General features: G+C 48.9%; 1 protein-coding gene across 3 annotated transcripts; it reads right to left on the bottom strand.

The window, feature by feature from the left end:
* Positions 1-13659: 13659 nt before the first annotated feature.
* Positions 13660-33674, bottom strand: CIPC (CLOCK interacting pacemaker). Of its 3 annotated transcripts, XM_047080301.1 has the most exons (4): positions 33138-33674; positions 26578-26767; positions 20889-21058; positions 13660-17323 (listed from the first exon to the last, which is right to left on the bottom strand). In XM_047080301.1, the coding sequence occupies exons 2-4, from the start codon at positions 26711-26713 to the stop codon at positions 16430-16432; spliced, it is 1200 nt and encodes a 399-aa protein (XP_046936257.1). In that variant the 5' UTR covers positions 26714-26767; positions 33138-33674; the 3' UTR covers positions 13660-16429. The 3 variants fall into 3 exon arrangements, with proteins under 3 accessions (XP_046936257.1, XP_046936258.1, XP_046936259.1); XM_047080302.1 differs by lacking the exon at positions 33138-33674 and having other exon boundaries at positions 26578-27304; XM_047080303.1 differs by lacking the exons at positions 26578-26767; positions 33138-33674 and adding an exon at positions 26494-26552.
* Positions 33675-71260: the final 37586 nt, after the last annotated feature.

A 71260-nucleotide genomic window follows, 5' to 3' on the forward strand; every position in this document is an offset into this window, starting at 1 on the left:
TAGGTGCTCAGTAAATATTGACTAAATGGATGCTTAGATTTTGTGCTCATTTGCTCACTCCACATCTCTTCTTTGCTGTGCACACTGTGGGGCTGGAAGACAGATGAGACAACACTGTCCTCCAGGGGTTCACATCCTGGGAGAGGTTGCTGGGAAGCCCCAGAAGAGGAAGAGAGCATGTTCAGCTGTAGGGACCAGGGAGCTTCCATGTGTGCAGAGCTTGGAGGAATGGATGAGATTTGAGAAGGCAGACATGGATAAGAAGGCTTTCCAGGAAAAGGGAACTGGCCTGGAGCCCTGGAGTGATCATGGGATGGTGAGCATAGCGGCCATCATGGAGAAGCAGGTGGAATTAAATCTGGGAGTTGAGAAATCCTTATCAAAATGACACCAGCATTCTTCACAGAACTAGAACAAACAATCCTAAAATTTGTATGGAACCAGAAAAGACCCCGAATAGCCAAAGCAATCTTGAAAAAGAAAACCAAAGCTGGAGGCATCACAATCCCGGACTTCAAGCTGTATTACAAAGCTGTAATCATCAAGCCAGTATGGTACTGACACAAGAACAGACACTCAGATCAATGGAACAGAATAGAGAACCCAGAAATGGACCCACAAAATGTATGGCCAACTAATCTTTGACAAAGCAGGAAAGAATATCCAATGGAACAGAGACAGTCTCTTCAGCAAATGGTGCTGGGAAAACTGGACAGCGACACGCAGAAAAATGGACCTGGACCTCTTTCTTACACCATACACAAAAAGAAACTCAAAATGGATGAAAGACCTAAAGTAAGACAGGAAATGATCAAAATCCTCCAGGAGAAAGCAGGCAAAAACCTCTTTGACCTTGGCCACAGCAATATCTTACTCAACACGTGTCCAGAGGCAAGAGAAACAAAAGCAAAAATGAACTACAGGGACCTCATCAAGATAAAAATCTTCTGCACAGCAAAGGAAACAATCGGCAAAACTAAAAGGCAACCAGGGAATGGGAGAAGATATTTGCAACTGACATATCAGATAAAGGGTTAGTATCCAAAATCTATAAAGAACTTATCAAACTCAACACCCAAAAACAATCTAGTGAAGAAATGGGCAAAAGACATGAATAGACACTTCTCCAAAGAAGACATCCAGATGCCTAACAGACACATGAAAAAATGCTCAACATCACTCATTATCAGTGAAATACAAAACAAAACCACAATGAGATACCACCTCACAGCTGTCAGAATAGCTAACATTAACAACTCAGGCAACAATAGATATTGGCGAGGATGCGGAGAAAGAGGATCTCTTTTGCACTGCTGGTGGGAATGCAAACTGCTGCAGCCACTCTGGAAAACAGTATGGAGGTTCCTCAAAAAATTAAATATAGCACTACCCTATGCCCAGCAATTGCACTATTAGGTATTTATCCAAGGGATACAGGCGTGCTGTTTCATTTTTTTTTTCATTTTTTTTTTATTTAAAATTTTTTTTTCAACGTTTATTTATTTTTGGGACAGAGAGAGACAGAGCATGAACAGGGGAGGGGCAGAGAGAGGGAGACACAGAATCGGAAGCAGGCTCCAGGCTCTGAGCCATCAGCCCAGAGCCCGACGCGGGGCTCGAACTCACGGACCGCGAGATCGTGACCTGGCTGAAGTCGGACGCTTAACCGACTGCGCCACCCAGGCGCCCCCAGGCGTGCTGTTTCAAAGAGGCACATGCACCCCAATGTTTATAGCAGCGCTATTGACAATAGCCAAAGTATGGAAAAAGCCCAAATGTCCATCGACAGATGAATGGATAAAGAAGATGTGGTGTATATATATATACAACGGAGTATTACTCGGCAATCAAAAAGAATGAAAACTTACCATTTACAACTACATGGATGGAACTAGAGGGTATTATGCTAAGTGAAATTAGTCAGTCAGAGAAAGACAAAAATCATATGACTTCACTCATATGAGGAATTTAAGATACAAAGCAGATGAACATAAGGGAAGGGAAGCAAGAATATATAAAACAGGGAGAGGGACAAAACGTAAGAGACTCTTAATTATAGAGAACAAGCAGAAGGTTGCTGGAGGGGTTTTGGGAGGGGGGATGGGCTAAATGGGTAAGGGGCATTCAGGAATCTACTCCTGAAATCATTGTTGCACTATATATGCTAACTAACTTGGATGTACATTAAAAAAAATCTGGGATTTGAGATCTGAGCAGAGGGGGCCTTGAATGGCAAGCTAAGAGATCTGGACTAAAGTTGACAGGGGAACCATTGAAAGTTGTGAGCAAGGGAACTACATGATTAGAAATATATTTCAGAAAGTAGGGCTTTGGTGGGTAGACCAGAAGTGGAGATGGTGGAGGGACTCAAGAGGAGGCATTTGCTATGAGCTGAGGGTGACATAACCAGGGTTTGGGTGGGAATACTGGCTGTGGGCTGGTAAGGAAGGGAAAGTATCAGAGCCATTTCACCGACATGGAGCATGACTGGAGAGGTCCTGGGGAGAAGGCCCAAGATGATCCTGAAGGTGAAGACAGAATGGTCAAGGTGACCTCAAATGAAAGGCCATCAGGAGCAGAGAAGATCATGACCCTGGGACTCAAGGTAACGGGGATCACTTGGCCTCTGTCAATGGCCCATCAGTTGGTGATCGATGCTATTGTTCTTAACTAACCACTCCGTAACCCTGCACTGGAGGAAGAGATTCAGGGCAATCTGCACATCGTGCCATGCAGCACAACCTTCTGGCTGCCAAAGCTGGGAGAAACCATCTGCCTGCGGCAATAGAGGTCATGAGTCCTTGAAGCAACCTGAGCCCCCACCTGCTATAATGAAGAAACCAATCCTTAGGTCCCAGCAGCCACTCTTTAGCCAGTCTCCTTTCCCAGGATCATGGCTGTCTTGTCACTTGATGAATTTGGTCCTCCTGGCTCCTCTCTGTACTCAGAATCCTGCAACTGGCCTCACTGCTCCCTGCATCTTCCTCCTCTGGGCATGCTCTCAAGGATGCTTGGAAGGCAGCTCCTCCTGCTGGGGAGAAAGGGAGGGGACGGGTAGGGAGCTAGGATGCATTGCTCCTGCCTTATCTGAGATGCTTTGGAGATAAGGCAGAACCTTGGACCTGGTCACCAACCAGGGTGAGCCTGTTGGTGGGATTGGGGGATCTGGGATAGTTCCTGATGTTGGTTTCTGCTTCTGTCCTCATTCCTCTCTCTGTGGGTAGTGCTGGCCCAGCTCCTCCATTCATTCCTCAGGCATTCATTGATGCCGACTCCATGCCAGGAATGATGCCAAGAACCAGGAATGCAAAGATTAATGAGACCTATTACCTGACCCCGGGAAGACCAAAGGGACGAGGACCAACTGTGGACAGTTATGAGGGAGGACAGGGTGCCACAGGAGGAGGAGAGCACCCTCTCGGCGGGTAGGCTGGAAGACTTCCCAGAGGAGGCAACGTCAAATTTATACAGGATGATTAGGAGTTGCCAGACAGGAAAGCAGGGCTGTGGATAGGAGTGCAATTAGAAGGGACTGTGCAGGGGCTGGAATGCCAGGTGATTCCTGGGAGTTGTGAGTCGCCATTAGGAGTGATAGGGCATGAGTAAGCGTCCTGTGGTTACAGTCAGAGTTTAGTCTTCAGGCCACGTTCCCCATGGACCTGCCTCTTCCCTCTGATCGCTTCTTACAGGCTGTCCTGCTTGGGTGAGTCAAGCACAAACTGATGTTTACTTTTTTTCTAATGATCAGCACAATCCTCTACATTAGAGACCAAAGGCAGAGGGTCACGTTTATTTCCCCAGGGTTCAGTTCAAAGCTGTTGGAGAACTCAAACTGGGGACATCAGAGACACTTGGGCTCAAAGAAGAGCCTCTGGGAAGAACTCCCCATCACTCTTTCCTTCCCATAGAACTTCAGCAAGGGGGTTAGAAGGAAGTCGTTTCTACTAAGATGGCTACCAGGGGCTCAGGAAGAGGGGTGACCTTTCATGATGTACAATCCTCTCATCCTGACTGGCGAGGCCCATGTTCCTTTCATGGCCCTCTGCACCGCCCTCTCCCCACACCATCACCTAGTGGCCCCCACATGTTTCTTCCGTTAGCCCTGACTGGTCCAGGGAAATTGTCCCTCCTGTATGGGTTTTGTCTCCCAGCTGAACCTTGGAGGGCAGGAATGGCAATGGTGGAATTCTCTGGTTTCCCCTAGCACCTAGCATATAGTATACAGCACTGACACCATTGTTGATGCATGAGTCACAATGAGTAATAATGACCAACATTTGCTGAACATTCACTATGTGAATAGGCCCTTGTCATACACACTTTACCTATAGTAACTACTTATTCCTCATAGCAACCCCTCGAGGTATGCTTTTTTATTACCCCTATTTTCCAGGTAAAGAAACTGAGGCCCAGAGAAGTTATATAAGCTTCCCAAAGCCATGCAGCTGGTAAGTGGCAGAGCTGGGATTCGAACTCAGGCTGTCTGCTCCTGAGTTAATCTTGTGAACCCAGACACCAGACTGCCTTTGTATTGTGGACTATTGTAGACATCCAATAAACTCCCTGCTGACAAGTAACAGTCAAGTTTTCATTCATTCATCCATTGATCGATTTATTCATTTAACCTACTGTTATTCAGCACCTGGTATTCAGTAGGCTCTGGTGGGTACAGAGAAAGGAATTAGGCACAGCCTCTGCCTTCACAGAGCTCACAGTAGCTGCTTAAGGTGACTGTGGGAGCAAACAGGCTGGCTTCAGGACCCTGGGATCCTTGGGATGTATCTGGTCCTTCCCAGGCTGATGATTATGGGCAAGTTGCCCAGGATGAAGCAGCTTCTTCCAGAGGCTAATTGTGGACGTCTGAAGACAGTCCCGGCTGGGGACCCTACCCCAGGTCACAAGGATGATGTCTAACCAGGGAAAAAAAAAAAAAGGCCTGAGCTGTTTCTGGGCTGCTGCCTTCCCAGGCAGTGTCAGGGTGCCCGCAGGAGGGGACCAGACACTGCCAGAGGCCTGAGCACAACTGGCTTGTCTCTACACCCACCCCCTGGAGACCAGGGCATGGGGGCCACCAAAGACCCCAAAATGGAGCAGGCTCCGAGGAGAAAAACATCTGCCAAAGCTCATCTATGACATATGGGAGAAGAGAGGCCTCTGGAGGGGCCACAGCGATGGCTGGTGAAGTGGGATCACGTGTTAATGCCCCTCCCCCAATTTAAGCAGCATTAGCACAAAGCTCTGCTGGCAGGGAGCAGGGCACTGACCTGGAACCCTGAGCTGAGAGCAACAGAGAACCGGCCGTGAGGCCTTCCGGGGAGGAGGCAGTCCCATGTGTGGGCTTCTTCCCAGAGTCCCTGTCCCCAAATGCCCCCTTTCTGGCCTGCTTGTGATGCCTGAAATTCCCACCAGTAATATCTCCTTAAAAATAGCATTGGTCCCCCAAACTCCTCCTTGCAAATTCTGGGATTTGCCTGAGCTGCCTTCTTCCTCTGCCTGACAGCTAGTTGAGAATTGGGCCAGGAGCGGTGTGCATAAGGGATTTCAGATAGAGAGTAGGGGAGCATGGCATCCCCCCATACTCTGAGGGGCAGGGGGCCCCCATGAGCAGAGGGAGGGGTGCAGTCCTGGGACATTTCTCTGCAGCGTGGGAGAGGAGGAGCAGTAGGAACTAGGCCTCAGTGGGCAGAACTGAGCAGGGGGCTGCACATCCCCACCCAGGAAGTGGCATCTTAGAAAGATGACCACACTGAGTCCAGAGTGCCCACTGCTGCTGCTGCTGAGTCCCTGTCACCCTGGGCAAGTCACTGCCATCCTCAGACACTGGACTCCCTCTTAGACTTAACCAAGAATTGGACACTCTTGGCCTTCAGCGGGGCATGATGTTTGACTCCGGAAAGGGCAAGCCACTCTGCTTTGCCACAGACCCCACCCCTCCCCACTACCCCACAGAGGGCAACCCCACACTCTTCCCTTGCCTGTTTGGCACCTGGAGGTTTCTGACTTTGTGACTCTTGAGAGATTAAGCTTCAGGGGAGCCAAGTTCTAGTCCCAGCTAGGCCCTACGTAGGCTGTATGACCTTCCCCAGGTCTCTGGGCAGCCTGGCAAAACTGCTTCGCGTTTTGTGCTGTGGACGGTGGGGGAGAAGGTAGGAATAGTGCTGCAGAGAAAAAAGCAGTGAGGGGTAGGATTCAGAGATGAGAGGACAGGGAACGTGAAATAACATGAAGTTGATTTTGATGGATTCCCAGCCAGCAGAGGTCACCAGTGGCAGGGGAAGGGCTGTGCCCGCTTTTATTCAGGCTACAAAGATTGCTCGCATGGTCCAGGTGGAAAGGGAGCCAGGAGACCCGAGGAGGGACGCCCGCCGAGGGGGCAGCCAGGTGAGCGGCCATCGAGGTCCCTCCACCTGAGCACCCGCAGCCCAGGCAGAGAATGACTGAGCTGCTGCGGGATAGTTTAATCAACAGAGGAGCAGGGGAGGGGACGCGCGGCTCGCCGGAGAAAGAATTTAATTAGCAACGCTTTCAAGAAAGAAAATTAAATTACAGGAAACAGTGGTGCACTCTGAGGAACACGAAACCCCTAAACCGATTCCCCAGACCCCCACGTGCGCCGGGACCACAGCAGGTGGGACGCGGCCGCGCGGGGCGGGGCCTCAACCGCCTCTCCCGCCCGGCTTACCCGGCGCCTGGCGTCCCGGCACCCGCTGCGGTGGCCCGGCTCCGCCGGAAGGGGGCGCCGCCGGGCCACAGCCCTGTTCTCCAGGCGCCCGCGCTCCCGCGCGCGGCAAAGGTGGGCGCGGAGAGGACCTGGGCGAACCAAGCCCGAGACTGAACGGGCTGCTGGGTGTCTTGCCTCGCCGAGCCACACAGGGCTTCGCGGGCGCAAAAGGGCGAGATTTGGGTCCCGTGCTAATAGTGGTCTGACCCGAGACTCATCCAGGGAAATGGAGTCACAGAGTTAGAGGACCGGGCAGCCTTGTCCGCATCCCGCCCCCTCCCGGGTGCAATTCCTCAGACAGGCCCAGGAAGTCGCCCAGGAACACACAGCTGGTAAGTCATGACACTGACATCACACCCCATTGGCCTCTGAGTTCTTCTCCAGCAGGGGAACACCGGGTTTTGATCCCCAATCCCTATCATGACGCTTCTCTCATAGTAGGCACTCAGTGAGGATTTGCTGAATGAATGGTAGGTGTTTTCTTGGTTGTCAGAGCCGGTGCTAACAGCTGAGAGGCTGGGAAGATGAAATGACACCGTGTGTGTAAAACACCTGGCACCACACTCGGACCACTGTGAGCATCTAGTCAAAACTGGTGCCAGTGCTTCTCAAATTTGCCAGTGTGCGGGAATCACCTGGGGATCCGGTGAAAACGCGGGTTCGGAATCAGCTGGGCCTATGATTCCGCGCTCTGACAGGCTCCCAGGGGATGGCGCTGCTTCTGATCACTCACTGATCGCACCAGGAGGAGAGGGCCAGCTGAGATGGTCTGGGTTCAAGGTCAGCCGTTCACTTTGTCCTTAGGGACAGTGAGCAGCAAACCAGCACGGCTCCCAGCCTGCCTCCACCGCCCTGCTGCACCCAGAACAGAGCCCCCCCTTGGCACCCGCACTAGTCCCTCCTCCCCACCAGCCCCGAGCCCAATATCAGTCCCGTGATAGGGAGTCCCTGCGTAGTTCGTTCCAGCCTGGTCTGCACATGTGCAGTCACCTGAGGAGCTTGAAAACTTACTGATGGGGGTGGGAAAGGGGGAAGTCCTACCTCCTGGAGACTCTACTAGGATTCGTCTGGGGTGTGGCCTTGGCATCTGGATTTTAAAAGCTCCCAAGAGGCTGCCACTGTGCAGCCAAGGCCAGAGAGCCGCTGCAGTGGGGTGCCTGAGGAGGGCAGCAGTGCGAGCAAGTGGGGCTTTACAGAAGTTCACCTGATGCAGCATGGAAGGTGGACTGTACTTGAGCCTGGAGGCAGAGTCACCAGCCAGGAAGCTGGGCCAGGTATGAAATGGAGTCTCCCGGTGAGGGTGGGGCCGACAATCAATACTCCAGATTCCTCTATAGCTCCCCACCCCCTGACTGTGTAGCCCTGAACAGGGGTGAGGCTTGGGACAGGCTGGGGAGAATGTGTTTGCCAAGTACTCTGCAGGATGTGTACTTCAGGAGGGGCTCTGTTCTGGGTGCAGCAGGGTGTGGGAGCAGACAGGGAGCTGGCCTGGTCTGCTGCTACTCCTTGTGCAAAGTGAAAGACTGACCTTGAACCAAGGCCCCCTCAGCTGGCCCTGTCCTCACTCCTGGAGCTTCACGTTTCACCTGTAGTAACAATCTTATGAGTACTGTTTATTGAGCACCCACCATGTGGGGCCACTGGACTAGATACTTTATACATTATGGCATAATAATCTTTGAGAGTAGATAGTAACCTAACAAATGAGGAAACGAAGCCTACAGAAGTCATCTATCTAACTTGCTAGGATCATACAGAAACCAACGGGACCCAGACCCAGAGCTATGATATTTCCATCCCACCATGATGCCTCTACTCAGTCTCTTTCCTTTGCCAAAAATGCTGGCCCCTTCCTCTCAGCTAATCTAAACTGCACCATATGCCTCGACTGGGCTCAAATCTCAACTCCCCTAGAGTTCCTTTTCAGACCTCGGAGAGCTCCTGCAGCTCTGGTCTGTAGGTGGCCTTGGGCACCAGGCCACATTACCCAGTGTCGCTGCTTTCCCGGTGAGTCACATCTCCTGGCTGAGCTCTGAGGGCTCCAGGGCCGGGACCTCATGTGCCTTTCTGTGGGCCCTGGGCCTTCGTAAGTGTTTGGCGCTGCCAGGGCCGGGACTAGGGTGAGGCAAGTGAGGTGCCTATGGTACAGAACCTCAGAAGGTGCTCACGCTTGGGGTCACATGAATGTTCCTGCCAGCCGCAGCTGCGAGAATGCAGTGAGAATGCGGACGCAGGTGCTATTGTGGGTGAGCTCAAAAATCTGGGAATGTGGTGACAGATGGTAACTAGACTTGTTGTGGGGATCATTTCATAATGTATAAAAATATCAAATCACTATGATTAAACCTGAAACTAACAGTATATTTTATGTCAATTATACTTTAATTAAAAAACAAAAGGTCTGAAGGTGAGTCACCAAACAGATAATCCACTTGTGAGAACTCTCTCCTAGTGTGCCTGGGCGGGTGTTGGGGTGGACTTAACTAATATATTGTGCCTGTATCAACACTTCTGTTCTCAGTTAGTAGCTTAACGTTAAGGACCCTTGCCCTAATCGGAGGATGATAACCCCCCAGGTTATCAAAATGTTAATCTTTAAAATAAAAGTAGAAGTGAGTAGGACATATCACCTTGCCCAGATTTACACACCCAACTTTGGATCCATGAGACCTAGTGAGACCCAAACCAACAAAGGGATGATGGACTTAATTGATGGTCATTGCTACCCTCCCACTAGAATATCAGCAGAGATGATGCCTGTTTTGTTTACCACCAACAACTAGGTCAGTTCCTGGGACATAAACGTGCTGACAACTTTATGTATTTGTTACTCTGAAGTAACCATGACAATGTCTACATCAGGTAAGCTTCAGGAATCATTAAAACTTTCACAAGAAGCAGAAATGATCAGGGTTTGAGAAAAATACAAATTTGAGGGGAGGGAGGAGCAGGAGTGACAAATCAAGTAGTGAAGACCGCAGGTTTGAGGATTTTTAAAGGTCCCCAAAGTGGGACCTGCCTCGAGGGCGGACCTGTGATGTCAGGGGCCTGCTCACTTCTGAGCCTCAGGGTCCCAGAGCCCTTTTCCTCTCAAAAACCAAAATCAAAACCAAAACATCAGCATGGCAGGCATTTACCATTGAGTGTGAGCTCCCACAATGCCCCCAGTCCTGCAGTTGGCAGGGGGCCAGGAAGCCAGACCTGTCACCGTGGCCCAACCTGACTGGTACAGCCAGCAACATTAGCAACTTAGTAGCTAAAGGCTTCACAGTGTAACTGATGCTTGGAAAATGCTTCAAGAATGAAAGCAGCATAGACTGTGAAGCACAAACTTCCAAATATAGCTTGAGTAGACAAGGATCAACTGAAAGGCTTTTTTAAAAAAAAGGGTTTTCACCTTCAAGTTATTCTGGCCCTTCTCGGGCCTGCTGGAGCGTGAAAACCGTCAGTGAAAACCCCACGTCTAAACGCTGCCTTAGCTTCCCCGTCAGCTGTGGGCATCCTGGGCTGTTTGTTTTGGCGGTTCACTGCCTCTCCTCTGTGTGTTTTGCTTAAGTGAACACTCATTTGCATTTCCTGAGCAGCTCAGTAATAAGAAGCCCAGAGCCTTGCTGAAGAACAGAGGGGAGCAGGAATTAAACACTGGCTAGAGGACCTCTAGGCCTCCGGAACCAGGCCTTCCCGCATTTGTTAAATATGATGCAGGGCCCGCTGACGGTGCAGGTTTTTTATTTGTGGGCATCTTTAAGTGTCTCCTCTTCCCTTGACTTTGCAACAGATTATGCATTTGTACATGGGATGGGTAAAGACGGGTGATTGCAACCTGGCTGTCGTAGGGGTGGTTCCCGTTTTGCCATCTACAGGTAGCAGCAGCTCTTGCTTTCTCAGCCTCACACCCAGCAGCAGCCGTGCTCTTAGCCCCGAATGGAGGGCAGGCTCCAGGCCAAGTGCTCCTGTCTGCCCCCCAGCGGTCAAGGCTTTTGGTGGGGGGAGGGTTGCCGGAACAGTCGGCCGCCTGTTGGACTTCCACCGGAAGTAGCGAGCCCCTCCTCCAAGCCACTGCAGTTCCTTAGATAGTCTTTAGGAAAACTAAAGGCAGCTATTTTCACTCCTGCTCTCAAGCCACTAGGAAGGCCCGGCTCCAAACCCTAATCTTCCAAGCTGCCTGGGCCCTCACGCGGGCTGGCCTCGGGATCCTGCTTCCAATTTTCAGTCCCTTCCTTTCCTAACGGCTTCCGCCCACTCGCTGCGTTAACTTCCTGCTCCACAGGCTTTTCTCTTTCTTGCTCATCTCCTCCAGCTGCTGTAATTTGAGGCAGGAACCATACAGACTGTTCTTCCAAGCAATTCTCTAACGGTTTGCATAACTGTCCTTCTGAGAGAGAGAGGGAGGAAAGCCACGTGCTCTAAGAACGAGGCAGGAATTCTGAGTGGAAAAGGCCAGGGTGGGTCACAGGACGCCAGGGACCCACAGAATATCTCCTTCCGGGAAGCCAAAGGCTGGGTTGATATTTGCTGTCTTCCCATTAGTTGGAGATGAGACTTTGGTAAAAGACAGTCATAATTATTCCAAGCAAATGACAACTCGTAAGGGTGTAATGCCCTCACTTGCATTCTGCTGATGGGTTCGAGTTGCAGGAGGCTGCCTGGCTCTGTGTTGCGATCTCAAAACACTTTAGAGACGGCACTGTTTTGCACCTCACCAACATCTTGGGATGCCAAGCGAACACAAGATCACACCCTCCTATGATAAAGGAAACTGAGGTAGCAGAGATAAAGGATGCTTCCTACTGCCTCTTCCTCCTGCCCTTCTGATCGGGCTGCCTCCAGGAGGACCTCATCTCCACCCCTCTTCCGCGCAGATGCAAGTGATACCCAGGAGGCTGGGAACAGAATAAAGTCCTCATCAAGTACCACCTCATTTACATGGTCTATGACTATTACCTTAAAAACAATGTTAAGTCAACCTCAGACACTCCTTATAACACTCACAGCAACATCTTCCCTGGTTGGGGAGAGAGAAATCTGTACTGAAATAAAAGCTAATTGACATGCCCTCCAAAATATATGAGTTATCCTTCATTAGAGACGAAAGGAAGGAGCCGTTGGCAGATGACTGACTAGGAAGGCGGTGATTTGACTTAACCCCAAACAACTCTGCTATGGGGCTCGTAATCTCTGAGAGCAGGCTTTTATATGAGAAGTAGTGAATCCACTTTAGCCGCAACCAGGCAATCATAAGAAAGGCAAAACCAAGGCAGACCAGCAAAATGCTTCTCTTAGAGCCACACAGAAGTTAAAAATCCGACGGAACACTTTATAAAGTCATCTTATCAGAGCACTAGGGAGCTACTTTGTAGGCACCCCAGGTTTTTAAAAATCTGTTAATTTTATGGCTCACCTATAACACAGCTAGAGATCTTTCGACTGGTGAGGGCTGGGAAGAACCATGGAGAACCAGTTACAATTCTTTATTATTCAGCCAGGAGGAGTGACACCTAGAGAGGCTTAGTGACTTACCCAAAGCCACCCAGCTGATGAGTAACAGAGGGGACAGGTGCATGCAGGTCTTTAGACCCCATCACACTGGGCTACAATCTACCGTGATGCCATCCACAAGGTGGACCAAACAGATGTCCTAGGTGGACAGATATTTCCCTGTACAGGAATCAGGCCAAGGGACCGGGGCCACAAACTCAACCTCACTTACCTTAGCCTCCTGAGATCCACTGTGTGTGGTCTGCCTCTCTCAGTGCCACTCAGATGCAAGGATGGCTGTCAGTTCCAGGAGGGGCCTCCTCTAGCCATCTTGACATTTCATTTAAAGGGTCGTATAGCTGTATATTTTAAAGTTACTTAGAAAATTGTGTAGGACAGAAATAATGCTCTAAGAATTAGACTCTGGCATCAACCCTCTAGGCCTTTACATGAGGATAAGCTCATAGTTTTGCAGCGTCTTAAAACTCTGGGGAGGGACGGCTTGACTGGCCTTGGGGAACAGGGAGGAGCCGAGTGTTAGGAATGAACTCTAAGAAGCACAGAGGGAGGCTTGGAGTTGTACTTGCTAAGGACTTCTGTTGTAGGAAGAACTTCATTTCATGTGGTTTTAGTTTATCCCAGCAGGCAACTGTAGTTTTGACATTTGTGAAAGTGTCAGATCAGAAGAAGGAGGGGCGCCTGGGTGGCTCAGTTGGTTAAGCATCCGACTTCGGCTCAGGTCATGATCTCACGGTTCGTGGGTTCCAGCCCCGTGTCAGGCTCTGTGCTGACAGCTCGGAGCCTGGAGCCTGCTTTGGATTCTGTGTCTCCCTCGCTCTCTGCTCCACCCCCACTCACACTCTCTCTCTTAAAAATAAACATTAAAAAGGAAGAAAGAAACCACTGGACTGTATTCTCCTCTTACTCCTCCAACCTACCCAATATAAACTTCTAAGATGCCAGGTAACATGGGACTTAATATGCATTAAGATCGCCTTCATTTCCTTTTAAGTTCACACCGGTTCAGTATCTGATCCCAACATTCCCAAATGACAGGAGTACATATGTTTGAAACTTAATTCAAATACAGTTGAGCCTTGAACAACATGGGGCTGAGGGGTGCCGACCCCCCCGCAGTTGAAAATCCACGCATCCCCCAAAACTTAAATACTAAAAGCCTACTGTTGTCCGGAAGCCTTACCAGTAATAGAGTCGATTAACACCTATTTTATGTGTTATATGTATTATATACTGTATTCTTACAATTAAGTAAGCTAGAGGGAAGGAAGTGTTATTAAAACCACAAGGAAGTGACATTTGCAGCACGGTACTGTACTTATCGAAAGAAATCTGTGGGTAAGCGGGTCAGTTCAAACCCATGTTATTCAAGGGTCAAATGTACTTACTCTAGATTTCGCTTAGTATTTTTTAAGCAGTTATAAAGCAAAAAGGCCGGGTAGTTTTCAAGTAAGTGACTTTTATTTTTCTCTGACATTTCACAGTCGATTTCTACAAAACTTCATACTTCCTCAAAAGAATTCACATTTGGCAAATAAATCTCTACCCTAAAGAATTCATAGCAGGAAAAACACTTCAATATATGCACAAGGGTTACTTTTCTGTTGAAGGACTCATAGTAAAGTCAGACAATACTATAATCAATAAAAAGCAACGACTGTAATAAATTACAAATGTTATTAAACTCCATTCCCATAGCCAATTCAACCAGCAGCTTTTTCTAGATGTGTTTCAACATGGCCAAAAAATCTGCCAAAAGTTCTCTTTAAGGGTTGGTCTGAACTAAGAATTGCTTCTCGCCTTCAGAAGCCAGCAGCCCTGCCACAGTAGTTCATACCAGATCAAAGCATGCTCTCTAAGACCATTCCTACTTACAGCCGTGTGCAACCAATGGAGATCTTTCTGGTCTACTCCGAGGTTCCTCCATTTGCCGATCTGGCTTCTGGCCCCAAACGTCTGGGAGCCTCAACGGACTTCTTCTTCCAAGAACTAGCTTCCCTATTTGGCTTCATCTGCTTACAGCTCCACGAGGGAAGGAACACCCATGCTAACAGCCTAGAGCGACTTCCAACACTAAGTCACACGATCAGAGAAGAGCCGGGGAGGTGCTGCTTCGCCCTGCCACTCAGCAGTGCAGATCGATGATGGCTCTCATCATCTTTTACCATAACAGGAAGGGAAATGCAAACCCTGATCTAGGAAGAAGAGTCCAAGAGGCTTATAGCTCCACAGAGGGTTTTTCTGATGGAATAAATTTGGTTCTCAGCAAGTATGTTCAGATTTTTGACACTCAGTAAGACTCATGACTGGTGCCCAGGCTTTTCTGAATCCACCTGTCTCTCTAGCTTTGCTGCCAACATATTCTGCCAAAAAGGAAGCTTCCTAGCATGGTGCGCAGAGCAGGGCTGTCGTAGCAGCACAGATTCAGGGGAGGCAAAGGGAGTGGGCCAAGAGGAGAATATTCAAAGGAGCCGAGGGTCTGCTTAAAGACACATTTGCTGGGATTTTGAAACTCTTTTTCAGAAAGTAAATGGCAGGTAGTAATTCTGCCCTGGATCAGGAGAGTGTAGAGATTTTACCAAGCTATTTCTAAATTGGTCAGCCGTATGTAAATCATACATGGTGGACAACAAAGTGTGGGCAATCTGAAGTCTTGTCATTTCAAAACCATGTTACAGTTAACAACTACCAGGTAAATCTGAGCATTAGCTTCTGGCCTTGGTAAAACTTCAAGAACATTTTAGTGCAGAAAAGACGAAGCTGGTCATACAGAACTTCTTCTTAAGATAATTTGTACATAGATTTTTCAAGATGATTTTTCAACATTTCAAATTTCAAGATCTGAAATTTCAAAATTTCAAGATTTTTCAACATTTTTAGATGAAAGGATAAAAAGTCTGAAATGCTACTACTTAGAAATCCCATTTACCTTTAGCACGAAGCCGAAAGAATCGGGATCATCTGGAAATTCTTATCACACCCTCCATTTCTAGATGAACTTCAAATAACCAACACCACACCTCTGGCTTTGCTGCCGATATCTAATGCACGTAGGCAACACAGAAGACTCCGCCCCACATTGCTCCACGTCACTGTGACAGGCGACAAACGAAAACTTTGGGTATGAAAATAAAATCGGTACAAAGAATGGTCTCCAATATTTTGGGGACTTCTGTGTCATGACCTCAGGATGGTTTTAATTCAAAGTTTACCAAGCTCAGTAATCATTTCTTTCCTGTTTGACAAAAACAAAAGGAAAAAAAAAAAAAGTGGCAGCAGAGGGGTTAACTTACATCCATTCTTAGGAACCACGAAGCTACCTTGGAGATTTTCATACATACAACAGGTTGCACTGTTTCAAAAGAGGGGGTGGGGGAAGCACAAATTTCCAGAATCTTCCAGCTCCCAATCAAGAGATGCTGGCCATGTCTACTTTCTTCAGAGTCTAAGTCAAAAAAAAAAAAAAAGGAAGAAAAAAAAAAGCAATTCAGCAATTATAATTCCAGATGGTACCGAATCTATTCCATACTTTAAAAATCTGAAGTATTTTGCCTACCAGTTTAAGTGAAGAGAAATCTGGCTTGGAACTAAAGTGTAAGAGTTCAATGGTGCTACCCTTCTCTCCCCTTGACTTTCCAGTTGAGGAAGACAAAGCTTCACATGATTAAGCGCCTACACCCTCGGCCCAACCTGTGCCCACGGCATTTTAGTTTTCACCCAAATGGCACGATGCCTCGTGGAACATGAGCACACCTCATATTTTTCTCTGTGCATAAGATATCCATGAGGAGATCCACAAAGGGATCCTTATGTCACCTACTCCCTGGTTTGACAGATGTCACTCTGTGGACTCATCCCTGTCACTGTGCCCTTGATCACAGTGAGTGGGATGGTGGGAGGTGGCAGCCAGAAGAGCCCCACACAACCAGCTCGCCTGCTTTGCCCCGTGACCCATCTACCAGCCTGCAGGCTAAGTTAAGGGGGACTCGAGGACACTCCGCATCCGAGGTCCTCAGAAGAACGGAGACGTGTGTAAACTGTGCACAGACCACAGGTTAAGACAGCCAGGTCCTGGCATGTGGCTTCGTAAGTGAACTGCCAAATGGTTTAAGTTCAGAAGGAAAAGCTCTTACATAAGCTCTGGGAAACAGGAGTAGAAACCGCAAGAGTTAAAAAGAACCGCTCAAGTAACAGGGAAATACGCCTCCTGTGTTACATGTCTGGGTGGTCAGAGAAGGCTTCTGGGTCGCTGCCGGCACGACTAGAGCCCGATGTTAACGATGCCTGCAGCTTGGCCCAGGCCTGAGGAGCCCTGCTCTTGGTGGCCTCTATAAACAGCTGGGTCTGCTCCTTCAGCTGGTCTAGCTCCGCCTGAGTCGCCTGGTTCTGACGAATCAACTCCTTGGTTTTCAGAGTGATCTCCAGCAGACCGGACTTGTGCAGGACCACCAGGGTATTCTGGAAGCGCCTGTGCTTGCTCCGCCGCTGCTCCGCGAAGAGGTCGGGGCTGCGGCACAGGTGCTCCGCGGCCCACAGAGGCGAGCCATAGCTGGCTGACAGCGGCGACAGCGGGGAGCTGCTCTCCAGGCCATGCAGAGTGCTGTCTGACGCGCAGACGGGGCTGGCGGGGGAGGCAAAGGTCAGGCTGGGGGCTTTGGCCACGTGGCTGCTGGACACGGGCTGAAGAGTCTGTGGGCTCCCGCCTGCCACCAGGGAGGGCACACCCTGCGGGGCGGAGTCCGCGGCGAGCTTGGCGCCTGGGGGTGCCGGCGCGGGGGGCCTGGGTGGCGCGGCACCAGGCTTGGTGGGCTCACTGGAAGACAAGCTCGGCCCAAGTCTCTCCGTGCAGACTTTCTTCTGCACCCCGTTTTCCCTTCTTTCTTCCGGGCTGAGGGAAAGGCCCCTTTTGCCCGGGTGGGGGGCTATTTTGGTGTAAGAATTTAGAATGGGCAAGTAGTTCCTGGAGTCCGACTTTTTCTCGCCGGCGTGACATGGGCTGACGGGAGCGGGCGCGGGCGGATGGAGGAACAGCAGCTGTGGCTGAGCCGAGATCACTTCGAAGGAGGGCTGGACGGTCCACGACTGGAGCTGGGACGAGCTGCCGCCCTGAAAACAAAGGAAAAGAGCGGCACGCTACTGTGACCCGCCGAAAGGAGAGGGGCTGCGGCCTTCTGCCGGATGCTTGTATCGATTTCAACTACGGGGCTTCCTCACATGGCGGGGGGGGGGGGGGGGGGGGGGGGGGGGTTAGCCCTTCTAGAGAACCCGACCGGAAAAGTGCCTGGAAAATCCATCTGAGTCTGCTATCATTGGGCTGTTGTTTTTTAAGCCTACTTACGGGAACACTGAAGGAAATACCGGTTTTTATTCAAGTGCTATCACTGAGAAAAAGAAATTGTAGGTAGGTGAAGCCATGACATGGTTAAGGTCACAACTGAGGCAATTAAAATATGGGCGAGTACAACTGCCTGGCGTAAGTTGAAGTGTGCTAGTCTCAAGCCTACAAATGTGTCTTCAGGCCAAAGTCTGTCTTCATTTGGTTATACCTGGAACCTCTTCTACCTGAAACCGACTTTTTTTTTTAACTTTTTTTTTTTAACGTTTATTTATTTTTGGGGCAGAGAGAGACAGAGCATGAACGGGGGAGGGGCAGAGAGAGAGGAAGACACAGAATCGGAAGCAGGCTCCAAGCTCTGAGCCATCAGCCCAGAGCCCGACGCGGGGCTCGAACTCACCGACCGCGAGATCGTGACCTGAGCTGAAGTCGGACGCCCAACCGACTGAGCCACCCAGGCGCCCCCTGAAACCGACTTCTGATTAGAAAGTTACACGTTGTCAGGGCCCCTGTTTTTGAAGTCAGTGATGCCCCAGCAACCAGAAAGCCACTCAAGCGAACAGTGCTTACCTCGTACTTACTAGGGGTTGGCACTGTGTGTGATGGTTTCTGGGGGTGCTTCCATTTAATCTCCCTAACAACCCATGTGGTCCTTACCGTCTCCTTTCATAAATAAGAAATGGAAGCTCAGAAAGTGGAAACGGCTTGCTTTAAGCCTCCAAGCTACTAAGTGACGGAGCTAGGATTCCATCCTGGGTCTGACTCTAAAACCCAGCCTAACCATTCTCTAACTCTGCTTTTGTTATCTTACTCCTCAATCATACACTTTTATTCTTCAGGTACTGATCTGGATGGAAGCCTATTAAAGAAGGGCATGGCTACTTGTCTCTAATATTCAAAAGCCAGTCTACTTCCAACTTGGTCCCAAAGATAGGAGTGGTGACGAGGCTAGGAAGAGAGAGAACCCGACAAAGGTTCTTATCCCTGGTGGGGTCATTTGAGTTATCTGAAGAAAGCTATGGACTGTCTTCCCACATCTGCCCACCATTTTGCACACGTTTCAGCTTCTTGGATGCCTGGCTAGGAACTTGAGGCCAAATTCAACTATAGTTCATTTGTACAAAGGCTAGGATTACCCGGAGAGCCCATTCTGGGGCCCACTTGGTGTTCAAACATAGCCGGGAGTACGTGTAAGCAATGCTAGGCCCAGCAGCCACACTTCCCTGTCAGAGATCCAAAATTAGGGGTCTTCTGAAGTAGAGGTCAGCCTAGCCCAGTCAGAAGCAAAACTTCAGGCTGTCCCGCTAGTCACTCGTGCCCTAAGAATAGCCCCACAAGGCAAATGGATCCAGACAAGATCCAACTCATTGCTTTCCCAAGATGATTTCAGTGGACGGCTCTTACCGCTGCTGTATGCCCACTGCCCTAACAGATACTTAGCTCACTTGTCCTCATTCTTAGATTTTACAATGTATTATTCACGTTGAAATCATCTGAGGAAACACAGGACAAGATTTTCAGCTTGGATAGGATCTCAGCACATTTCACATAAAGCCTCCACGTTAAAGATGAGCAAACTGAAGTCCACGGTGGTTGAGTAATTACGTGCAAGATCACATGGGCCAGCGGCAGAAATGGAATCAGACCCTCAAAAGAAAAATACCTAAAAGCAAGCAGCAATAATCAAGACATTACACAATATGAGGAGATTTTTTTTTTAAGCGTATAATTATTTTAATTTTGGAATGTGCCAGATTCTAGCACGTACGAAAAAACAACAAAACTCCTAGACTACTCCACTAGGTCAGCCTGCCCCCTGGGCCTCCAATCTCCTGATCCAGCCCAGCAGCCTTCCCGGAGGTCTTTGTCCTGAAGAATGCAGCTCTGCCGGAAAAGCCTACTCACTCCTCACCCGTGGGCTGTTCTCAGCTCCGGGAGCTGCCAGCCTCGCCTACAACAAAGAAGGCGTATAAACACAGACACACCAGAAAGAGCTAAGGGAACAAGAGAGGAAGGCAGGGAGAAAAAGAGCCCCGGAGAAAGGAAGCCCTGAGAAGCAGGCGGCACTGGTGGGGCCTGGACAGTCTCATTTGGGCTCCGTGTAATGTCTTTATTTTCTCTCTTCATTTCAGTAAGGGGAACTATGCTTCCAGCTGAGATACGATCTGCCAAGTAAAAATCTTCAAATTCTTTTCCCAGAGTCACTAGGTTGCCTTGTTGAAAATCAGTTTGTGTTCCTCTGTAACAACTACTAGGTAAACAGTTAAGATCTTAGGGTTTCCTGTGAGGCTCTAGCCATGTTCTTCTGCCTAAGGTGGGAAGGTCCACAACACAAAGCCAGATTTCAAACGTCACTAGTTTCAAGCAGCCTCATCAACGAATGGACCCATGCGAGAACTGGTATGTTTTAGAGCAAAGGAGGGTAAGGTTAAATGTTCTTTGACAAAATTCACATGATTGAATTCTCTGTTTCAAACACTGGGTCTTAGCTTACATTGTCATCTAAATCTTCTCTTCTTTCATATCCAGACAATAATCACACAATATGCATAGTTATATAATAAAGCCCAAAGCAGGGTATTTTTCAATGCCACAACAATGCTGTGTGGAGGCTGCTGGGATGGCCACACCCAAACCAAAGAGCTGCTTTCTCACTAATGACATGGCTTTGGGAGAACATGGAAATCGCCCCTACTTCTCAAACAAATAAATACACCTTTCATTCCTCAATTCAGGGGCAATTCAAATTAAAAAGAGATTCTTTTGTTGCTACCCTCACTTCTGTCAAACGTTAGAATGCACCAGAAAAGTGACGACAGGGGTGGCTCAGTCGGTTGAGCGTCCGACTTCGGCTCAGGTCATGATCTCACGGTCTGTGGGTTCGACCCCCATGTCGGGCTCTGTGCTGACAGCTCAGAGCCTGAGCCTGCTTCAGATTCTGTGTCTCCCTCTCTCTCTGCCCCTCCCCTGCTCACGCTCTGTCTCTCTCTGTCTCAAAAATAAATAAAACATTAAGAAAGTGACGACATTACTGCTTCATTCCTTTATCTGTGACTAAAGAAAGCTGGGGTCCTTTTGGACAAACTAGGAATATAGAAATGAAGTAGGCCTGCCGTCTGGAAAATGGGAACACGTGTCATGACCGCTGTGGTCCTGTGGAAAACACTGTCAGTAGTTGAAAGGAAACATCGTCTCCCCAGGACAGAAGTGTGCATCGGTGTGGCACTGGCGGTCTACTTCTAAAATCTCTCCTGGGCAGATAGGGAGAGGCAGGGCACGCAGGAAGCTCGGGAACATTCCCGTGCAGAGACGGCAGGAGATAGTAGTCCCCCTCACCTGTTTGACCAGCACGTTCTTCATGACAACCATCGGGGACAGTGCAGGGAAGGCACTGCCTGCAGTCTTGGAGTTCTGCCTTGGCCTGTCTTCCCGGCCCCAGCCTAAGGCGCTCAGCATGTCCTCGGATTCCATCTGCTCTGCCGAGCTCAGACATTCTGAGCTCCCATCTGGTGGGCAGAAGAGTGGTCAGTTCACTTAGGATCTAGGCGAGGGGCTCTTAAGCAGACCTTCAAAGGAGTCAACAGACTTCTTGAAATGGAATAGAACATTTGTGATAGAAGTTTTTGTGAATTTTTCTGAATGGGTCTTTAGCTTTCATTGTATTCTCAATGGAATCCCTCCTATCCCCAAAGATTAAGAATCCCTGCCCTAGGACAGCAGGCTTCCTTTCTAACTCTATTACAGACCAGAGCTTGCATCAGTTAAGGTGTATGTGAAAGTAACCATCACCACCTCAGGAGAAATGGGTTGAAGGCTTCAGAGCGAGAGCATTACCTTCAAGAATCTGTTGCTGAAAGGGGAACGGAGTACATGCGTGACCTGGGGCAGGATTAAGACCTTTAGAGGCTCTGGGCACCACAAAATAGAGTTACGATAATAAAAACAAAATGAACCTGTAAACCTCCAAACTTACATCCATGCTGAAATGTAAACAGCTCCATCCTAAGTTTTCTAATTGTACACTTCTGGGTAAGCTCATCAGAGCTGAAATTTGAAATGTGTCTTTGTTACCCACCTCCACCCAGTTAAGCACCTCTCTTGTGGGTGTCCTAAATGCATGCTGAGTGTGCCTCCTAGGGACCCTGCACAACCGGTGATAGAAAGACGCTGCTCTCTACGGTAAAGAAGATAAGGCTGCCCTACGGGAAATCCATACAAAAAAGACTTAATTAGCTACCTGCTAGAGTAAACCAAGAGATTGCTATAACCCTGCTAGTGAGGAGTCTGGGAATACACTAAATGCTCATCAAGAATCTCAGAGTAATTTGGATGAGGCAGGACCGAAATGTGACTATAATTTAAATGAGTATAACTGTCAACACTTGCATTTAATCAGAATCTCTCGTGATGCTTTTTAGAATTTACAGATGTCGGGGTCCTCCCCTCAATCTGCTGAACTGATTTATCTGGTGCCCAGGAAGTGGATTTTCACAAAGCACAAGTAATCCAAACATGTGCCTCTAGTTAAGAACCATGGCCAGAAACAAAGGACCTCAGAAGCAAAATGCATACCTAGTGGATGGATCTTGGTTTCTAAGTGTCACAGGTGAGTTCAATTCAAGTCTTTGGCAGTAAAAAGTACAAGATGAGCCTGGACGTCTTATTGTCCCCAAAAGCAAGGAAGTGTTCAAACATAAATGCGGTCAAGTCAAAAAGACACAGGAACTATCAAGAAGGAGCTTCCACTGGCCAAACTTGGGACGATTTGAGTATCAAAAAGAACAATCATATAGGATTGACAGACTGAATTACAAAAGAATTCCATGTATCCATAGCGATACTCAAAAAAGGAGGACAAACTCTTCTTTACAGAAGAGTGTCAGCTAATAAAATGTACAAGGAACGATAAAATCAGATCACCCTTTTTAAGCCACAAATGTAGTAACTGATTCAGCTAAGGATAATCAGTGGTGGTTGCAAAAACCACTGGTCAAGAGTTTTGGGGAAACAGGAGAGTCACACAGTCTCCAAGTATCATCCCATAAATTACGTTCTAATTACAAAGAGAAAAGGATACTTTTACGATAGAGAAATCTGGTACAGGCTTACACACTACCTTAAACAAGTGATCAGCCAGGGCTTCGTCAAGAATAAGACAAATTTAGGAGTCTCATCATGTGTTGCGATGGGAAGGATGTAACATCAAAAATGTAGCACTCTGGTAAAAAGGAAATGTTTATCCTGATTCAAATAATGGGGAAAACACCAGAAAAATCCAGAGAGTGAGACATTCTACAAAACAACAGGCTAGCTGATTAAAAAATGTCACTGTCATTGTAGCGCCTGGGTGACTCAGTTGGCTGAGTCCGACTTTGGATCAGGGTATGATTTCACAGTTTATGGGTTTGAGCCCCGCGTCAGGCTCTGCACTGAGAGCCTGCTTGGGATTCTCTCACTCCCTCTCTCTCTGCCCCTCCCCTGCTCATGTTCTCTCTCAAATAAATAAAATAAACTTGAAAAAAATGTCACTGTGATTAAAAAAGAAAACAAAGGAAAGAAGGGAAGGGAAAAAAAGGCAAGGCAAGATGAGAAAGCTGTTCTAGACTACATAAGACTAAAAAGGACAACTAAATGAAATGCCCAATCCTCAACTGCATCCTGGATCCAAAACCAACAAATACACAAAAAGACAAACAAAGGACATTATCGAGACAATGGGGAAAATCGGAATATGGACTCTAGCTCATTGATAACTACATCAAGGTGAAAATTCTCGGTTACGACAATGATATTATAATTATACAGAAGGTTATTCTTTTTGGAGATTTGTACTTAAGTAGTTACGGACAAAGGGTCAAGTGTTTGCGACTTACTTTCAAATAGTTCAGTACATAAATACATTTTTTACACATACACGTTTAGATTATATTATATATATATATTTATGTGTGTGTATAAAGAGGTGTGCTTGTGTATAGAGAGAGCAATATGGCAAAATGATATCACTCAGTGGATCTGAATGAAAGACATTTGTGACATTCACTCACTTTTGTGTAGATTTGAAGTTTTTCAAAATACAAAGTTGGGGAAATAACTAAAATGGGAATAATTAAATATGGAAAAGTAATTACAATGGGAAAAACTACCTTGGTTTTACAAATCACATCACACTCCCAGGTAACTGGAACAATAACTCCTTGAACTAACTCACTGGCACCTGGCCCAGGAGCGGCCGGAGGCATCCACTGGGACCATTTTCGGGGGCATAATGAGTTAGATTATTTTTAATATCATCTTGTGTCTGAACAACTCAATGCTTCTGAAAGCACTTCTACATAGACAATAAGGAAACTATCAGAAAAACTATGCCCCAGACTTTGGGACATACTACCGAACAACCGGCCTGACAAGGTTGAGGTTGTCGAACGGTATCCTGAAATGTCAACATATTGGGAATAATAGGTGATAGGATTATGGAGAATGTTTCGTTTCTTCTTTGCATGTTCCTAAATTTCTAAGCTTCCTCAATGAGCACGCATTACCTTCACAGTAAGAAAAAAGGACGAAAAACAAACATGATAATAAAAGTAAGAGGTATTAGGCCTACGATGTTTCCCAAACCAGTCTGATCACAGAAATCACCAGAAACACTTGTAAAAAAATAAAATAAAATCCACCTTTCCTGAAGGCCCTCCCCCAGACCCTTGCTATCACAATCTCCAGGAGAGGGGTCTGGTGATCAGTATTTTCTTTTTTTTTTCCTCTCTCACAGCCCCGAGAAAATGAACCCTGTCCACCAGGAACCATGATCTTGGACTTCTCCCCTCCAGAACTGTGAGACAATAAATTTGTTTTCTGAGCCGCCCAATTTACGACACTCTGTTGTGGCAGTCCTAGCAAACTCATACATTATCCTAACCAACAGAAGTCTGGCTGGAGTAACCTCAGCTTAATCCAGGACAATATTCTTACCATCCAGATAACAGAACTACACACATTTCCAGGAGCCCACCCAAACTTCCACCATAAGCTTAGCCCATTCCCTGATCAGCAGCTTTGGCTAAAGCTCAGTATGTATGGAATGCCAAAGCAACGGAACCTTCTGACTGTCCTATGGAAGTACAACTTTATCACACAGCAGCGTGTTAGTCACACCAAATGTAGGTTTATTTTAGTCCCCACACAGAATATTTGCATTCCAGTGTCGCAACTGTGAGCATCCCAGCCAAAGTGTATTCCCCATCACTGACTACTCCTAATCAATCACTGAGTGAATAAATGATAAATGAGGTGGATTTGGCTGACACTGACCTAAAGAATTTCACCAGAGCTTTCCAGAATACTGGGCAATGGTGTCGAAAGGTAGGGCCTCTGGAAACACATGTCCCTGGATTCAAATCCAGCTCTACCACTGACCAGTTGCATGATACTGGAAATTATGTAATCTTTCTATGCCTCAGTTTCCTCATCTGTAAAATGGGGAACATAATACTTTCTCACGGGATAGTTATTATGATTTATTGTACGTGAACTGTGATCTATGCAGCGATGGGCTGCAGCTGGTTCTTACCAGCTCATAAGGACTGGTGGTATACATGTTTTCTAGTTCCCCAAATCCTCCCATCCCCATATTCAGTAACATCTTATTAGTAGCCTGAAATTAATTGGTCCTGGTGAGAGTATACACATCATGGAAACTGGCAAACATTATTCATCAGGGCCAGCCATTGGTTATATAGAACTTCTATGGTAAATTCTATATAAATGTTAACGTCATTATCATTACTCAGGAGGTACACCGATTCCCTTGTGAGTCTTGAGAAGGCATGCTGCTAATTAAATAAATAACACTGATGAAATTCCTTCAGCAATTGATTACCTCAGGGGAATCAGTATATACCTGGATGGTGGTGACTGGTATTTTTAACAAGAACCTCAGATGAGCCTTGTGATGAGTCAAGCTTGGGAAACAATGCTGAGAGAGAAGAAAAACCCAAAGGGCTATAAGCTGGCCCTCCCTTCACTGGACTGTCCCTATTCTAGTCCTTTGATTGGCTGGTGTTCTGTTCCTGTCTGAGCAACTGTCTATTTATAATTTGGCTTCTCGTGCAGCATGCCTACAGGCAGAAAACACACCCCTCTAGGGATGAGAGAGTTCTAATTTTCCTAACAGCTGCATTTCTCACTATAAATTAATAAATCAACAAGATGGATTGATAAGTCTCTGTGAAGCTGGATAACATAAATCTTCCTCTCGGGGAGGGCTCTGCTCTCAGGATGCTGACCCAGCCAGAATCCCCTGGCTTCATCTCTCTGCATCCTCTGGACCAAAAATGTTGCCCCCAGAGCCATAGTCAAGTCACTGAAACACTCAAATGTGGAAACAGAAGTGCCGGGCACAAAATTAAATGATTCACTGCATATGCAGCTAGCCCTTTCAGATAAGGTTTGAAACAAACTAATGAGGAAAACCGTTCTACTTTCTTGTCTCTAGTAGATTCTCAAGTTTGGAACTGAGGCTCTCCAAGCCCAAATACAAACGCACAGGTACTGGCAGGGATGGGTTGTGGCGGGGAAATGTTTTTAAACACGGCAAATTACTTTCTTAGTAAAAACAGCTGTCTTAAATCACATACTCCTGTTTCGTTTGCTACATGGAGACAGCATACAGCAGTACTTTTTTTCCAGCAAGGTAGCTGTTCCTATGAAAAAGGAGCTCAGACAACAGAATTACCAGTATTTAAATATTTTTTTCCCACTAACTGCAACGGCTGGAAATGTAAGGTTTAAAGTTGAGAGTCTGCACTGGAAAAAGATGTCAGACCATTCCTTCAGAACTAACCCCAGTGACTCTGCTGGGTAAGTGGCCCACCATGTGGCACCAGAATTACCATTTTAAGAGATCAGAGACTTATTTATCTTGTACATGAAAGCTTCCCACCTTTATCACACAAATGAGTTCTAGGGAGGGCGTTTTTCAGGCAAATCATTCATCACAATGTGGAAGGAATAAGGTATTTTTAACCTGAAAATCCAGAGTCCTTATCTGACTCAGCAGCTGCCATGCCGTGCTGACGAGCCACTTTCTTCATCTCTGTGCCTTTGCCCAGTTTGGCCGAGAGTCTTCTGGGGCTCTCTCTGGGTGGGTTTTTCCTCTCCATGTTTTACCGGGCTAGAAGTGGATTCATCAAGTCCTGTCTTTCATCTGGATTGCCCTGTGAGACACAACAATTACATAAGAAGACACTGCCTGGAGAGCTGAAACAGGTGATCCAAACGGTGAGGAAAGGAAGGGCAAAGAACACTGGCCTCGCCCACTTCCTCTGAATTTTCCCAGAGGTCTCAGCTTACAAAGGCTTCAAGTTTGCTAAACACTAGAACGGTTTCCACCCAAAAGAAGGTTCACTGTCCTCTCCTGCCCTCAAATTCCATTACGAATTCAGGGCACACAAACCACACTCAGTGGAAGCTTTGTAAACTGCGAACAAAGGCACACTTGATTAGGCTTTTTGGAAGGGGCAACTCCCCCTGCTCCCTGAGGGAGTGAGGAGAGGTAATGCCCACCTCGGACAAGGCTTGCTTTCCCAGCGTGCACTGGCGGGCTCTGGGCTGCCACCTCCCGTAACACAGTTGCTCCAATGAACCTTTCACTTCTTTGGGTGAGGTACTAAACAGAGTAAACACAGCTCCTCATACAAGGTACATACAAGAACTTTTCTGCACGAAAGTAAGAGCATATATAACTGTGCTTCGATTCTACAGAAGTCCACACACGACATTATTGCTGTTCATGTCCTCCTCGGTTGCTATTCCATTTACAGAGAAGGAAGGTGAGGCTCAGCTAAGTTATACTCAGTCGTTTAGAAATACTTATCAGGTGCCCACTATGAAGCAGGCATTGGGCTAGGACCAGTACAAAGTGAATAGAACAGACATGGTCTCTGCCTTCCTGGAGCTTGCGGTCTAAACAGCCAGCCAGACATTAATCAACCAATCCCACAATTACTTAATTACTATTTGATAACAGCTATGAAAGGGAGGGGCTGACAGTCTGAGGGGACTGGGCAAAAGGCTTTCCTGAGGAAGTGACATGTAGCCCAGGATCTGGAGAAGCCAGGGAAAGGGGGCTGGGTGGGGTGTAGAAGTGAGAAGGCCCTAAAGGTGCAAAGAGTCTGACACATTCAAAGAGTTGAGAGGCCAGGGAGGCCAGAGCACAGTGAATGGTGGGGGGGGGGGGGGGAGGGTTGAAGGCCATGCACTTGTGCCTCGAGGGATTGGTGAGGGCCAGACAGGCAGTGCCTTATGACCCATGATCAGGTCAGCATCTTAAAAGCATTTTGGATGCTGAACTGAGATTCAAGTGGAGAGAGGCAAGAGAGGCGCTGAGGTCATTCGGATACTGCCCCGGTAGCCAGGTGGATTAAAGTGGTGGCAATGGAAATGGAGAGAAGTGAACACACCGGAGACATATGCAGGAGGAAGACTTGGGGCTTGGTGACTGCATGTTGGGGGTGTAGACGGTGGTACCACTTCCTAAGATAAGCAGCCCAAGAAGAGCACAAAAGAGATTGGGTGGGGTGGCTAGGCTGTTCCAGTCTTGGTCACATAGAGTAGTGGCTGTGGGCCATCCAGGTGGAGATGCCGGGTGGGCTGTCACATGCACAAGCAGGAGCCCCGAAAAGCTGAAGAAGCCTACACTTGCCCCACTGACACACAACTGGTCCACAGCAGACCTAGAACTTGGCTAACAGTGCAAAGAATGAGACCAATGAGCCCTTCAAAGGGCTGGCAGAGGCCGGGAACATTCCAGATATTTTAACAAGGCCGCCCGAGTCCCCACAGAATGGCAGGGGTGAGGACGGCATGAGAGGAATACACAAAGGATACTTCAGGGATAAAGAGAATGGGGAAAACGACAATAACAATGAAAACTGGGGAGGTGCTATGGTCTGAATGTTTGTGTCCCCCCAGAATTCCTATGTTGCAACTCTGACCCCCAAAGAGGATGGTATTAGGAGGCAGGGCCTTTGGGAGGTGCTTACATCATGAAGGTGGACACTCACGAATGGGATTATAAAGGAGGCTCCGGAGAGATCCCTTTCCCCTTCCACCACATGAGGACGGTGAAACAGACTGTGACCCGGAAGAGGGCCCTCACTTGAGTGTGCCGGCACCCTGATCTTGGACTTCGAGCCTCTAGAACTGTGAGAAATACGTCTTTGTTGTTTAAAAGCTACCCAGTCTGTGGTATTTCGTTACTGCAGCATGAAAGAGATGGAAACAATGCCTGGTGAAGTTTTAGTTCACAGTCCATTTGCCCTTCTGAGTGGAGAGAGACACAAGCTCCATGCCAAAGGGCACCGTATCTGGAATACCCCGAAACGCCAGGCCTGAACGCTTCTCTAGCAGAGGGTCTAGTGAAGAAGCAGAGGAGCGATTCAGGATAAAAATTAAAAACAAAGGTATTTACAAGCATCCTTGAGCAACCCTCTTGCTCATACTTTTGCATACAGAGTGGACTGAAGGGAACACATCTGAATGAGACTAAATTTTATTTAAAAAAATTGTTTTTAAGTTTATGTATTTATTTTTGAGAGAAAGAGACTCTGAGAGGCAGAGAGAGAGAGAGAATCCCAAGCAAGCTCTATGCTGTCAGCTCAGAGCCCAGTGAAGGGGTAGATCTCACGAACCCTGAGATCGTGACCTGAACCAAAATCAAGAGTCAGGACTCTTAATCGACTGAGCCACCCAGGCGCCCCTGAATGAGGCTGAATTTTAAACACAACTACAAGTAAAAATTATTTTGTACCATAGCTAACTCATGTAAGGGGACTGGCTTCCCCATTCAACCCATGTCAAACCAAGTACTCTTCCACAGGTCCCAAGTTAAGTCCTATGAACGTAAAAGATAAACAATGCCCCTCCCCCCCCATCTCGCATAGCACCATCTTGCAAAGCAATGTCTCTATTGGGTGGCTATGAAATTTGACAGCATGAATAATCCAGTTTAAAAAGTAAACCAAAATGTAAAACTGTATTTCTAATTAAATCAGGATCCTTTTGTATGGAACCCAACGAATGTGCAGTTTCTTTTCCCTGAAATAATACCATCCAAAAGTGAATAGGAAGCTTCTTCAAAAGGGAAGTAGATATAGCTTGTGGATGGGCAATCACTTATTCAGGTCTGACTTACTTTCTTACTTATTATTACAGGGTGCGCGCGAGAGCTGGTTAGGAGCAGAAAAAGGGAGAATCCCAAGCAGGTTCCATGCCCAGCGCAGAGCCCAATTTGGGGCCTGGTCCCACGACCAGGAGACCATGACTGAGCCACCCAGGTGACCCCAGGTATTTTAGATAAAGCATCCCAATTTAGTCTACAATCCCTTTGACAATGAAAAATGTCTTGCTACTATTATTAAAGTGTAGCCAATACAGCTACAGAAGATACACAAGAGGGGCACCTGGGTGGCTCAGTAGGTTAAGTGTCTGACTTCAGCTCAGGTCATGATCTCCCGATTCTTTAGTTCGAACCCCGCATTGGGCTCTGTGCTGACAGCTTAGAGACTGGAGCCTACTTTGGATTCTGTGTCTCCCTCTCTCTGTTCCTCCCCTGCTCATGCTCTGTCTCTGTCTCAAAAATAAACATTAAAAAAAAAAGATACATAGGAATTTTCTGGCTCATTGGAAATGTGCAGGACAATACTAATTATGGAATCAAAACACAAATGCTGAAACAGGTTAAAAGAGAACAGATGCAAAAATACTAAGTCTTAGAGAATGAGTGGTCGTTGGAAATAACGCATAATCCACTTTAGAATAGCAAATTGAGGGGTGCCGGGTTGGCTCAGTCAGTTAAGCATCCAACTCTTGATCTCAGCTCAGGTCATCATCTCATGGTCTGTGAGATCAAGCCCCGAGTTGGGCTCAGTGCTGACAGCATTAAGACTGCTTGGGTTTCTCTCTCCCCGCCCCCCTAGCCAACCCTTCTCCAGTCTGTGCACATGTGTGCACTTTGCTCTCTCTCTCAAAATAAATAAATAAAAAAACAAAAAGAATAGCCATCGACTACTTTGGATGTGAAAGTGACTTAAAGTATGAAAGCCTCTGCCCTAAGTAATGTTCTTTTTAAGCAACAGAAAGCCTTGGGGTCTTAGGAAAGTTCAAGCAGGATGGACAATGAAAGGTTACATCATCCCACCTTGACCTCTCTTCTCTGCGAGGAAACGTACTTCCTTCCTGAGAGTGGCACCAGGGACATCAATTAGCCAGTGAACAACAGACCCACTCATACACAGCACCACGAGGCCCTCGGCAGGAGAGCAGCACACAGAGTGATGGCATTTACTACCGCTGTTGTCAAACCCAGGGCCACGCAAATGGCAGTCTGAAAACCTTAAGATTCTTTTTCCTCCTCAATATTATTTTACCACAAAGTCAGATGCTCATAAGCTGACTAGCAGTCAAAAATAGGTTACTAAGCCCTTACCCACCATGCCGTCCCCTGCTTCCTGGCACTGACTGGAAACCACTAATGCTGCTTTACAAACATCTGAGATCCTCACGTGCCGGACTCCGCACTGAAAGGTCTCCAACTTAAGTTCCCCGGATTGTCAGAATCGACCCTAATCGAACCTTTGGTAACTGCGTATGTAACATATTCTCCAAATAGTTCCCAGACAGAATAGTACACATAAAACTCATAAGGGAAAGTGAATCGATAAAATACATAAGTTGACATAAATAGGTATAAGATAAAACTCTAACTAAAGTGCACCATAGCACTTCTATTTTTATACTTCTTACATTGGAGTCTAGTTATTTGTCTCCTCAACCTCAAGAGTTGTTTTTTTCATCTTTGCAACTTCAGCCCCACCCCCCCCTCCCATTAATGTGTGAGGTACTCAACAGAATAAAACATTCCAACAAACCTTCCATCCTGCTGAGTCTTGCGGACAGCCTAGCAGCTTAGCTGTCACTGAAATACCTGAACAGCTTGAATGAAGGTCAAGACTGTGCATCTCCAAACACTGTGGTCACCTCAAGACCTACCTTCCAGACCCAACTTCCTTATTCTAAGGTGAAGCCTTAGGAATAAATCCACCCACCAAATTAAAAGGTTGTCTAATCCACAAACAGTCTTTATGGAGATTTAGGCTTATGATAAAAAGGAGACCCAATGTTTACAAGGATTTGAAATGCTGCTCTCGGGTCTTTCCTTTTATAGACACCTGGCAACTTTCCCAAGAGCTCAAGTTCCCTTTAAAATGTGTCACGTGCATAGCATGCGTGCATGGACAGAGGTGTGAGGTGAAAGCCCAGAGGCTTAAATACAAAAAAGGACAAGGCCATAGAAAACTAAGACCTTACCACCCCAAAAATCATGAGTAATCCCAGTTAGAATTAGAAATACATTACTAGCTTTTCTTTTGAGGTTTGTTTTCTTTTGGTCTCCAAAGATACCATTCTGGGGAAATGTCTATGTGTTTTAACAGGGGGCTGTGGGGGACCGACCCATTTACCTAAAACCTAAACCTTGAATATTCATTTTCCCCTTGGCATCCATTTCCATTCTCCAACTTGGCTGCAAATTTATGTCAAAGATCCTGAACCCCAATTCCATACAATGTCCTCTGTTTGGAACCAGATATGGCTCACTCCATCTCCTCCTTCAAAGAGGAGATGAGATTAGAGAATGTCTCCAAATCCCCTGCTTCCAGAAGGGTTCACAGTAACAGTGCCCACCTCCCCATTCGCACCAGCCCACGCTGCATCTGTGCCAGACAGCAGGAGCACCCTCCAGGCATCCAACAGCCTGCCAGCTCAGCAGGGCAGAACTGGGCAGACCCTAGGACTGTGCTGTGACTGGCATACCACCAGGCTCCCAGGGCAAACGCCCAGGCAATGCATACTGCCAGGACTTGGGCAATAACACGGAGTCTGGCTGCGGCCTGTGCCCTGGGCCTGGACCAGCGCTCCCCGAAACCCACCCACTAACTTCTTACTTGGCAACACCCACCTTCTCCTCTACCTCCCCACCCCCTGGCACCATACCTGGCGAGCTGGCCACCCAGGGGAAATAACCAGCCAAATGGGTGACAGCACACCTGCGTTCCGGGCCCAGGACCGGGCACTGTGTTCACCCCCAAACTGGAGGCCCAGGACTCTCACCGGCTCACCAGCCTCGCGCCCACTCACCTGCCCATTCCCTGCCCCTCTGCTCACAGCTCTGCAGGCCTGCAGGCTCTCCGCCCGCTGCCCGGACTCTCAGCAGGGTTAGACGGGGGCCCACCCTTCCTGAGTGCGTACCCAACTCGTTCCCCACACAAACCCTCTCCCCACACACAGCCTCTAGGCACCTGCGATCCCCTCTCCCACGCAGCTTCGCCCCTCGCAGCAAAAGCACCAACTATAAGCGGAACAGCCGCACCGCCTCCCGCTCCCACCATTTGGCCCTCCAGTCCCCTGAAAGTCCGGGTGCTCTCTCTTGCCTACGTCGCTCCCCTTCTCTCTCTCCTACTCCCGCCTCCTTTCCCCACGCTCCCCGCGCAAACCCTCTGCCCCCGAGCCCAGCCCTCCCTCTCTCACCTAGGGCCGAGGTCGCCTCTCCACGACCGGACCCGCGGGTCAGGTGGCGCATGCGCGAGCCCGGCCCCGCGGCTCCATGACAACCCCGTCGTCGCCCAGTCTCAAGCTACCCCTCCACCTCCCGCCCATTTCTCCTCCCCGCGCCTCCTCGGCTGAATTCTCCAGCCACGTGACTCGGCTCGGAGGACCCGGCACCATGGAGACTGTCGGCGGTACTCCTAGAAGGGCCCTCCGCCGGAAGGCGAGGCCGACACCCCTCTCCGAGGGCCGCGGACGTCCCTAAGAGGCCTGAGCGCTCTCCGAGGAAGGCGGGCGTCTCTATGGTTGATTCCGCGCGTTCGCCGCCATCTTGTACAGGGGACCTTGAACGAGGAGCCGCGGGGGCACTGCTTTGAGGCGGGGTTTGGAGGAGCGGCGGGTGGGCGGGCTTCTAGCAGACGGCAGGTGGCGTGATTCTCCTGTGGGAGCCGGTGGAGATTGGCCAGGGGGAACTGGCTCTCTCGGTGTGTACGCGGGGACACCCTTAGGGTTGGGGACCGGGACCCGCCGGGTGACGTGCACGTGAGGCGGTGGCGTCAGGCGTGGGAGGAGGGGTTGCCACCCTTGCAGACGTCTGGGCCCGGCGGAGGCGTGTCTGAGAGCCCCGCGCGCGCGCTGCTCACGTTTTTGCCACGCCTGCCGCGGCGGTTCGCTTGCGTTCCAGTCTACCTCCAGAGACAGGCCTCCACGAGGCAGGGACGCAATCAGTATTTCTGTTGGATGGTTTCATGTCATTTGACGTCTGAGTCCCTTCATCTGGTGCTACTGTCCGAGCTCCTGGGTTGTATATGGGTACAGGCTCTCCTGCCAGCTTTTGGTGAAGTGCCACAATGAGCACACGTGTAACACCTAAAGAAAAGATAAAGGGGGGGGGGGTGGGGGGTGGGATCGGTTCTCTTGCGTCAGATCAGTGAGGGTTACTAATTAGATTAGAAAAAAAAATCATTCTCAAAAGAAAGAAAAACATTCCTTCTCAGGTGAATTTAAAGAGACAGGTGGAGGCAAGTTCTAGAGCTGTCCGCTAGGGTAGCCACTAATGACTAGGGGACATTAAGCTAGCCACATTTCAAACCGCCAATGACCACATGTAACGAATGGCTACCTTATTGGACAGCGCAGATTATACCACATTGCCAGCATTACAGAAAGTTGTATTCAGCGCCGCGGATCTAGATCCCGGGACGGGGAAATCGCCCGGTGTTGGTAATCCAAGCCTTTTTGTAAGCGCTGCTAGGTCATGGTTAATCACGTTAGTCCTCTAGACACAGTTCATGCTAATGCATGTTTACATATGAATGTGTTTGTTAGCATAAGCCCCATCAACAAATAATAATCGAATGACTACAGCATGTAAAGCTTTTGTTTAGAGGATGGAGGGAGTGGAAACAATAGTTAACAATTATCAAGTAATTAAGAGCCAGCCAGCCTTACATGCATTCTCTTATGATGCTTCTGCAAATTTATAAGGTCGGTGCTGGTATTTGCCGTTGATAGATGAGGGCACTGAGGTTTATGCTCATGACGACACAAACTACTAAGTCCAAGATCTTAACCATTAGCTATATTGCTTCTTTGGGGGCCGAATAAAACATCCTTTGTCTTCAGATAGCTTAGAATCTGATATGGGGAAGACATGCTGTAATTATATGAGAATGTGATAAATGCCAAAGTATTTGGAATAGAATCTAATTAATAAAATCAAGGGAGGAAAAAAAAACCCTCAGCTTTTTGTTTGTTGTCAGAGGAGGAAGAGAGCAGGAGGTAAAGCTTTAAGAAGGACAGATAAAAGTTGGATTTACAATAATGGAAGTAGATGAGGGCATAAGGCATACCAGGCAAAAGAGAATAAATGAAATAAGCCAAAGCATGAGGATAATTTTAGTCCTCCAAAGGTGCAAGTAAACCAGACTTCTCTGATTTTACCTATCTTATGAGCAGACATCCATGCTGTATCAATGACTTGAACTTCAAAGACACGTTTGCTAATGGAACCAAATGAATTAGACCAATTTACTGACAGACTTAATTTTTTTTTTAATTTTTTTAATGTTTATTTTATTTTTGAGACAGGGAGAGACAGCATAAACAGGGGAGGGTCAGAGAGAGAGGGAGACACAGAATCTGAAACAGGCTCCAGGCTCTGAGCTGTCAGCACAGAGCTGTCAGCACAGAGCCTGACGCGGGGCTCGAACTCGCGGACCATGAGACCATGACCTGAGCCAAAGTCAGATGCTTAACCGACTGAGCCACCCAGGCGCCCCAGACTTAATTTTTATTGAGTATTCTATATAGTCATACAAAATAAGCCGTTCATGAAAATGGGTAATATTTTTATATAGCCAAGCCAATGTAAAAAAATTGCCTGACTTTGTTAATTCACCAGGGTTTATAGCATCTTTGTTGATAATTTTGTGGTGCCATGAGTTCTTTAAACTTTGCTGATAGGTGAGCCTAAATGTGAGTTTAGGTTCCTGGGACAGAGAGTGGGTTTCAAAGCACGGTTTTTTCTTGCAGAAAAGTCCAATTGGAGTCCTCAGTGCCAGCTGTAGTTCAAGACTCATTTTGTCACCACTGCTGCCAGCAGGGGGAGTCCTGCTCCCTTAAATGGTACGTTCAAAGGCTTCACAAACTGGCTTCTTATCCTTTCTCCTGTCACAGAGTGCCAGTCTGGAGGCAGAGGCTGCACTTTGACCCAGACTGCTTCATTAAGATGTTACTCCCCCGTCCACGTGAGGGCTTGCCTTTTGAGTCCCACATCCCATAAGGATGCCATGAAGAGTCAACCTTGTGCTGAGTTTCATTTGAAGATATTTTCAAGTATTCAATATGGCATATAACTTAAAATATTTATAAATAGTTTTAAATACGTATTTTAATATTTAAGGTTGAATTTAAAATTAAAGTTCAGGGGTGCCTGGGGGGCCCAGTCGGTTAAGCGTCTGACTTCAGCTCAGGTCATGATCTCGCAGTTCGTGAGTTCGAGCCCCGCGTCGGGCTCTGTGCTGACAGCTCAGAGCCTGGAGCCTGCTTCCGATTCTGTGTCTCCCTCTCTCTGTGCCCCTCCCCCACTCATGCTCGGTCTGTCAAAAATAAATAAACTTAAAAAAATTTTTTAGTAAATAAATAAAATTAAAGTTCGTTTAAACCTATTTTAAAGTAATTAAAATAGTGTAATAGCAGTGAAAGTATTCAATAGATCGAGTTTCAAATCCCAGCTTCTGTCAATATCATTTTATAAAAGAAGGGCATTTTAACATTTTCCCCCACATATATACAGGAAGGAAGATAGGCCATAATCTCATGATTTAAAAACTAAATAATTTCTACCTTATGAAGAATTCATTGCATGATTCTTTTCAGAATTTGCTGAGGATCAGTGAAAACATCATCCCAAGGACTAGCATTTGAGAACCATCTATTTTATTTTTCCAAACCTTAGTCTGGCCATCTGGAAAGTAGTTACCCTCTAGTCTGAATCTAGCATTATTAGCGCTGACCACTTCAGTGTTATAAGAGGATTTGCTGGGATGGTAGGCGTGTGTATGTTGCGGAGACCCAGAGCCGTGAGTCAGTAAGAGAAGAGGTCGGGGGCTCCAGCCTGTGCATGGGCAGAGGGATCCAGAGTTTCCAGGCTGGCAGGGGCAGAAGTGGGTGAGAGCGGGATGCAGACTCCTTTTTTTCTTAGCAGTCAGGTGACTAGGCCCCCATCAGCCAGGCTGGTTTTGGGCTCATGTTCTTAGGGGCTATCTAGAAGAGTGGGAACAACAATGGATAACATTTTGGTTACAATCAGGACGTTAATACACAGACACAGGTTTGATTTCAGGGGCAATGGAAGCCCCTCCCAAATAGCTGTCCATCTTCTGGCTGGTACCTGAAATTCCTTTAAGTAAAATTGCTCAACATGCAAATACTCTAGAAACCAAGACAGAGTTTTTCACAACCGCTAACACAGAGTGCTTACTATTTGCCAGACACTGTCTTAAGTGTTTTGCCTAGATTTACTAATTTAATCCTCAGAGTCCCATGGACCGTTACAGTATTATTATTCTCGTTTTACGGAGGAGGAAACTATGGTAAAGAGGCCATGTCACTTGTCCAGGTCCCTAGTAGTAAGTAGCGGAGCAGGGTTTGAATTCCTGTGTCCTTGCTTTTAGCCATCCTGCTAGAACGGCTCCATGTCCATGTGGAAGCGGTACCGCCACACCCTTTCCTGCTGTGGGGAGGCCAGTGGGGAGCCAGAAGGCACTTGTGTGGGAAAGGATGCCAGGAATGGAGACTGGCCACCACAGAGGCGAGCTTTGCAGGAAACACCTCCATCTGGTCCTCTACTCTGCACATGGTACAGGTATTTGGTGTGGGGTGGGGGTGGGAGGTCATGCAGATTTCAAACCACATGTTTCCAAACCCCTCAGCAGCTGCCTTTTACCTATTAGATCTCCTATCTAGGATCCTTTTAGTGGAAATATTTTAAAAGTGTCCTCTTCCCCCCCACTGAGTGTGAAGTTTTTGACTTAACACTCACAACTTCTCTTTTGCTAGATGGCCCAGAAAGCCGTTCAATTTCCCCCTTTGTGTGGAACCATTTGATTTTTAACTTGTCGGTTCTCCTTGGCCACATCTCCTATCTTGCCTTATCGGCTCTCCTCCCTTCTGTAAATAGCCCTCGGATCCCAGCTGTGTTCCCCGGCACGGGATTGCCAAAAGGCAGGGCACACAGGCCACCACAGCAGAAAGCCAGTTGGAGCTGGGGCTTTTAGTGGAACCTGACACTTCAGTAATAGGAAGCTGGCTACAAAGCCCAAGATCAGGAGCAGCTCGACACAGACAGTAGTAGTTATTCCCCAGATTAAACACTTGCTGTCTCTCAGGACTTGGTCAAGACTGGTTTGCACTGTAATTTCTTGGGTACCTATCTCTTCCCCATTGGAGTCTAAGCTCCTTCAGGGAAGAGATTACATCTAATGTTTTTCTCCCAAAAAGCAAAAAACACTACATATTAAGTATTCAAACGAGTTGTCTTCAGTGGGACCCCAGATGCCTGAAAATTTAACAGTGCGCTCACACGTCACTGACCAGAATCTAGAAAAGGAAGACCCTACCAGCCAGGGAAGTGAGTCACTTAGGTGGCCACCAGTGCAAGAACAGACTGGAGATCTCTTATCGGTTCCCTGACATGCTCTGCTCTGCCCCACCTCCAGGCCTCTTGCACACAACTGTATGTGTCACTGGGGCGTGTTGAAAGGTGGAGTGAAGGTTGTTGCTGGTATGTTCTGCTCCACACTTAGTAATTCTGGCAAAGAAATTCCAGAGCCTTCAATGTTCCTACTGTACTCCCCAACCCCCTCCCCAGTCATTGGAGGTCTTTTCTGTTTTGGGCATTTGCTCAAGAATACCCTTGAATCTTGCCTGAGGTTTGACTGAGCTCTATTGGAATGGCTGGTTTTAGTTGGAATTCCACGGAGAACCTCATAAGACTCAGTAGTCAGTGGAGATGACCCATGTAGTGTCTTTACTTTGCAGACCGAGACAAGCCCAGCACCTCACACACCACCACTCCTTCAGGCACTGGATGTGCACGGCTAGTGTTTTACTCCACGGGGTTGGCCGGCTGGGCTTAAGTCAATATCACAACAGGTTGGATAAATGGGCACCAGATGTTGGGTTGAAGGCTTACCCAGCTGTTCATCAAAACAACTTGGTTGATTTTATCTCAGTTCAGAATCTCTTCTCTCTCCAACTGATTGCCTAATCCCAGAGTCAAAGATCTTAAAATTCAATCTTAAACAGGAGACTGAAAAGCAAACAATTTCTCAAGAAGTTTCAAATATATTTGTGGGAGTTGGGAGTGGACAAATACTCTTTTTTTTTTTTTTAATCTAGGAGGTGGTCCTTTTGAAACTTCACATGAGGGGCACCTGGGTGGCGCAGTCGGTTAAGCGTCCGACTTCAGCCAGGTCACGATCTCACGGTCCGTGAGTTCGAGCCCCGCATCAGGCTCTGGGCTGATGGCTCGGAGCCTGGAGCCTGTTTCCGATTCTGTGTCTCCCTCTCTCTCTGCCCCTCCCCTGTTCATGCTCTGTCTCTCTCTGTCCCAAAAATAAATAAACGTTGAAAAAAAAAAAATTAAAAAAAAAAAAAAAAGAAACTTCACATGAAAAAGATGAGTACTCTTGGCCTTCCAAATTTGAAGTGGCATTTAAATTTGATTTCCATTTTTCTTAATGCCAGAGAAGCTTTGAGGCATTTCTTATCCATTCTCCAGGGCTTCATTGGGTTTTCAGCCTATTTCAAAGATAATGATGTCACTACCTACAGTGGAGTGAAGTCTTTACAAGGCAACTCATTTGCCTAAAATGTCTGGGAAGTCACATCCAGACAAAGAAATTACCAAGAGCATTTTCTTCAGGTATAAAAAAGTGTAGTTTATTCACCCAGAACTTTGGTTTCTTTGAGATGTTGAGTGTCCCATTTTAAGACTCAAAAGACTGCTTTTTATCTGGTAAAATCTCATCCCAGCTGGAGTTACAGGACATGCTGATCTGGAGCCTTGACTGAATTGACAGCCATCCACACGCAGAACCGCAGTGCTTTTGGTCTCCTGCTTTGTGGACAGGGATAAGAGGATAACCCACAGGGTGAACCCAAGAAAATTCACCAGAATGTCTTGTGCTAATAGTTTAACGAAATTCTCCCTCCAGCACTTTCTGACAGGGCATGGGGATTTTCTCGTGTCATCAGACTTCAGGAGTGATTATGTCATCCAGGTGCAAGTGTTCTTGGCTATCCTTTACCTGTTGTCTCCTCATGTCACATATAGCCAAGAAAGCAGATGACAGGTTCATCTCTGTTACACACGGAATTGCCAAGTGGTTGCCTAGCAACTCAGCACAATCAACATGGTCTCTGTTGTGGAATGTAGAGTGGTTGGCTTTCAAGAATGACTGTATTTGCATATTTCTTTGGGGCCTCCAGAAAAATAGGTATGTTTTCCTGGATTTCAGGTTATTAAAATGGCCTTTTGTATTGCTTCACCCTAGTACTCATTTTATAAAGTGACAGTCATCTAATCAAACTGTTAACATAGCAATTGCTTCGATTAAATTCAATTCAATAAGCATCCTCTATATACGGGATACTATACCAGATACCATAAAGAGTTATAAGGAAGAACAAGTGTGGTCCCTGTCTCAGGGAACGTCTGTGTTTAGTAGATGTGTATAAATCTGTTGTTTACACGTGTGAAACAGACAGCTATGATGTGTATGAAAAATAAAGGTATTTTTATTTGGAAGGGTTCCTTTGTGTTTGATCAAAGGATTTTTCACTTTTATTTAGATTCCTTCCTTTATAGCTTATAGCGACGATCCGTTCAAAAAGCTGCAATCAGTTCAAAATCACTTTTAAGACCTCACTCTTATTGGCATCTCAGTAATTAGCAGCTCTTACCCAGCTCGTGTTGGATGTGACACCACCAGTGTTGTCGGCTGGCGCGGCGCTGCCCTGCGTCTGTACCGCGGTCTTTCTGCATAATTGCTGCTGAGATGCTCACAGCCTTCCCACCTCTATTCTGCACATTCCAGTTTAAAAGAAGCCCCTTGCCTTTCTTTGTCTACTTTGCAGCAGTGCCATCAGCCTCTGTCCACTTAAGGAGGGACTTTAGAATGTTCCATATCTTGCATCAGGGAGTCTTTTGATCACTCGAGTGAAGTTCTTTCCCACTGGAAAGATGGTTGCTAGACAGAGCCTGGGGTTTGACCAGCCCCTTTCCCTTGAGTTGGTTTGCTTGGTGGATTGGTCTCGCATCTTCCTCAAGAAGGCACCAGGGCCTGGCGTGAAGGAACTGTTCCTGATGGCTTTGGTGCACACCCTGTGCACCCTCATTAGCTGCCCCTCCTGAGTGGACTCCATCTGGAATCCACAAAGAAAAGAGGAAGCCTTTGAGGGCAGCTGGGCTGTGGCACCAGCGTTCTCCTCCACCACCTTCTGTTAGCACGCTGTGGTTTCTGTGCTCACCTTCCCCAGATCCAGTGTGGGACTGGTGTCTCGCTCATCGTCTCCACCATCTAGTTCCCTCGGATCTTTTGCCATTCTCAAGAAATCACCCAGACCTCTTGTGTTCACCCAGAGCATCTGACCTTTGCTTCCAGATCCGACGGCAGGCAGAAGAAAGGGGGCAGAAGGGAGAGGAGGACCAGACAAAAGGAGACACTGTATTGATGTTTGCCTTCTTGTTCTTGATTTTATCCTCACACGTCTTCTCGTCTTCTCGGTAGCTCCTGCTGGCCCGCTCTGCAGATGAAACTCCAGAAGTGCTAATACCCACCGTTCTACTGAGCATGAGCATATTGTCCCAAGGCAGCTCTTCACTTATGATCAAACCAACCAACATTTACCATGTGCTGTGTGTCTCCTAAGGGTCAGGGACATGGTAAAGAATAACACAGTTTCTACCCCTGAGCAGGTCACCAGTCGGTTCTGTTAGGTGCTATAATGAGGACTGGGAACAGAGACAGAAGAGCAGTGAGTTCAGGTAGAGGGTGGGAGTTCAGGAAGAGATGTGTCTAACCCTTCAACTAGACCCGGGAGGCTGGCGGACCAGGGAGGTCTCTCTACTTACCTTTAGGAATGGGCCAAGAGCAGAGCGTCTGTGTCCCTTTGATGTTAGGAAATCCTTTATTGCTCTGATCTAAATTCTTTCCCCTGCAGTTTATACCCTGTATTGCCTCTCATTCCAATGTCAGTTGAAATAGCAAAAATCATTGCCTAGTAACCTAGTCAGTCAGAAGCCTTTAGTAAATCATCTCTGGTACTCTACCTTAATACAGGACAAAACCTATTTTCCTCCTACCCCAAACCCTGCAGCTTGACTTCTCCAGCTGCTGCCCCAGGGAAGAGTTTCTGAGAGGTGCCCCCCCTATTAGGGTGCTTCCTGGAAAGGTGGGGGGAGACAGGGCAATCAGCTATGGAGATGCGTGCCCCAAATAATTGCACTTGGAAGAGTCTGCACTGTAAGCATGTTTCAGGGCATCTTCACTAAAGACAGAATTTTTGAGGTTGAATGACATAGTAGAAGAATAAAGTCCAGTGTTTACAACATCCCACTACCAGCCTTCACCAGCCTGTGGGTTGTCATATTGACATCCAGACGTAAATTTCCTTAGTTCTGAGCCCTCTTGAAGGCCTATAGAACTTTCTCCTGGTCCCCTCCTCCTACTAACTCACCTTCAGTGATTTGATGCCCCTGAGGGATCTGGTTCATGGCAGATCCAAGATGCTCTCCCACTGCAACCTCCCCATTGGTGGTCTACTCTTCACAACCCCTTACAAAAGGGTACCTCATCAGCATGTGTGTCCCCTGTGAGAACAGTGTTTTTATAATGGTCACTTGTGCTGGGCACAGCCTTCTCTCCCAAGTCACCTGCTGGGCACAGCCTTCTCTCCCAAGTCACCAACTTGCCAAAGTGGAGGGCAGGATGGAACACTGGGGAACAAATGACCTTCTTGCTGATTGGCTGTACTTTGTTACCTGTGTCCCAAAGCAAAACTGTTTGTATGTTCAGTTGCTCAAAGTCTTAACTTGATTACTCCTCTTTCATCCAACCTCATCTCTCACTGGGGCTAGAAAGGAATCTCTCAGGCCAACATGGCCAAGATGGGGGTTGACAGTTCATCAGTTCCTTCCTTGCTCTTTCTCCACAGGGAGCTCCTCACCCAAACTAACCAACTCACACAAAACAAAACAAAACAAAACAAAACAAAACAAATAAGCGTCTGGGGCACCTGGGTGACTCAGTTGAGTGCCTGACTTCAGCTCAGGTCATGATCTTGTGGTTTGTGAGTTCAAGCCCCACATCAGAATCGCTGCTGTTAGCATGAGCCTGCTTTGGATCCTCTGCCCCCCTCTCTCTGCCCCTCTCCTGCTTGCACTCTGTCTCAAAAATTAAAAAAAAAAACCTTCAAAAAAGAAAACTCAAAACTTTTCTATTTTAATAAAAAATAACAAAAGTGTGCCAATCGATGCAAACATACTAATACTTGAGGGGACTGTTGGTGGTATTCTGTAAACTCCATCCCATAATTAATAAAACTCAGGAGTATTGGTTTCTTGTATAATTTGAAAATGAGGTAAAGACTTTTCACCCCCTTCTTAAAGGCACCTCTTATTTCCATAAGGGGTATAATGCATGATAAACTCCCATCTCATTGGCAATCTGTGAGAATGCCATTTTAAGAGAAATTAGCCATGGTTACAGTTCAAACTTTAGCATTGTATTGTTAGTTAGGGTTCTTTATAAGAATTTTCTCTGGGGGCGCCTGGGTGGCGCAGTCGGTTAAGCGTCCGACTTCAGCCAGGTCACGATCTCGCGGTCCGTGAGTTCGAGCCCCGCGTTGGGCTCTGGGCTGATGGCTCAGAGCCTGGAGCCTGTTTCCGATTCTGTGTCTCCCTCTCTCTCTGCCCCTCCCCCGTTCATGCTCTGTCTCTCTCTGTCCCAAAAGTAAATAAACATTGAAAAAAAAAATTTATAAAAAAAAGAATTTTCTCTGTAGACTCCAAGAAGCATCCATACCATCATCTTTCTCCTCCACCTCTCAAAAGTGAACACAGAACAAACTGGTTGACCCTTGAACAACACAGGTTTGGAATGCATGAGTCCTTTTATTTATTTGTTTATTTCATTTATTGATTTAAGATTATATTTTTTAAATTAATCTCTACACACAATGTGGGCTTGAAATTACAACCCCGAGATCAAGAATCCCATGCCAACTGCGCCAGCCAGGCACCCCTGCATGAATCCATTTACACGCAGATTTTTTGGATAAATACAGTAGAGTACTATTAATGTATTTTCTCTTCCTTAAGATTTTCTTAATAACATTTTCTCTTCTCTAGCTTACTTTATTTTATGAATCCTGTATATAATACATACAACATATAAAATGTGTTAATCAACAATTTGTTATTGGTAAAGCTTCCAGTCAATGGTATTGCTATTACTAGTTAAATTTGGGGGTAGTCAAAAGTTATACTTGATCTCTGTGCAGGGGTCGGCACTCCAGCCCCCTCATAGTTCAAGGGCCAAATGTATTTAGATCTAGATAATGAAAAAAAGCAAAAATAGCAATGGGATTGCCCTAAAAGTAGACCTTACTGTGCAGCGGACAGAGCCCAAGGTATGGCATTAAAGATCTCACTTGAATCCAGGCCCTGTCACTTACAAGCTAGGGTCCCCTGAGAAAGTCCCTTTACCTCTCTGAGCTTCTATTTCTCATTTATAGAATGGAGCAATTATGATGTCTGCCCTCCTTTCCAGGGTCGTGAAAATGGAATGGGATAAAATAAATGTAAATAAAAGTGCTTTGCAAACTATAATGTGTCTGTTATTCCCTAAAGGGAGAGCTGGAAGAAATCACAGCGGCTCAGTCACGTCAATGTGGTTTTCGTAGGCTGGCGGAGTCTTTCTTGGGAGTGGTTTTGTGCCCAGACATCATGCTACCCTGTGTCTCCAGCATAAATACGAGCCCTGGAACTGACAGAACACATCCTGACGTGCCACCTTGTCCTTAGTTACAGTGGCAAATTCATTCTGATGAAGCCAGTTCTAGAACCAGAGAAAATGGGAATGACAGTGACTCGGTGGATGTGGATGTGCTCACTGACGTCTAGAATCAACCAAATCCCCTTTTCCATTGGAGGCCAACTCTTCTGAACCTCTGCTCATCTCAGAATCATTGCTGTTTTCCCCAACAATATTATTCTTCATACCAAGGGCACTCGTGATGCAGCATATCTTAAAAGAGTGTTTCATTATTATGTCTGGGATTTTTTCCAAGCCATGGACACTCTTTCTTCAAGTTTGATGCTGGCAGTTTCTTGATCTTACCAGAAGGACCCTTCATATGCAGGGAGTGACAAACAACAGCACTGCTGAAACCAGGAAAAGCAGGGCTCCTACTCCTGCCTGCAACCCACTCACCATTGGCACAAAAATATGACAACAAAAGGCATGTTATCTTTCCTATCCTTGGAAAGTCCAGCGGGTGTCACTAAATGGTCATGACTTTGGCATTAAGAAGGTTTGGTGGTGCGATTGGCTCCACCAAAGATCCAACCCCAGCAGCAAAGGCTGCCCTCAGGTTAGGCAGCCCTTGCCCATCTCCCAAACTTTGGGCTGGATCCATCTAAGAGGGAGAGCTTTGAAGTGCTGTGTATTGGATGATGATTGGAGTTACAGTAGCAGATGGAATAGCTTTTTTTTTTAAGATTGGCCTTAAATTAATTGTGATATAAAGGGTCTGTTGACAGGCTGCCATTTCTCACTTAGAAACTTGTCTCTTTTGCTGTTTCTTTTCTTTTTTAAAATTTATTTATTTATTTTTGAGAGAGAGAGAGAGAGAGAGAGAGAGAGCGAGCGAGCATGGGAGGGGCAGAGGGAGGATCTCAAGCAGGCTCTGCTCTGAGCACCTGAGGCGGGGCTCAATCTCACTAACCGTGAGATTGTGACCTGTGCCAAAATCCAGAGTTGGATGCTTAACTGACTGAGCCACCCACGCTCCACTTTTGCTGTTTCTGTATAATATTTATCCTGCACATCTTATGGACTGTTACTCACTCACCCATGGCTACCTTGCTGTCCCCCTAGCTCATGGTCTCTCAGCAGTCCCCAAGGTGAAGTTCTTGGCCCGGTGGGGGGCATCATCCCCCCCATCATCCCCCCCACCCATGTTCTGCTAGCTAGTCATACTGTACCTCTCCTCTGTTGCACCCCATCCCTCCCAGGCTCTTCTCATCCTCTTCCTCCTTGATGCCCAGGCCACTCATTGGCCCTGTCCCACTGGATGATGCGGACCTAAGGGCCACCACCTGGAGCACCCAGAGCACTATACGGGGTAGGGAGTAGGGGGTAGGGGGTAGAGGTGTGGTTGGGGAGGACTGCCCAACTGCAGGTGCGTGTGTGCAGGCACGCTGGCACAGCAGTCTCCAGGACTGCGGCACAAGGGTTGGTGGCTGCAGGCACTTGACCCTCAGGCTGTTGCCTTAGAAAACATGATTCCTCTGCGTTGGGTCCTACCCAAAGTCTGGAAAACAAGTCAGCAACTCACTTTATATCTTCTTCATATGGTGAAAGAAACTGTAGAAACTGGCTCTTGTGGTCTAAGTATTTTCTAAGTTCAAAACCAAATGTTCTGTTACCACTGTTACTTGTTCAAGCCAATGAGGGTGTCTGGGACCGGAAACTCATAGGATTTCTATCTAATGAACACAAAACGTCACTTCTATACAATATGCAATTTCTAGAAGGGAGAGGAAGCCTCAATAAACATTAAAAAAATCAGTAGTATGTGACAGAGGCAGGTAAAGGCTGAAATAGAGCGTGGATACAAGTGTTCTTAAAAGGTAATATTAGGTACCCAGTGTTTAATCAACATAATGATACGTTGCTATTGTTTTCTCATAGTGGTGGATAGGAAGTTATGAAGAGATGGTTTCTGGATCTCAGCACAAAGAGATGGTGCCTGGCCATGGGGAACCTTCATGTGCACTGATTGGACAATAAATACACAAGCAGGTATTCTCTACCCATTATTCTAAATCATTGATAAATCACTATACTGCATATGGGCTTATGCATTTTGTAATGCACTGATTTTAGTTCATTTTTTGTATAGACAGGAACCCCATGAAAATATTTTCCTGGGGCCTGACTTAAGGTGGTCCCGGAGGAGCACTGCTGTATGGCCAGTGACACAATGAATTTCAGAAGTATTAGAATATGAAAAAAAGTTGATCACAAAATAGATGAAATGCAATAATTCAGTGGCTTAGAAAAGACAGCAACTTTTTTCTCACTTGGGGTAGTCTTCATTCCGGGCTGGAAGGGGGCTCTGCTCCACACGGTGGTTCAGGGATCCAGGTACCTTTCATTTCCCTCTCTCAGCCCCTAGGGCATCCTTCTCACTTGCATGGTCAAAGCTGGGTCTCAGGCAAGTTCATGTTCTGGGTTAAGGGAAGGGGAAAGAGTGTCAGTGAGGCAAGCCCACTATCTTCAAGCATAGGTCTGATGGTCCCTTCTATTCAGACAGTGCAAACTTAATCACATGGTCACACCTAGCTGCAAGGGAAGCCAGGAAATGCTGTCCCCAGCTGGGCAGCTATGGGCCCAACTACAAATGTGTTACTATGGAAGAAAGGGAGGAAGAATCTTGGTGAAACTCTAATAGTCTCCATTTTAAGAACCCATTTAAAAAATTTTTGTTTAATCTTTATTTTTGAGAGAGAGAGAGAGAGAGAGAGAGACAGAACGTGAGCAGGGGAGGGGCAGAGAGGGAGGGAGACACAGAATCTGAAGCACGCACAGAGCCCGACGCAGGTCTTGAACCCACAAGCTGTGAGATCATAACCTGAGCCGAAGTCGGAGGCTTAACCGACTGAGCCACCCAGGTGCCCTAAGAACCCATTTGAATGAACCATGTCAGTTGCTACTTTGTCCTAGAGACATGTAGGAAAGCTTTTGTTTGTCACCTGGAAGTTGATTCAGACAACTGTAGCACAAGCTTTGTACTGCCATTCAGCAACATCCTCTTTACACTGTTATCTCTCAGTTTGATGTATTTACCAACAATGAGCTCTTTTTAGTATAAAGACTGCTACCTATCTGTTGCCTTTTGCCATCCCAAATCCTTTCACCTGTCCTCTGGTAGTTGTACCCTGATTCTCCTATTGGGAACCCCCACGTTTCCGTCTTGGATGTCCTGCACACAGAGCTGACTCCACCCCTAGATCCAGAGGGGGTCATGTGATTACAGCCTGACCAATTAGGTCATCACATTCCCCAGCTATTGTGTACTGCTTGGCGATGGACCCACGACCAAATCAGAGCAATGAAGTACAATGGGACTTTTGCTGAGAATACAGAAAGAAAACTACTTGGCATTTTTTCCTCCACAAATCTCAAACTGGGAACATACAGGATTGAAGCGCTGGTGACCATCTTGCCCACATGAGAAGAGAATATTCAGAAAAGCAAAGTCAGGAGGTAAAGATAAAACCAAGTCCCAGTAAGATTGTTTGAGTCCCTGGGTCAGATTACGCTTAAGCCAGTACTATGCCTAAGTCCCTGGTCTTCTCAGTTACAAGAGATGACCTCTGCACCCCCCCCCCCCGCCCTTAAGTCATTTTGAGTTGAATATTCTGTCACTTAGTGCAACCAAAAGAGTCCTGATACAAGGACCATGAAGACTTGGTCTTTTGTATGTAGAGTGAAAATTCTCTTGGGCTGTATGCAGCCTACTTCTTCCCTGAATCTCTGGAGCCAGCTTCCAGCCAGTGGTTCTCAGTCAGGAATGGTTTTGTCCCCAGGAATATTGGGCAATGTCCAGAGGGGGGTTTGATTGTCAAAGTGAGGGGGAAGGGGAAGGAAGGGATGCTAGCAGCTTCTTGTGGATGGAGGGTACATCCTAAACATCCTACAATGCACAGGGCAGCCCCCACAACGAAGAACCATCCAGCCCCAAATGTCATCAGTGCTCAAGTTGAGAAGCCCCGCTAACCCCATGCAGAGTTCAGGCACTCTGAAGGGACTCCCCAGTCCAAACATACTCGGGAAAGTGAGCTCCCAGAAAGAGCTGTGTTCTCACCAGGGAAGGCCTCACCCTGAGACCCTCCAGGGCTCGTTAGCTCCAGGCGAAGTGACAGCAACTTGTTCATGATTAAGCTCTTTGGGAAACTGATCCAAAGAGGGCAGCCATTGCCTGGTGGGGGTTAAGACTGCTTCTTGGCACCCAGGAGAGAGAAATGGGTGGCCTGTGACAGATTTTATTTAAGGCCTAGCATCTTTTAAAGAGTGTTAGGAGCCCTCTCTCCAACAGACTGAAAAATGAGACTTGTTTAGGTCTGAAATACCGCTGTTATCCTTAGCCTGCAGGGTAAATGCTTTTTTACTGAAATATAGAGAACCGGGGATCTCTCCTCTCTGAATCCTCTGTGCTGGGGAAGGGGGGCTTTTCCAGAAGCCCTGATTGTGGAATGCCTTTGCTTCCAGGCTCATATCCCCACTTGCATTGCAGCCCACGCCTCTGCTCAGCGGGGTCCTTTCTAAGAGCTTCCTAGTGGGTGTCTGATCAGCAGACCAATGCTCTGAAGACCCCCGGACTCTTCACAGACCCCCAGCTGCTGCCTGGTCCGGGTGTCTCTCTCCAGGGCTCACCCTTCTTTACAAGCCTGCCTCCTATAAAGGGACAGAGCCACCCACCCTTGCTGCAAGGACAGTGAGAGAGGGGGGCTCAGAGACAACTTTATTCCCCCTCCCCCCCCCGCCAATAATAGCAAATAAGACCCTTCAAGCACTGATCAAATCACAGCTCCAACAACCCTGGGAATTTAGATATTTTTTAGAGGAACTTTCCCCCCAGATGTTCAGCCTGGCTTTGCCCAGACCCCTCCCCCACTTAGTTGACTGCACAAAGCTTTCGAAAAACAGCTTTTGTTTCCAGGCGGAGCTGTATCCTCCCAGGAACCTTTCCTCCAGCACGCAGCCTGCAGACCTCATGCCTTGCCTCCCCCTCCAGGGTGAAGTCAGGCCAACACAGGGTGAAGAATTCGGAGGGTGTGGGTGTTTGGCTGGGGACAAGGAGTCCCTTCTTTTTTTTTTCTTGGTGTCACTTCCAGACAGATAAGAAGGGGGAAAAAAGCAGTAAACATTCTTCACTTATGGACAAAAGTGGAGATGGAATTTTCTCCAGGACCCTCTCCGTGGGTCAGGGCTCTGCGGTTGGGGGTGGAGGGTAGGGAACGGAAGACCCAACTTCCCTCGAGAAAGTTTGAGTTCAGTGAAACCAATCCCTCGAATGTGGGTGTAATCAAAATGTCACTCCATTTTGGCCTCTCCCTGGTCCACGTGAACTGTTCAGCAAGGGAGGCACGTCCCCTCTGTTCAGGCTCAGGTAAGGTCATTCCACAATCCATTTAGAGACTAAAAGCACTTGGCTGGCTCAGTCAGTGGAGAGTGCTTATCTCAGGGTGGTGACACCTTATCTTGTGAGTTCCAGCCCCACATAGGGTGTAGAGGTTACTTAGAAAATAAAATCTTAAAAAAACTCATCTCGTCATAGATATGACACTTGCCTCCCTTCAGAGAAAAACATCTTCCCCCTCCTGCTCTAAGGTCTGTAGTCTGGACTGCTGGCCTTCAGGGACTGGTCTGTGGCAGAATTTTGTCTGTTTTCTCACCTGACTGCCTCTCCTTCCTTGCTGATGGCGTCCAAGGTCTAAGTGGGAGGGATTGTTGGGGGAAGAAGTGAGAACAGAGGAAAAGGGCAATTCTTATCTGACCGCAGAGTTGCCAGCCCTGTGGGCCCAGCAGATGGTAAAAGCTGTTGGCTGGGGCATCTCCCAGATTCTTCAGGGGTTCCCATCTCTGAGGCTCTCTCCTGAGGGTTCTGATCTGCATCTCCCTTACAGGTAAACCACTTGTGACTCGTCTTCAGCCCCCTGGGGAGTCCAGCATCCCCCTCCAACTTCTCCCTGCTGAGATCCCTTTGCCCCTTTAGGAGGTGCTATGGGGCTTAAAATGGCCCCATGCTGGACCTCTTCCCCCACAGCCTGCATCTGGTCCCTGGAAAGCACTCACAGGGCCCCTGCCCCAATCCCAGTACAATGCATCCTGTTGGCACAGACCCGTGGCGGCCCACAGCTCTGAATGGCTTCGTGAGAGCCCCCATCATGAGGCTTGAGGTGAAGGTGGTAGGGCCCCCACCTTGTTGAGGGTGGAACTCACAGGATAGCTTTACTCTTTGGGAAGGTTTCTATTTCCAAACCCTGCTGTTCTCTATACTCTGGCCCTTTTCATATCCTTGATAGGCTGAGGGGCCCGAGTGCTGTGCAGCTGGGTCTCCATTGTTTCCTTTGTAAATACTGCATAAGGCATGTGTCTCCTGCTCTGTCTGCTATCTGACATTGCAGTAGCCAGCCTCTGAGATGGCCCCCAGTTGTCCTCACCTCCTGATTTTCTCACCTTGTGTGGGCTCCTCCCTCCCGAACAGGGCTGACCCTTGTAACCATTTGCTATGACAAACACGATGGTATGTGGCTTCTGAGGCTAGGTTGTTGTATGGGCTTAATTGTGTATCCTATGAGGATACGTTGAAGCCTTAACCCCCCAGTACCTGTGAATGTGACCTTAGTTGGGAAGAGTCTTTACAGGTATTATCAAGGGCATAATGGATTAGGACAGGCCCTAAATCCAATGACTTATAGGAAGAGAGACAGAGCAGACGGACACAGGGAAGAGGCCATGTGAGGACAGAGGAAGAATTTGGAGTTATGCCAAAGCTACAAGCCAAGGAACACCTGGGGCCACCAGAAACTAGAAGAGACAAGAAAGGATTCTCCCCTAGATCCTTTGGTGGGAGGACTAGAACTAGGATCCAGACTCCCCACTTCTGGTCTTGGATTGTGTTTCCTGCCGACACCTTGACCTCAGCTTCTGGCTTCCGGAATCGTGAGAGAGTGGATGTCTGTTGTGCAAGCCACCCTGTTTGTGTTACTTTGTTACAACAGCCCTAAGAACCTAATACGGTCATAAAAGACATTGTGATTTCTTCCTTGATCTCTCTTGAATCACTCATCCCAAGGGAAGCCGGTTGCCAGGTCACGAGGTTACTCAAGCAGACCTGCGGAGAGGTCCACAGGGCAAGGAACCAAGGCCTCCTGTCCACAGCCAGCACCAACTTGCCGCCACACAAGTGAGAGGCCTTAGAACCAGGTCCTACAGCCTCAGCCAGGCCTTCAGACGACTGCAACCTAGCTGACATTTGCTGACATTTGCTACTTCTCAAGAAACATGGAGCCAGAACATTAAGCCATTCCCTAGTCCCTGGCTCACAGAAACTGTGAGGTGTTAAGCGTTTATTATTATATGAGCTGCGGATCATTGGAGTAATCTGTTATGCAGCCATAGATAACTAACACTGATATCTATATATTGGGGCTTCGGTATAACCTCAAACAGGAAGAGGTGCACTGTGGAATCCTCATACATCACTTGGAACGGTCAGGGGCCCCAGTGCCATTCTCTTCAGGGACATTTCCAGCAACGGGCTCCCAGGCCATCTGTGGTTAGGTGTCCCAATTACTCATTTACCAGTGAGCACCTTCCATGCGCTAGGCACTGTGTTAGGGGCTGGAGCTATAGGTGTGAACAGTCTGTTCACGGCCAGCTGCCATGATGGCCGTACCTCTGCTGGTAGACGGGTATGGGTAAGAAAGACTGCACTCATCTGCAGAGCCAGAGGGAAGAGGGGACATGGAGGCCTTAAGAGGGGAAGCCTTCAGCAGTAAGATCCTTCGAAGACAGGAAGAGCACTAAGTTCCAGGGGCCACAGAGTGGTGGGAGGTAGAGCTGGAGGTGGCATCTCGACTCCCCACTTGGGGTCTTGGAGTTGTGTTTCTTAAATAGCACAGAGGCTGGTTCGTGGCACCAGGGTCTCTGCACATCCTCGGAGGCAGAGACTCAAATCCTGCCGGGGACACTGTTCTTTGGATAATGGTGTCTCTGTGGAAAGATGGGAGCCCAAAGTCCCAGGATCTTGTTTCTGCTCTGCCAACTTGGCTAAGTCCCTCCCTTTGGGGATCCTTTGAACCATGACACATCGGCCACTCCCTCTGAAAAGCCTAAGGGTGAGAAGGCTGGCCCTTCCCAGTCCTAGCCCTCCTTACTGCTATTTTCTAGAGAGATTTAGTCAGTTTTTGCCACCTACAGAAACCTTCCAGGCTGGTCCCTCCCAAGGTCAACTTGCATACCTTGCAGATAAGGATAACCACCATTTCTGTAGCATCTACTCAACAGCAAGTGATTCCTCTAATCTTCACAGCACCCTCTAAGGCAAGGACTTATGACCCACGGTTGGCAGTTGGGGATAATGTCCCACTTGCCTCTCACTGCCCCAGAGGGTGACTAAGAGGCATTCAGTCTGAGGATTAAGCCAGGACCCTAGGAACTGGGACTTTTTCCAGCCTCGAGGGTTTACTGTGGTGGGTAGACACGGGGCAGTGAGGTTGCACAGAGTGGTGGTTAAAGAGAAGGAGTCTAGGGGAGCCTGGGTGGCTCAGTCGGTTGGGCGTCCGACTTCGGCTCAGGTCATGATCTCACGGTCTGTGGGTTCGAGCCCCGCGTCGGGCTCTTTGCTGACAGCTCGGAGCCTGGAGCCTGCTTCAGATTCTGTGTCTCCCTCTCTCTCTGCCCCTCCCCTGCTCAGAGTCTGTCTCTCCCTGTCTCTCAATAATAGATAAACGTTCAAAAAAATAAATTAAAAAAAAAAGAGAAAGAGTCTAAGGCCAGACTGCCCAGTTTGCAACCTAGCTTCCTCTTATGCTCCTAGCTGCTGATTCCCCATCTGAAAGACAGGGATAAGAGCTCGTACCTCCTTGGGTTGTTGGGACGGTTAGATGAGATAACGTGTGAATTCCATGGCAAGAGTAAGCAGCCCACGACGTTTTTCTTCCTTTGATATTATTGACGTGACTGTCCCCCCCACCCCGCCCCCCATGGCCACGAGACTCTTCTACCAGGGCGATATTTGAAAAGGGACGAATTTAAGTGAAACGGATATAAAGCTGGAGGCTGATAGAAATTTGTGGCTGGAAGGCTGTTTTCTGCTTTTTGGAGGGATTCTTTTCCAGCTCCAAGACAGCTCCCTGTGTAAGGTGATGAGTGTGATTAACTGCGATCGTCTCCTCTCCACATAAGGAGGAAAGCTGGACGTCACCTGTGGCTTCCATCCAGGTGAGTGCAGTTACCCATCATGTCCACAGGATGTCGCTAACAATCACACTTCGACTACCTGCAGCCACACCAAGCTGTTCCGGGCTGGGAACTCAACAGCAGACTCCAGTTCAGGGAAAAGGCGTTACGAGGGGCTGAGCGATCTTCGGCAACACCCTTTGAACCCTTCTTGACACCGCAACACACTGTGAGTAGAAGGGTGTGTGGTGGCCAGGAGTGACTTGGCCCAGGTGACCCGGGGGTGAGGTACAGAGCTAGTAGATTACCAGGGCCTCCCGCCTCCCAGCTAGGTGTGCCGACCCCACACCTGTCCTGTGTGTGCAAGAGGCTCGGTGGGAACAGGAGCCTGGTTTCTGGGTCTTGAGGGACGGCCACCTTAGGGAATGTGATTTGAAGATGGGGGTTCAGGGTGACACGGAAGGGCCTGTGCTCCTCTCCCTTGAGCCCTAGGCCAGCTCTCAGGGCCCTCTAGGCTGCCTTCTGATTTCTGCTATTTTAATGGCAGGAACAATGGAATTAGCAATTCATCCTTAAGGCAGGTGCTCACAGAGCCAGCCCCTCAGGACAATGCTGGCTCTGAGCAGAGGGGTCTTTAAGGCTCTTGGCAGGGGTGGGGATGGTGTCAGCCAACACAAATTTCTCCCTCCAGAATCATTTTTAGGAGCTCTGACTGGAAGTGAAGCACCAGAGATGCAAGGAGTGATAGCCCGGGGGCGCCTGGGTGGTTCAGTCGGCTAAGCTAAGCTTCTGACTTCAGCTCAGGTGGTGATCTCGCGACTCGGGAGTTCCAACCCCGCATCAGGCTCTGTGCTGACAGCTCGGAGCCTGGAGCCTGCTTCGTTATGTCTCCCTCTCTCTCTGCCCCTCCCCTGCTCACTCTCTGTCTCTCTGTCTCTCTCTCTCAGAAATAATTAAGCATTACAAACATTAAAAACAAAAAGGTCACAGCCCACTTGCACAAAGGGAAGGCTGCTCTGAGGGGTGAGGGCGAGAGCATTGTCTGTGGAGGGTCCGTTGCATGTACAGTAGTCGTAGTCATAGTAGTAGATGCTCAGGAAGCTCCATTCCCATCCTTCCTCATTTCCTCCTAGCCTTCTGGAAGGGGCCATCCTAGCCCCATCCTGAGGCACTGCTCTTTCTTTTCTGATGATCGCAAGCTCTGATTTCCTTCCCCTCTCTCTTCATTTTGCCAGAATTCTCTCTCTGCCTCTGGAGCTATTTGCCCTGGGGCTCCAATCTGCAGGACCCAGAAGGCATTGCCTCTGAGCTCCTTGGCCTCAGGGAAGTTGGCTCAGCCTGGGAAGCAAACATGTAATAGAAAGTAGAGCATTTTCTCCTCCGTGCAGGGTCAGCAGGAGAGAGGGAAGACGACCTCGACCACCGTGCATTTGGACTGAGGCATCGCATCATCGGGGCGGTCGAGGGGTGCAGCCTTCACACCTCCCCTTGGTCTACCTGGAGCAGGTAGGGCCAACCCCACTTTTACTGAGATGTGGAAATGATGGGAAGGAAGGGAAGACCCAGGACTAGGAAGTGTGGTGTTTTGTTTTTTGTTTTTTCAGAACTGTTGGAGGTAGGGACAGGGAGAAGTACAATCGGCCCGGGATTGGTTTATTTTTATTGCTTTTAAAAATCATGTGAATAATACATGTTCATTGAAAAAAAATAGAAAACACAGATAAGCCAAGAGAAGACAAATCATCTGTTAACATCTTGGCAAATAGCCCGTTTCTATGCTTAGATCACAGAGAATACTTTTGTTTCATCAATAAAATGTTTTCTTGCTGTACGTTGCTTTAAAACCTGCCATCTTGGGCTCCTGGCTGGCTCAGTCTGTGGAACGTGCCACTCTTGACTTCGGCTCAGGTCATGATCTCACTTTGTGAGATTGAGCTCTGCATTGGGCTCTGCGCTGATGGCACGGAGCCTGCTTGGGATTCTCTCTTCCTCTCTCTCTCTGCCCCTCCCCCGTGCTCGCTTACTCTCCCTCTCTCTCTCAAAATAAATAAATAAACTTTTAAAATAAATAAGTAAAACCTGCTTTCTTGTCTTTTTTAACAGAAAAATATACTAGGACATCTTTTCAGGCCAGCAGATAATGACCAGGCCAGCAAAAATGACCTGGGTGCCTGCACCGGGCTTGGGACTGGACATTGGTCCTTGGGCAGCTGGGGAAGGTTAAAGTCGAGCAAGGCACAGAGCTGTTGCAGAATAAGGACATGCCTTCCCAACAGAACCCTGATGATCTTGACCCCTTTGGCCCCTGACACAGGAGAATACCAGTGGATGAGGCGGGGACAAACAGAGGGCAAGGCCACATGGAGAGAGAGGTACAAATGCGGTATGTGGGAGCCAAGGTTGCACAGTGGCTAAGCCCATAGTCTCTGGAGTCTGACAAGGACCTGGCTACCAATCCTGGCTCTGGTAGCTGGTACAACCAGCTGTGTGATCTGGATCAAGTTACTTAACCTCTCTGAGCCTCCATTTTTGCACCTGTAAATCATAGCGGCACATAGCTTATCAAGTTTGTAAAATGAAGTCAGATGATACATGTAAAGCGCTTGGCAAATTGCACTGCATGTACCCAATTGATGGTAGCCAGAGTTATTTTGATCATTATTAGGTACGTGGGCCTGGAGAGCTGGGGGACAGCTGCACATAGAAGATGAATGTGTATTTCCCCAAGTCCACAGCTATGGCTGAGTTTTTTTGTGTAGGGCCAGGTGTGGGTGTGGGTAGTTGGGATCTAGAGAGGAAGTAATGGGGCCGGGGGTTGGAGAGTGAGGGCTTATAATCATAGCTCCTCTGAAATCAGGTAAAGGCTCTGGTCACCCTTCCACTTAAGGAATATGTTGGATTTGTCCATATCGCACCTCCCTCCCTGATACTGCGCTTGAAAAGGTCCCCGGGGTGGGGGTGGGGGTGCAGGGCATGGTTCTCAATCTGGATAATAAGAACAGAGGTCTCGATGTCTGCACCTGTGTTTGTGCAGGTGAGGGAGAGAGGGTTGTATTCAGCAGGAGGACCCTGGCGAAGGGACTAGGTGGAGAGGGCGTGGTCATTGGAGGATCGCTGCCTGGCTGCCAGACCACCTCTCCAGTGAGCAGAAGGGGGCGGGTACTGTGACCTTGAGCAACTAGGGACCTGATGGTCAACTGGATCCACCCTCCCGGGGAGCAGGTGCCCTACTGGCCTTGCCTGCACACCGGCAGCCTGGGCCCTGGACCAGCACCCCCCCCCCAACCCCCGTCCCTTTCCCGTATGGCTACTAATGAGGAGCAGGTTCTCCAAGGGCAGAGGGCTGTGCTCTCAGCAGTTGGGTTGGTGGTAGATGATCAAGAGTGTGTCTGCCTGTGTTCTTTTAACTTCTCCAGAAAGGTCACCAAGGGGTCTCCATTACAAGCGGTCTTGAGCCCAGTATGATTTTCTCCTACAATTGAATCTACTCCCTGGATGGCCTCCAGTGTTCAAGCTGATGACAATCGCCTGTCTATGCAATTGATTTCCTGGAAGCGGCTGGCCGGCCAGCAGCCACATGATGGATATGTGCTGGGGGACTGGTGCGGCCGAGCGGGGCATAGGAGCTGTAAGCGACCACCCCCCCCCCACACACACACAGACACACATCATGGCAGGGTCTGTCAAATGTAGGACGCCTGCACTTCTGCCCACTCACTCCGCCTTGAGGTAGCAACGCCCAGAGAACTATTCACACATGTGCACCGAGAGGCATGGGCAAGGATGCTGGCTACAGAATTGTTTGCGTGGAAAAAAATTGGAGCCGCCCTTATCTGTTCATGCGGGATGGGAGGAGCTGCCACATTCTGAATGTGAAGGGCATCCCTTGGGATTGTGCAGAGGCACTATTTACCATAAAATCCTTTTGACTCCTGCTTCCCAGAGTTGGGCGGGCAACGGGGACCCTGAGTGAGGGTGTGAGTGGAAAGGGTAGGATTGAATCGGCTGTGTTACATCCATTCAGACAATATGACGCAGACACTTTTAAAAAACAACCAACAAGGATGCCCCGTGTATGTTGACATGAGAAGATGTCCAGGATATACTGTTATGGGGAGAAATTGCAGAGCGATATGGTCAACAGGAGAGTATTTGCGTAAAAGCAAGGAAAAACAAAGATCCTGGCACCCTGCACATGCGTGCATGGATGTACCTGTGCGTGTGTGTAAATGCTTAGTAAAAGCCCGTGATGACACACAGCAAACTGCTAATACAGGTCACTGCCAGGGAAAGCAGTGATAATTGATGAGAGATGGGAATAAAAGGAACTTTTCACTTTTTTCTTTCTTTACCTCTGTGTTCCCTTTTTTTTTTTTTTTTTTTATGGAAAGCAAAAAGGGTAGTGTAAAGAAAAGTGCCCTCCTTTTCTGTGTGCTGCTTGCCTAACTCACTCATACACCACAGCCTCCACCAAATTCCTGTTCCTTACCATCCTCTTTGGGACAGTGAGTCCCTCCAAGGTCCCTCAGCTTTTCCTCTCAAAGGGGAAATCCTGGGCAGGAGACCTGGGCATTGCCTGGACTCGCATCAAAAGGCTCCCGGGACACTGGAGGGGACGGACAGGAGCCCGACATCTGTCCTGGACCTCTGACCCAAGTCCAGTGGGGGTCATGTTTTTCAGGAGACGCTGCAGACACAGCCCGTGGGGATGTGAAGGCCCTTCTCTGCAGATGTGCAGCAGGGGAAACACGTGGGAAGGAACCCAACAAGGCTGAGGGGGCTCGGAGGGTAGAGCTGTGTCAAATAAAGCCCCTTTTTCTTGGGGGGGGGGCGAGTGTCAAGCCAGGCCCTGTATGCCCACCTGGCCTACTTGTAGGCCCAGCCCCCAAGCCCAGAAGGATTTGCTTCCCCCTCCTGTTCTTGAAGGAAGCACAGGGAATGAGGGCAGGACACATGGATCACGCACCTCTTCTGTGCCAGGAGCCTACCTAGGTTCTCAACACTTAGCTCATTCACACCTTTTCACCACGCCACCCGTAGATGAGGCTCACAGATGCAGGGGTGGGTGTTGCTTGGCCACACGGCCACACAGCAAACATGGGGTTAAGATCTGCGTCCAGGTCCCTCTGGTCCCACCACACCTTGGTGCAGCCTCACAGCTCAGCAGGCTTCAAGGGGGGTGTGCTTGGCACTCACTCCTGGAGAGCAGAGAAAACAGTGATGGAGGGAGCCAGGGGTAAGGACCTAGGCTGGGCCAGGAGCCCAAGGGGGAAACCGGCCTCCAGGGTCTCCTGAGGGCTCCTGGAACCTCCCTACCCAGCTCAAGGGGGTTGCTTCCAGGGATCCTCCTGGCTTGTGCTGGCTTCACTTACCTAGCTGAGACCCTGCTCCATCGGAGGTGGGGCAGGCTGGGCTTTGCCCGCCTCATGGATTTACCAGTCTTTCCTCTGGCATCCCCTCTCCTAGACACCTGGGCAGGACCCCTTCTTCTAAACTCTCACCCCTTCCTGCCAAGACCTTTTAGCCAAGATTGGGTTTTTCCATGAGAGCAAATCAGCAAAATCTGATGGCTAGTATGGCTCAGATCCCAGCTCTGCCATCACTAGCCATGCGACCTAAGGGTGTCTCTGAACATCTCCACACGTCAGTGTCTTCCTCTGTGAAATGGGGATGGTGATAGCGGCGAGGGTTTTTGCCAGCATCACCACAAGCCAGTACTCAGAACAACTCCCGGCTGCCGGTTCATGCTCTGTATGTCTTCACTTTTACTGTCTCTCTTCCTCCGTGGGCCTCGTGAAGGGTAGGTCATCCTGTAGACCCAAGCCTGGGCGGAAATCCGAGTGGGCTGGATGGAAACTAGCCCATGGGCCTGATGAACTGCCATATGGTGCTTTTCTCAGAGCCGTATAAGGGAAGAACAAGTTCATATGCCAGGTGGGGAGATGATGGAGGCCAAGAAGGGAAATAACAGAGACACGTTTTAAAACGCTCCGTTTCTTGCTCCCTATCTTTCTCCAAAGCTGTGACCTCCCATAACTCCCTGTCAGGTTTGTGGGACTCCACCCGGGGAGGGCAGAGAGGTGGGGTCTTTTCTATAGGCAGTGGTAGGAAGAGGAATTCCCCCAGCATCTTGTGGAAAAGCCCCACTGGGAGGGGGTGGGGCAGCTGGGGGAGGGGGAGGCAGTGGACAATAGCCAGCCTGTCCTCAGGGAGATGCAAAGGGCCTGGTGCACTCAGTAGCTCAACCACCAACAGGTCCTGCAAGGATGCCTGATAGCAACTGTGGGCAAAGCCAACGTGAACATCTCTAGCAGCTAGCTTTCTTTCTTCCTGCAAGAGGCCCTTAAAGAAATGACGCGTTTCCTAGTAAAAATAATAATAATGACAATAACAACAACAACAACAACACTCAGAACCCTCACAGCTGGCCCTAATCCCTTTTCTGGAACATTTGTATTGATTTGCCTTCCCCACCAGGCTGCCCCTGAGGATGAGACTCTCTGTCCTGCTCACCACCGTGTCCTGATGCGCTGTGCCTGAACAAACGATTGATAAGTATTTGTGGACAGAATGATGGAAGGAGGGATCTGAAAACCTGGGAGCCCTCCCTGAGGGCTCCCATGTGCGAAAGGGCCTCCCATTATATGCTTTGATGGCACTTGGCTCTTCTCATGACTCTCATCGCATTTTGCAATTACTATGAATCTGTGGAAATACTATGTTGATGCCAGTCTCTCTCTGAAGCCTGCGTCTGTTTTCTCATTGCCTCCCTCTGTACAGGGTCTCGTACAGAGCTGGTGCTCTGTGAAGAGCAGCTGTAGGAGTGAATGAATGAATGAAGACAAGGCAAAGGCCCTCAGAGGCTTTCCATGGTCACCACGGGCTCAGGTGACTCTGGCTCTTTTAGAGCAATGAGAAGCAATGGAATGGGAGTGCTTTGTGGCATGGCTTCTGGGGTTCAAACCCAGTCGGTTGTCACTAGCTGTGTGACCTTGGATTGGTTACTTAACCTCTCTGTGTGTGGCCTTGCTCATTTGCACAGTGGGAATAGTAATAGCACTCACTTCATAGGCTTTATGAGGATTAAATGAGTCATATATGGAGAGTGCTTACAGGGATGCCTGCCATATGTTAAGCACTAGCAAAGGTTATGTCTTATTGTTACCAGAGTGCCTAGCAATGGGGTCCCTCTTGCTTGAACCCTGGACTCTGTCCAAGGATCAGCTTCTGGAGAGTTCTCGCTAGTATACTTGGGTAAGCACTAGACCCAAGGAAGTAGCCCAGGGTTTCCATTTTGGATTGACTCTCCCAGGATTTGTCATCCCACCTGCCGGAGGCCTCAGTGATGGTCACATGCAGTGTGCATTCAGGGGTCTGGCTCCCACCTGGCCTGGCTCCCACCCCTCTGCTCCCCACCGCAAGGAGCTGGCACTTCTGGCCTTCCCTCACCACCCGCCTGGCATGGAGCTGACTCACCGCCAGGAGGGGTGGTGATTAGCATGCAGGGCAGGTACTGGGAGGAAAGCTGTCTCCATGCAACAGCTCTTGATGTGTTTCTCTGATTAATGTGGCAGAGAGAACATTGCAGCTTTTTCCTGAATGGTCGCCACGTGGAGCCGGAGTCATTAGCATCACGTCTCCCGCTTGCCATGACCTGCTGACCACCCTAAGTAGATAAAAATGAAAATGGCCAAGACAGCTGCAAGGCTCAGAAACAAACTGCCTGGTGGCTCTGCAGAGTCTTTTATGTGGAAGCTTTCCGGAACAGCCCCGCCTTCCCCATCCTCTCAAACCCCTGTAAAGCCGTCCTGAAAGTTTCTGCTTCTCTAACTGCTGGTCCCCGGTGAGGGCAGAACCCCTTTCTCGGGAACAGAGCCCAAGTGTGAGCGGCCCCCACCACAGGTGTGCGCTCCAGGTGAAAGAAGATGGGAGGAGGGAAAGGGCTTCTAGGCAGAGGGGCCAGACTGGGCAAAGGATGGGAGAGAGCTGGAGCCCTGAGGCGTCTGTGCGGGGGCAGAGGAGGTGGGCGGGGTGGAGACTGGGGACCCAGACTTTATCCTGAGGGCAACGGAGAGTTAGCTGGGGTGGAGCGAGGGTATCTTGCACAGTGTGCAACGGGGCGTTGTAAAAGTCCCTCCATCCCAGCGTGATGGATGTTGGGGGCCCAGCGTGGAAATGGGAGAACGGTTAGGAGGCCGTTGCCAGAATCCAGGCAGGTGATGATTCTGCCTCGAATTAACACGGCACCTTCCTCAGTGCTCTTCCCCCAGTCTGGGAGTTGGAGCATCGGTCCGCAGTTTCTGGAGGACAAAATCTGAGACAACCGATGGCCACCTGACAGCCTCCCAAGGATGGGAGTGATGGTTGGAGGTTTGTCTTTGCTTTTGCCTCGGCTCTGTGGGGTGGCCATAGCATTCTGAGTCACCGGTTTTGGCTTTTTTTTTTGTTTTCTAAGCTGCCCCTCTCCTTCTCCGGGCCTCAGTTTCCCCAGCCAGGCTGTGGGGGCGGGGCAAGCCCTGGAGACTGGCTCCCGGGCTCCCTGGGAAGAACCGTGCTCAGCAAGCGGGAGCCCATGCCAGCTCCACACCCCATCACTGCACCTCTGCCGCCGCCCCCTCCACCGTCAGCCAGCCCCACGGCAGCCGCTTGCCAGAAAGCAGGCCCGTGCACTCAGCCCAGGCTGGAAGGGAATGAGCAATGGCCCTAATTGCGGAGCCGGCAGGAGAGGCCGGGAGGAGGCAGCGGAGAGAGAGAAATCATCTTGCGCTGCGCCAATTACTGATCAGCTGGGACATAATTGTGGGGCTGCCATCCCGGCTGCTGGAGGTACCAGGCCTCCCTCTCGTTAATCAACGATAATCCAGAATTACGACCCTTAATGACTTGCAAAGACACTTATGCACACACGCACACATGCTCTCACACGGACACAAGTAATTGATAATCAACCATGTAATTTGAGGCAATAATTCTGTCCGGGCCAGATGACAGGCTCCACCCTGCCAGCAGAACAGAACCCAAATCACAGCCCCACCGCTGCGATGGGGGGCAGTCTCCCTGGGGGAGGGAGGCTCCTTCCTGTCTCTAGAGTGGGTGCCGAGGAGGACTCCAGTTGTCTCTAGGCCGTAGGAGTACAGGGAGGTTTTGTTTGTTTGTTTGCTTCCCACTTTTACTTGTCTGTATTTTCTAACTTTTGCACATTATTATTTGTAACATTTGCAAACCTCATTGCCGCCGTCATCCCTCACTCGTGGCCCTAAACCAACGGTCTCAAACTTCAGTCCACGTTCACGTCACCTAGAGAGATGGTTAAAAATGTGGACTTCTGGGCTCCGCCCCAGGAGATTTAGACCAAAACATGGTGTGGGACCCAGGAATTGCGTATTTAATAAGCGCCCCAAGTGATTTGGGTACGACGATCCACACACCATACTTAAAGAACTAACACTCTAAACCAGTGACTCTTGATCCTGGCTCCACATGGAAATCACCCCGGAGCTTCCAGGAAATTCTGATGCCTGGGCTTGACCTAAGTGGGCTCAGCCGGCATCTGTCCTCCCAACCTGTCCTGTTCTCTTTACCTTGGGAACCGCTACCAGAGTCCTCTCAAACTTGAACATACATATGGACCACTGGGCGTTTGTTAAAAGGGGAAATCTTGGAGTGGGGAGGGGAGCCCTGCGTTCCTAAACACATCCCAGGAGATGATGATGGTGCCGGTCCTGGAGAAGTAAGACTCTCTCATCCTTTGCTCTAGGCCCAAGCACATGAAGTCAGGTGCCAGAAAGTCCTGTTTATGAAGCTCTTCTTCTGGGAAAGGCCATGTGCTGGGTCTGCAAAAGTGAATCTGCCCCCAGTTTTGTTCCGGTGGCGGACTGCCTGCGAGTCACATGTTAGGTTCTTATAGATGCCTGAGAACAAGACAGGCTTAGGCTGATCTGCAGCCCGTGCGACTCTTGATCTCGGGGTTGTGAGTTCGAGCCCCATGTCGGGCATAGATCTTACTTTTTAAAAAGGTGGGGGGGGGGAGCGCGTGGGTGGCTCAGTTGGCCAAGCGTCAGACTTCCGCACAGGTCGTGATGAGTTCAGGCACCCCGTCGAGCTCTCTGCTGTCAGTGCCGAGCCGCTTCGGATCCTCTGTCCTCCCTCTCTCTCTGACCCCCTCCCCCGCTCTCTGTCTCTCAAAAATAAATGCGCGTGAAAACATTGTTTTTAATTAAAAAAAAAAAAAGACAAGCTTAGGCTAACTTAGGTGCTGGGGCCCTAGGAAGCCGGAAACATTGGTGCCTGCCCTCAAGCAAACAAGATACAATAAATTCTTGCGAACACGAAGGTGTCACTGGGCAGGAGGGCCTGGTAAGACAAAACATGGGCATGTGCTTTGTATCAGGGGTCTAGCAGGCTTCATAAGAGTGTCATGGGTCAGGCCCAGGGGCTGAGAGAAAGGCAGCGAGGAGGCTGGGGATGGTAGTCAGTGTCCCGCGACGGCCACAAGCATCTTCCGTTCTGGTACGCGCCCTTCGCCACACCCTTCAGGAGGAGAAATCTGTTTCCCCTCCTCCTGAATCCAGGCTGACCCCATGACTTGCTTTGACCAGCAGAACGTGGTAGAAGTGACACTGTGCCAGCTGGCCCCTACGGAGCCCAGCAGCTTCTGCTTTCATTCCTTTGGAAGCCAGCTGCCACGTAAGAAATCCAACTACCCTGAAGCCACCATGCCGGCCACATGGACAGGCCATGTGGAGGAGGGCTGAGGTGCCAGGCGTGTAAATGAAGCCTTCTGGGCCCTTCCCTCCCAGCCCAGCGGGCAGCCGAATGCAAACGAGTGACCCCAGGTAACTCATGAACGGAGAACCACCGAGGCGGGCCCTGCCTAAATTCCTGACTCACGAAATCACGAGAAAGAATAAACTAAATTTTCTAGTTGATTGTTCCACGGCGATAGATTGCCAAAACACTTGGGTTCTCGTCTCAGTTCGGACACTCGCAGGCGAGATCAGTAAGCTTGCCGGCCCTGTTTTCTGGCCTGCAAGATGGCGGGCAGGTGAGATCACGCATCCAAACCCCCGAGCGCGGGGCCTGGCACACTGCTCATGCTCATACCAAGAATGTATGATTGTTAGCGAGGTGGTGCCAAGATGCCCACATCCGGCTCCACCCTAAGTGACGGCCATTCGGATCATATCGTCCCACGTCCTCGCATGAGTGGCCATCATTCTCCTCTAATGGGAATGGCCTGTCACCAGGGTGACACCTTGGCTAAGAGCCGTGGCTTCTGAGCCAGACAAGCATGGACACAAGCCCTTCTCTGCCAGTTTCTAGCTTTGTGACCTCACACAAGTTATTTAAAGTCATTGAACCTTGGTTTCTTCACCTGAAAAGTGAGGCAGTCAGACCAGCTCCTTCTCTGGGAAGCCTACCCTGATTAACCTCTCCCCACCCCTTTTCTCTAAATAGAGCTTTGTCATATCCTGCTTGTAAGACAGGTGCTAATTTCTGAACTTTCAGAAGAGGGCTGAAATGAACTATATTGGATGGCAAGAGGGGGTAAGGGACCCTTGATCATACTTTGCTCATAAATATAGCTCCTCATTATTGAGTCCAAGAGTTTGCCACTTGATTTGCATGCACTGTCCTCACGGCACGCCTGTGAAGGAAGTCCTGTTACCAACCACTCTCACCTGAGAAGTTGGGTGGGGTCTTGACGAGGATTTGCTTCCGTGTCGGTTGTGTTTGTGTGTGTGGACACTGTTCCTTCTCCCTACATACCTTATGGACTAGAAACAAAATATGCCAGGGAAATATTTACACAAATCAAAGTGGATGATTTCTCATCTAACTCACCCCCCACCCACCCTACCTTTGGAGTACGTCCAGCAGTGGACACTCTCTCACCAACTTTGCCACCATCAGCCTGGTCCCAGCCATCATTTCCTTGTCCGCATCCCTCCCATAGCCTGGGCCCCCTGCTCTCCCACTCTTACTCCCTGCAGAATGAGCCTGTTCAAGTGCCAGACAGATGATGTCACTTGTCTGCTCAAAACTCTGCATGGCTCCCAGCTCACTCAGGGTAAACACCAGTGTCCTCCTGATGGCCCTCAGAGCCTGATATCACCCGCCCCTCCTCATTCTCTCTCTGACATATGTCCTGTTCTTCTCCCTTGTTGTCTCCAGGACAGCCTCCCTGTCAACAGGCGTGTTCTTGCCTCAGGGCCTTTGCACCTGCCATTTCCTCTGCTTGGGACCCTCTTCTACCGAGTAACTACATGCTTCACTCCCTCACTTTCTGTAGATCTTTACTTAAATGTCACCTTCTTAACACAACATTCCCTGACCACGTTACTAAAACTTGGCCCCCATCCTGGGACACACAAAACGCCTCGTCTACTTTGGCTTTCCCCATAGCACACGTTACCATCAAACATGTTTATGCCACCTGTTTATTTACTTCTCTGTCCCATGCCCCCACCACACATGCACACACACACTCACACTCACACACACCCAGGCATGTAAACCCTCATTGGGCAAGGATTTGTGTCTGTTTCGTTTACTGCTATTGTCCCGATACCTCGCAATCAATAGCTCAATAAAACTTTGTTACGTGAATGAATGCAGAGGCACATAAACACATCCTCAAAAAGCAAAACAGACCCAATTTGGGTTCTGTTAATACAGGTGTTAAAGCATCTCTCTAGCCTGGAGGGGTTCCAGTGCTCACCTTTGCTTTGTGTGTGCGTGCACACGTGTGTGTGTGTGTGTGTGCACATGTACATATGTGCAGTAAATGCCACTGGCAGTGGAAATTGCTGATTGTGGTAGTGATGGGAGTTGTCAATAAAAATCCATTGAGAATGTATTTCCCATCCTTGTCAAGCCCTTGCAGCCATTCCCAGTGACAGGAATTGCCCAGTAGTCTGGGAGAGAACAGGTAGCCAGGAGGGCAGGTAGCCCTCACCAGTCTGATCCTGTGAGGCTAAGCAGTCCAATTAATTCGAGGAGGAATAACCAGGCGTGGCCTGGAATGTGCAGTGTGGGGATTTGCATGGTCAGATTTGCTGTTTGCACAATCCTGCCACGTCCACTCTCGTGGGCTCAAGGAGAGGTTCGGGCTCTGCCATTAATCTCCATCAGAAGGGCCCGGAGCCTGGGCTCAGCCGGGGTTCTGGTGGATGGGAGAGCGTGGGGAGCCTGGCATGCCGCAAGAACATGACAGGATCCCTTCTGGATGAACCAAATGAGTGACAGCCCAAGTTCAAAGGGAAGAGGTTTCCATAGAGAAGACATGACGGCTTGGGTGGCTTTCCACTCCCCTAAGTGACAGCGTCTCTCCCCTCTGGTTTTGGGGGAAGGGTAGAGAAGACCTCTGGGTCACAGATGAGGACACTAATGCTCAGAGGGATTATGTGCCTTGTCCGAGGTCCCTCCACAGACCACCAGTCCAAGATGCAAGGAGCTTTGCAAGTGCTGTATCCGATACAGATGGTGGTTCCTGGGGTGGTTTTTGAGCTCGAACCCATGCCTGCCTGGTTGACTTCAAAATAAGTTGGCTCCGAAAACCTAGTTCACCTGTCACTCATTTTGCATCCCTCTGAAATCCTGGCTGGTAACACCTGGGGCATGCTCTGTGAATACTGGGTCAATATATATGTCAATATACAGGTCAATATACAATATACAGGTCAATATACAGCCAGTTGTGCTAGCGAGGATCCCCCTGCATCACCCCCAAGCTCCCTGAGCCCACAGCCCTGCTCCTTTGCTCCCAGCCAGCAGGGGGCGTTGCACACATTGTTTCCAGCGGGCTTCCCACCAACCTCTCCAGGTGCCCAGCCCATTCCCCTTCTGTGATTGAGACATACAGGAGCCAGATAGGAACCAGCCTGTTTCCTGCCCAGAGTCTTCAAATTGTGTGGCCTTCCCCCCGCAGGCAGCCCTCTGGCAACGGATGGGACTAATATGTACTGAGTGGTTCCTCCACCAGGCACCGTGCTAGACGCTTGACAAGCATGACCTCATTTCATCACGCGAGCTACTGAAATGATCAATTTTATAAGCGAAAATACTAAGGTACTAATTTTACCTCATTTTTTCAAAGGAGAATACTTAGGTTTGGAGCTAGCAAGTAACTCATGACCCCTATCCTTGAGGCCTCTCCTTTCTTTTTTTTTTTTTTTAATATTTATTTATTTTTGATAAAGAGAGACAGAGCACAAGCAGGGGCGGGGCAGAGAGAGAGGGAGACACAGGATCGGAAGCAGGCTCCAGGCTCCAAGCTGTCAGCGCAGAGTCCGACGCGGGGCCCGAACCCACAGACCGTGAGATCGTGACCTGAGCCGAAGTCGGACGCCCAACTGACGGAGCCACCCAGGCGCCCCTGAGGCCTCTCCTTTCTGCTCCCAGGTGGCAGACTTGGGCAGTGGGATGGGGGTGGAGCAACGGGCTGAGGCCTGGGCCTCCCCGGAGAGGGCTGGCTTGGGAAGAATGCTTCTCAGAAGAGGAATAGTTTTTGTTCTCGTTGTGCCGGGTTCCTGCCTCTCTGGGGTTTGTTCCTCGGAGCTCTGGGTGGGCCCCTTGAACAGGCCTTCCAGCTCCATGTTGCTCTCAGGGACACCCAGGGACATTTCCTCCTGGTGTCAATTCCAGCTCCCTGGCAAACACTGAGGAGTGTCCCGGGTGGACGGTGGTGGTGGCAGGGAGAGGGCCAGCCCCATAGGAGGGGAGAAGGCCTCACAGCATGTCACAGTAGGACCAGCTAGCCCGGCCCCTCTGCCATTCTACATGCGAGGAAACAAACCCAGACAGGGGAGGACAGTGACCCGGGGTCACCTGGCTAGTAACGGCAGAGCCGGGGCCGGAACCCAGGTGTCTGAGCTGCCAGGCTTTCTTCAAGCTTTAGCAATCATGTTCTCCAGGGCCCAGAATTGCCCCCTTCCCACCACCCAACTCCCCATCACATCCTGGCCATATTCCACGTCAGCTGCTGCGCGCCCTCTTCTAGGCCCAGCCTCCCGCCCCTCTTCCCCGCAGGCTCTCTCTCCCTGTGTTAGAACCGCTTTGCTCTCTTTGAAGCACATGCCTTCCAATCTAGGTTGACTTGTCTCATCTCCCCAGCTGATGTTTGAGACAGGTGCCAACGGGTAGAGCAGTACACTGGACAGGGCACTGGGCCAGGGGCTCAGACACCTGCATTGCAACCTGGCTGGGCCACTGACCTGCAGCGTGTCTCAGGAGGTCGGGACCTCCGTGGTCCTGTGGTCTACACCAGTGCTTTTCAGACTCTGTCCGTAGGGTCTGCCTTGGCCAGAGGGAATCCTGCCCCCGCTTGGATTCAGCTGCGGCAGCTTTTCCCTTTTTCTTTCCGAGGGGAAGATTCTGAGGTGGTGAAGACAGTTTGAAAGCCATTTTGAGGTCCTTTCTAATCCTGTTAATTTTTGTATTTCACTCACCCCTCCCGTTGCTAGCAGGAATACGGCATCCTACACAGAGCATTCACGATAAACATGTGGCGGATGGAATTGAATGGCAGTGCTGGGAAGCAGAGGGCTGCTAAGCCTGGCTGGGCAGGGAAGGGGCACGCGAGCAGGAAGTAAATGGCCAGAAGGCAGCTGGAAGGAAAGGGGGCCTGGAACAGGCTTCCAAGGTGAAGGTGGTCTTTGAAAAGGGGCCGAGGCTGCCCTGAGCCTGCGGTTTCTGCTCCCTTCCTCCTCCGGGTTCCCTCCTGGCTTGCCCCTTAAGTGGGCCACCACCTCTTCCACAGCCCTCCCGCAGGGGCCACGGCGTCCTTGCACAAACCCTGCCCATCCCCTGCTGCCAGGGCCGCCCACGCGGCTGGGCGGACACGAGTCTGGCAGCCATTGGTGTGGCTGAGCTCTCCCGGAATGAGGTTCAAAAGGGCCATGGGGCTGGCACGGAACAGAATCCTGTGGCCTGGTCAGCAGGCCGAAAGCCAGGGGGGCCGCTGTCGTCTGGGCCCCCGAAGGCAGGCCTTCCTGAAGCTGCAGAAGTCTGCAAGGCTTCTCCGGGCACGCGGGGAGGGGGCCGGATTTTGTGTGCTTTTGTCAGATGCAGTCTGTGCTTTCCGTTGTGTGGGTATGTTAGTGCTGCTTCCAGATCTTGGCTCCTCCTGGAGCTACAAATTACACTCTAGCCTCCATCCTGTAGCAGCGCTTCCATGCCCCAGGGTAACAGGGACCACCCCGATCGTACAAGTGTGGCCACCCACAACTAGAAAAGCCTGTGTCGTGCATGGTTTAACTCTGACCGGGGTAAGAAAAGGCCTGAGAAGCACAAAGGGGAACCACAGTGACAGCCCCAAGAAGCGCCATCAGGACACTTCCTAACATACTGTTTGAATTTCATCGTCATTGCCATGTTCCTCCAGCACCCGCCCACCTCAGAACTGCTCTCCACTTTATGCCATCTGCCAAGTTCTTGGGGCCGCCATCACAGTCATTCAAGCAAGCACTCACCTCAGCGTGTCTCAGCTGGAGAGTCTTTAACCTTTTTTAAGAACATACTATGTGTGGGGCACTTTATAAACTTCAGGTACTCTACAAACTTTGTTTTATTCGGTCATCAGAACAACCCCACGAAGCCGATGCTTTTGGCCGCAAGTCACGGTGAATTCGGTGATATCGGATTGAGCCCGGGGTCCTCACCGAATGATGAAGGAACTGATGAGCTCAGGAAATAGTCCAGGGGCAGACGGCTCCAGCCACCACGACCCAGGTTCTTGCCATGTTTCCATTCTATCATCTTTACCGTGTGGGCTAGGTTCTCCGAGTAGGTATCTCCATCATAACAAGATGGCTGCTAATGTCCCAGCCACCATTCCAGACATGACATCGGGCTGTAAAGGCACAATTTACTTCCTCTCATGCTTTAAGAGCAAGGGAGTATTTCCTAAAACAACCCTCCACACACACACACACACACACACACACACACACACACACACACACCCAAAAGATCCTTCCTCACATTCACATCTCATTGACCAGAATTGGGTTGTAGATTCGTCAGAAAATTAATCACTGGCGAGGGGAATGGCATACCAAGGTTAGTTTAGACTAATTAGGATTTCCCCCTCCCACCCCAGGCAGCTCCAGGAGGAGGTGGACTCCTGGAAAAAAAAAAAAAAAAAAAAAAAAAACCAGAGCATAAAGGAAAAAAAAAGCAAGAGTGATGTCTGCCATTGGATGTCTGCCACATGGATAATTACTGTTATCTCCACCTTACAGATGGAAAAAGTGAGGCTAAGAGAGATGAAACAATGACTTAAGGTCACATTAAGAGGCCAAGTTAGGACGTAAGTCCAGAATTGTTTGACTCCAAAGC

Source organism: Lynx rufus, unplaced genomic scaffold (assembly GCF_022079265.1).
Source record: "Lynx rufus isolate CCGP_SWC_20201006 ecotype Redwood Valley unplaced genomic scaffold, mLynRuf1.p SCAF_17, whole genome shotgun sequence".
NCBI lineage: Eukaryota > Metazoa > Chordata > Mammalia > Carnivora > Felidae > Lynx > Lynx rufus.

Coding starts and splice junctions, on each gene's coding strand:
- CIPC (XM_047080301.1), bottom strand. CDS start 26,713: ATGGAGAGGAAAAACCCACCCAGAGAGAGCCCCAGAAGACTCTCGGCC. Junction 21,059..26,577: donor TAAGGACTCTGGATTTTCAG/GTTAAAAATACC, acceptor TCTGCCCACCAG/ATGGGAGCTCAGAATGTCTG. Junction 17,324..20,888: donor AGAACGTGCTGGTCAAACAG/GTGAGGGGGACT, acceptor CTTTGTTTTCAG/GGCGGCAGCTCGTCCCAGCT.